This window comes from Pleurodeles waltl, chromosome 4_1 (assembly GCF_031143425.1).
Source record: "Pleurodeles waltl isolate 20211129_DDA chromosome 4_1, aPleWal1.hap1.20221129, whole genome shotgun sequence".
Classification (NCBI taxonomy): domain Eukaryota; kingdom Metazoa; phylum Chordata; class Amphibia; order Caudata; family Salamandridae; genus Pleurodeles; species Pleurodeles waltl.
Genome location: NC_090442.1, coordinates 560,398,779 through 560,470,867, shown reverse-complemented (window position 1 = coordinate 560,470,867; position 72,089 = coordinate 560,398,779).

The following is a 72,089-nucleotide window of genomic DNA, read 5'->3' as shown; positions in this document are numbered from 1 at the left end:
GCTCCTGAGTGTTTATTTTCATTTTTTGCTCCACGTTTTGGAAGTAATTGCCATTTCCTCTGCCGTTCTGGAAGAGTCAGGCAGCACCATCATGTGAAAGTCCTACACCTCTTGAGTGACTGTGGCACGAAGAGATAAACCCATGCTACATTTTTACTGAGTCAGAAGTGGCACTGCTAATTATATGCCACCTGCCCTCATGCTGATAGCAGGCAGCAGGACAAGGACAGGGACAGGGTGAAGACTGGCAGAGTGAAAGATGTGGCGAGGGAGAGAGTGGCACAGCACCACCACCACACCAGGGTCTCCTGCATCCAGTTGAAGGTACCGCACTGCTTGCCTGGTCTTAGCATCAGGGAGGAGGACCTGCACACATTTTTTGTCATGTTTTTGCCAGGGTTAGGTAGGTGGTAAGAGAGGTTTAAAGCTATTCTTATTTTTTTTTTCATTAATTTCAGAAGGCAATATATTACCGATAAGTCTATCTGTCTGTCTATCTATCTATCTATCTATCTATCTATCTATCTATCTATCTATCTATCTATCTAATTATATATATATATATATATACTGACTTAGAATATTCCACTATCCATGGATTTATTAATACATTAATACATGAGATTGAGTGAAGTATCTAACCACACCCGCTAGATGAAAAATGCAATTTAGCTATCAAGATGGGCTTATAGAGCACACAACTGTCTGCTCTTGTCTGTAATGGAGGATTATGATTTCGAGGTGTAAATGTATTGTGTTGTCTGTAAATAGATATTTATCAGATGTGTGTAGGTTTGTATATTAATTTGGGTAAAAATGTTTTTTGTTTTAGATTGATTACATATCCCAGAATGCTGAAAGGGATTGTGATGGGATACCATGTATATAGTTGACATAGAAAATGTACTCACTAACCGTGATCAAGACTTTGTAAGTCAAAACACATCAGAGATGGATCTTGTTTACCCTGGTGATTATTAACTATGAGTACAGAATCTCCAGGAGTGCTGTGCTTCTATTTGGTGATTGCACACACACACACACACACACACACACACACACATATATATATATATATATATATATACATATAATTATTTATTTTTTACCTAGTGATGGTCACCACTAGGTAGTTATAGTTAGGACCTAGTTTCTATAGAAAGAGTGTTTTTTGTTTTGCTAATAACTTTGGCCCCGTTTGATGAATCTTCATGACATTTTCCCCAAATATTTGTGGTTACTTCAGCTGGAAAGTTTCGGGATGATCTGTCAAGAGGTGGCCAAGAAAACGGGGGGCACAAAAACACATTTTCCCCATTAATTTTCAATAGGGATTTTTAACAGTGATAGCAACTAAACCAGTGGATGAAACTACACCAAATTTGGCAGACAGGTAGCTCTTGGTCCATAAAGAGCCTTTTTTGCTATTCGCTGCAAATCCATTCAGAAGTTGTAGAGTAATTAAAGAAAATCCAAATTTGTATTTATATGGACGCAAAGGCTTTGTGAACCCTCCTGATCTCGTGATGAGATCTGATTGACCCCTTAGCTCTGGTGCTGGGATCCCAGAGGGATTGCCCAGAGATAAAAAAAAATTTTTTTAAACTGTCACCATAATTTGCGGTAGATCCAGTGAAAATGTGAAAAAAAAAAACATTTGCTGGCTCCCACGTGTGCTAATTCTGAAGCCCCAGGTGGGTGAAGCTTAAGGGGCATTCTCATTTTAATGTAGGGTGGCCTGCCACCCCTCCCGTTACCCCCGGGACCTCCACCTACTTGAGGAAAAAAGAACTATGTGTATGGGGCCACCCATCCCTTTTCTGCTCCAGGGACTGCTACCTCCCCGGGGCTTTAAACCAAAATGATGTGGGTGGGCTGTGCAGCCCTCCTGCAGCTCCAGGGACTGGCACCTCCCTGGGGTGTTAAAGAATTGTAACAGGGGGCCACCAGGCAGCCACCCACAGCCCTGGGGAAAGCCACCTCCCCAAGGCTTTAAAGTAATATTGAGGGGGCCACAGGGACCCCTGCAGCTCCAGGGACCACCACCTCCCCAGAGCTTAAATTCAATTCAGTGGGGGGGGCACGCACACCCCCCCCCATAGCCCCAGGAACCACCACCTCCCTGGGGCTATTATCTGGGGAAGTGGTGGTCCCTGGGGCTGTGAAGGGGCCGAACTGCACCCCAGCACTGAATTTTAATGACGCACTGGTGAGATGGCACTGTTAAGATGGCAGTCCTCAGGGCTGCGGGGGAGGCCAAGCAGACCCTCCACATTTACTTTGATCGAAGCCCCAGAGAGGTGCGGTCCCCATGGCTGCGGTGGGGTTGGGCAACCTCCCTACATTAAAATCGCAATGCCAGGGCTTCATAAAGACAAGTGCAGGAGCCCAACTTGTTTTAAAAACAAAAAACAAATCAGCAAATCCATGGATCCACTGAAACGTCCATCGAAAAGCACCAGAGCTAAGGGGTCTTGCAACCCTACTCTGGCCTCTTTTCTTTTTTTTCTACTTTTCTTTTCAGGACTCAGCTAAAGCTGATTTCCAAAATGGCTGCCAACACATCCTTGTTGAAGTGTTGGCAGCCAATCAGATCTCTGCATGAGGTCAGGAGGTATATTGCATCGCTGTTCAAAATCCTTATGGGAATTAACATAGAAAATGCTTTTTTTAACCCCCTCTTTCTCTTGGTCCCATTTGACAAAAAAACCCAAAACTTTGCAGACAGCAGCTGACGTGACTGTTGAATTTTTTGGGGAAATGTTTGTGAAGATTCATCAAGTGGAGCCAAAGATATAAGCAAGTATAGAAATGAAGTCCTAACTATACCTACCTAGTGGCGATTGCCACTAGGTAACATACACAGATATATATATATATATATATATATATATATATATATATATATAGGTGAGCAGGTCCCACACCAACTCTCCCCAGCTGCTGCATCACACTCTCCTGTTTTCTGCCTCATTCTCACTGCTTTCTCCCTCCTTTCCTGCCATTATTTGAGTACTGTCTCCTGCTTTCTGTCTCATTCTCACTGCTTTCTCCCTCCTTTCCCTCCATTTTTTGAGTGCTTTCTTGTGCTTTCTGCCTCATTTTCATTGCTTTCCTCCTGTTTTTCTGAGTGATCTCTCCTGTTTTTTGCCTAAATTTCACTGCTTTCTCCTTTCTTTCCCTGTTTTTCTGAGTACTTTCTCCTGCTTTTTGCCTCCTTTTTTTCACTGCTCATTCCATTTTTTCTCCATTGCCAGCCCTGCCTGCAGTCTGTTTCCCCAACTCTCGCTTAGCCCCACACACCCCATCCCACCACCTGTTTCTCCTCCCAGGAAGTGCTTAATAGAGTCTGCAGGGTAACTGTGCAGTTGATATGTGCAGCAGGTGCATTGTTGGCATGCCAAAAGCAAGCGCGCCTGCGTCTGTTCGCTCCTGGACCACAAGTAGCACAAGATCCACTCGAAGATACACCACTTCTGACCTCTGGGTGCTGGGCCATGGATGCTCCAACAACCTTTGCTGCTGCACATTACCGCATACCAAAGAGGACTATTCTCCTGCCGACATTGCCACCTCACCTTAAGCACTGAAGGAACAATTACACCAGCAACATCTCCAGTGCATCCTACTGAATGCACGTTCACTAGCGAAACACTCCACCATGGTCTGGGTCATGATCCCCTCCCTCACCTCGGACATCATCTTCCTCACAAAAACCTGGCTTAACCTTGCTGCCGCACCAGACATCACCACTGCCATCCCCAAAGGTTACAAGATAACACACTGGGACAGAACCAAGAAGCACTGAAGCAGAGACACCATCATCTACAGGCACACAATAACTGCACAACATTCCCTCATGACCCGACATCAGTAACATAACACCTCAGTGTCCGACTACACACAGACGGAAAAAGCACCATCAGAGGCACCCTTGCTTACAGACCATCAAGACAATGTCCAGGGTTTTGCAATGCTATGTCGAAACTCATCACCACACAAGCAATCAACACTGAGCACCACTTATTTCTAGGGGACCTCAAGATTCACTTTGACAACCCCAGTGACGACAACTCTACCAACCTCCTGGAAAGCGTGAGCAACACCGACCTTGAGCAGCTCATCTACGACCCTACCCACATACAGGACACACTCTCAACCCTAACTTCACCTCCAGTGACAGAGCCATGTACATCTACACCACACCACTAACCTGGTCTGACCACTACAGCATATATCTCACCATCTCAGGATCCACTCCCCTCACAATGTGGCCCCAGATCCACGAAAAGAAACTGGAAAATAGTATCAGAAGGCCAGTAGAATCACGATCTCTGCTCCCACCTCCCAGGCTTCTTACACAACCCTAAATAAGCAGCAAGGAGCTTCTGCCAATGGGTCACAGAATGCACCAAGGCCATCACGCTGCCAAAACAGCCAAGGTTAAAGATCAAAGAAAAAGAGCAATCTGGTTCACCAAGGAACTGCATTCCACCAAATGCAACTGCAAATCAACTTGAAAGGGAGTGGCACATCAGCAATAAAAAAGAAGATCGCACCAGGCACCTGGACTTCTGGACTGCTGGACTGCTCTCAACCAGTACCACCACCTCCTGAAGGAAACCAAGAAGAAAGCACTAGCAGACCGCCTCAACGCCAGCATAAGCCATAGCAAAGGACGCTTTACCATCAGAAAGGAGTTCACCAATCCTGCAGCCGCCCCATTACTTCCTCCCAGTATCTGTGCAACAACCTTGTGGACTTGTTCCACAACAGATCTCAGCTATCTAAAAAAACTTTGAACACCATCCTTCTGCCAAAAACAGCATCAACCAGCTCACATGCACAAACACAAACCCCAAACATCTTCTTACTTGCTGGGAACAACTCACCAAGCAAGACATTATCTAAATCATGAACTCCATGCACTAGGGAGCACCCACTGACCCTTGCCCACGCTACATCTTCAACCTTGGACGCAAGACAGTCAACGACAAGCATCTGACTGTCCTGAATACCTCCATCACCATGGTCCCCTTTCCCGAAGTCTGGAAACATGCTGACATGGGCCCTGTGAGGAAACTGGGCTGATTGCAGGTGCTCCCTACCTTTTTGCTCCCATTTTTCACTTTTTGCTGGTGTTTTCCTGACTCTGAGGGTACCCTGGGCACTGCCTTAACAGTCACAGGGCCTGCGCTCAGATTGAAATGAGTATGAAAATTAGGCTAATTATAATTGGCTATGCCAACCTATATATAAGTCACTAGTAAATGGTAGGGAATGTAGGTTCAGGGACCCCAGCATAGGTAGTGCACCCATAGGTGAACACATGTACTGATGTACACAGAGCCATTTTAAATAGAGGCCTGCCATGCTGTCTGCTTTTAAATTAAAGTTACCTTCAAATTCAACTTAGGAAAAAAAAGTACTTCCAAAGTTTTAAACTACCTTATTCTTACATATAGGTCATGCCTAAGGTGTGCCCTAAGTGCACCCAGGGTTGAGTGCAGTGTAATTATAAGCAGGGACCTTATAAAAATGTTTTATAGGCCCCGGGAGGAAAATAGACAAATGTCTTTTTCCCTCATTGTAGAGAATAGGCTCCATAGGCTAAAATGGGAAAACCTTACTTTAATTAACCCTTGGCTGCCAGGCATTTTCCCCTCCTGTGCTGAGCCTTTTTTTTAGCTATTTGGGGCAGTACGCGCCTAGGTCCTCATAACTTTTTGTCCACATAAGCTACCCACACAAAATTTGCATCCTTTCTTTCCCAACATCCTAGGGATTCTAGAGGTACCCAGAGTTTGTGGGTTCCCCTGAAGGAGACCAAGAAATAATCCAAAATACAGCAACATTTTTGTTTTAAAAAGAAAAATGGAAAAAAGGGCAGCAGAAAAAGGCCTCTGGTTTTTTTCCCCTGAAAATGGCATAAACAAAGAGTTTGTGGTGCTAAAATCACCATCTTCCCAGCTTTCAGGAACAGGCAGATGTGAATCAAAAAACAACATTTTTCAACACAATTTTGGCATTTTACTCGGACACACCCCATTTTTACTATTCTTTGTGCTTTTAGCCTTCTTCCAGTTAGTGACAGAAATGGGTGTGAAACCAATGCTGGATCCTGGAAAGCTATACATTTCTAAAAAGTAGATACAATTATGAATTCAGAAAGAGGTCATTTGTGTAGATCCTACAAGGTTTTCCTACAGAAAATAACAGCTAAAATAAAAAAATATTGAAATTGAGGTGAAAAAAAACCAGTCATTTTGTCTCCACGTTTCACTCTGTAACATTTTCCTGAAATGTCAGATTTTTTAAAGCAATATACTGTTATGTCTACTGGACTCCTTTGGTTTCAAGGATATATAGTTCTTGTGGGTTCATCAAGAACCCTAGGTACCCAGAGCCAATAAATGAACTGCACCTTGCAATGGGTTTTCATTCTATACCGGGTATACAGTACAGCAATTTATGTGCTGAAATATAAAGAGTGAAAAATAGGTATATAGGAAACCTTTGTATTTCCAAAATGGGCACAAGATAAGGTGTTGAGAAGCAGTGGTTATTTGCACATCTCTGAATTCCGGGGTCCCCATACTAGCATGTGAATTACAGTGCATTTCTCAAATATACGTCTTTTTTGCACACTGTCTTACATTTGGAAGGCATAAATGTAGAGCAAGAAAAGGGGAAGTAATACTTGTTCTTCTATTCTGTTTTTTCTCCCGATAAAAATGGTACCTCACTTGCATGGGTAAGCCTAATGCCTACAACAGGAAATGCAACATTGACATATCATATTTTTACATTGAAATCTGACCTAGTAGGCCTAGTCCCAAAGAAAACAGAGCTGTTTTTTACAAAGTACTTAGCTGTGGATTTTGGCCTCTAGCTCAGCCAGCACCTAGGGAAACGTACTAAACCTGTGCATTTTTTTCAAACTAGACACCTAGGGGAATCTGAGATGGGGGTGACTTGTTACCCAGAATCCTTTGCAAACCTCAAAATGTGGCCAAAAAAACACTTTTTCCTCACATTTCAGTGACAGAAAGTGCTGTAATCTGAACAAATTTCCATCCAGCATTTCTCCAAGTCTTCATATAAAAATGGTACCTCACTTGTGTGGGTAGGGCTAGTGCCCGCGAAAGGAAATGCCCCAAAACACTATGTGGACACATCAAAATTATCAAACACAAAAGTACCTGTTTTGGTATGGGTGGCAACTGCCTTTTGGGTCCTGGGCTCAGCAGCCATATAGGGAAACCGACCAAACCCAAATTTTTCTGAAAACTAGACACTTGAGGGAGTCCAGGGAGGTGTGACTTACGTGGACCCCCCAGTGTTTTCTTACCTAGAATCCTCAGCAAACATCAAATGTAGCTAAATAAATCACAATTTTCCCACATTTCTGTGTGGGATCAACACACCGGGACAAATTTCCTACCACCTCACTTGTGTAGGTGGACCAAGTGCCTGCGACAGGGAAGAGCCAAAAATACGTCGAAATTGAGGGGGAACCAAAGTTGGTCCAAAATGGCAGTTTGAATAAAAACATTTTTAGGCTGACAAGTGGGGCAGAATTTGTAGGAATTTTGTGGATTCCTGCAGATTCTGGATGGTTCCATCACAAAAATGTGAGAAAAATGTGTGATTTCCAGCAAAGTTAGAGGTTTCCAGGGCAATGTGGGTAAAAAAATGGTGCAAGTGCATGTGAAGTACACCACCCTCTACTCACCCAGATGTTTAGTTTTCAGATGTATCTAGGTCTTGTGGATTTTTCTACATGGCAGCGTCCCAAAGTCCAAAAAGTGCAGCCCTCACCATTCCAAGTGGGATGATTTGAGAGTTAGACAAGGTCTCATGGCCCAAATGCAAACCCAAAACCCAAACTAATCAAATGTCCTCTTGCTTGCCGTGGGATAAGATGTTTTAGTGTGTTGGGGAAGAGCTGAAAGACTGCTACCCCCTTCAGCTTGTGGGGGGGCATAACCATGCCTATACTGGTTGGTAGCCACCACCCCACATTTCTTTTAAATTCCCTGCCCACCCCCCCAGGAGTGAATTGGGGTAATTGCCCCATCTGCCCACTGGTGAACAGAACAACTTTGGCCCCATTTATAAAAAAAAAATTGTCTCTGGTGGGCTTTCTGTCCGGGGCAGAACGGCCTTCCAAAATATGCTAATTTGCACCCAAGGGCGGCAGATATGGCCAGCAGTAATGTGCCCGCATGAGGAGTAACCCTTGCCCAGGCACCCCAAACAAAACACACACATACACACACCAATGCCTGGTGCCTTAAATAAAATTGGCCCCTAGGGGAGTGACCCTTGCTTAATAGGTTGCTCCCCATGTGTAAAGAAAAAAAATAATAATACCTTGTTGCCTAGTGGTTTGTGCCCACCTTGGGGGCAGATCAGTCTAATTAAAATAGGGCGATCTGTCCGCAAGGGGGGCAGAAATGGCCTAAAATTAATTCTTCCTCCCAGGGGAGCAACCCTTGCCTAAGGGGTCGCTTCCCTTGGATGAAGTTGACAAAAAAAAAAAATCCCTGGTGTCTTGTGGTTTCTGCCCCGGTGGGGGCAGATTGGCCTAAGAAAAGTAGGCCGATCTGCCCCTAAGGGGGCAAGAAATGGCCTAAAATAAATTTGCCTTCCAGGGGAGCGACCCTCACCTAAGGGGTCGTTCCCATCTGTAAAAAGTAAAAAATGTAAAAAAACCCTGGTGCCTAGTGGTTTCTGCCCACCTTGGAGGCAGATTGGCTAAATTAACATAGGCCGATCTGCCCCCAAGGGGGCAGAAATGCCCAAAAAACGATTTACCCCCAGGGGAGCGACCCTTGCCTAAGGGGTCGCTCCCCACATGAAAAAAACAACAACAAAAAATGATAATTGGAGTCTAATGGGTTCTGTCCCCCCTGGGGGCAGATCGGCCTAATTTAAAGAGGCCGATCTGCCCCCAGGGGTGGCAGAAAATGCCTAATAATTAAATGCCCCCCTCCAGGGGAGTGACCCTTGCCCAAGGGATCGCTCCCCTTCATATGTAATTTTTTTAAAAAAACTCCATTGTGTGTATTGAGCATTCCTGCTGGCCGATCGCAATGCTATCGGCCAGCAGGAATGGTCAAAGAGGCATCGATTGAAACGAAAACCCTTTCTTTTTCCCCAATGCCTCTTTGTGTGCATTCCTCCCCCACAGCGGGAGGAAAAACTTATTTGTTTCTCTGAAGTCGCGCTGGAGGCTATTTGCTTTCAGCGTGACCGGCACCCTCTAATGTTGCACGCTGACATCATCAGATGGGGGTGGGAGGTTGGGGGTGTCAGGGGATTCAGGGGTGGAAGGGGATGCCCAAGGGGGATGGGGGAAGCCCAAGGAGGGAATCCTAGCACTCCCTCCAAGCTCCGATGCCGGGATGTAATGGTTACATCCTCGGCACAGGAGCACTGTGCTGCGGGACATAACTGTTACGTCCGCGGCATAGAACCGGTTAATAAACTCTCAAAGTGAGCTAAATATTTTAAGTTTGGTATCAAACTTATTCTAATAATAAATCCAACAATTTACCAATGTTGAATTTAATATAACTATTTCAGGGAAAGAGTTTTAGAACTCTACCTGAAAGTTGCAAACTTCAGGTCTATAGTGCCCTTTTCTGATTGGCCAGCCTCTGTCAGCCTGGCCAGGCTGCCTTGAAGAGGTGTGAAGTGGCCTCGGCCGAAGACAAAGGAAGTGCCTGGGGAAGGATATCTGCCTCAGCAGATGGTGAAACAGGATAGGGGGAGAGCAGGCCAACTGGTCTTCAAAGGAGGGAAGGACACTTGGAGAAGCTCAGGACCTTCCCCATTTCCTGCAAACTCAGACAGCCAGGTGCCCCTATGAGTAGATTAGGAGAAGGCTGGAGAGGGGTGTTTCAGGGGAACTTAGCCACACCAGTGGGCGGACCCAGCCAGACCTAACCTACAAAATTCAGATTCTGCCATTTTATATTTGTAAAATATGTTTCTCTCCGGGATTGACTTTTGCCACACTTCCCAGGAAGTGGTCATCCAAGAGGGTGGTGGCCTGTCTGTGATTAGGCAGTTGGGCCCACCTGCTTTCCACCCCAGGAGCAAGGTTAGATATGGCAGAGCTGCACCCACACCTCATATCCATGCTGGGGGTAGATACTGGAGAAGAGGGAATGTCCTGCTGGACCCCTGGCCTCCACCCGGCACTGCACCCACAAGGGCTGCACCAGCTGCACATTTTGGGCTTCAACAAGAAAAGGACTTTGCCTTGCTTCCGCAACCCCAGGAGTGGACGCCCTGTAAGCTACAGGTAGAATGGAGCTGCCAGAGTCTCCTGCATCAAGTCCTGCAAGAAGAGCCCAGCTGACGATTATCCAGTGGCCATTTTATGATTCTGATCATGTGCATTCTGGGAATTGTAGACCTAGCGCCCAAGGAACCACTCAGAGCTTTTGGAACCTTAGATCAAGTTGTGGACACTTCAATGACCCAAAAAGGACATCTGGAAGAAGATCACGATGTTTGGAGATACTTGGGACAACTGTTGTAAACAACTCCATAATTTGAAGAGGTGCATTGTGGGATTTGTAGTCCCAGACAGACGCCAAGATGCAAACCAGAGCCTCTGATCCCTTGTCTGGTGCTGTAGACCACTTTTCTGTATCAGGAAACATTTCTAAAAGTAAGTGTAACAGTGTTACATCGTGCATGGCCTCATCTCTGGACTTTGTCCCTGTCCAGTGTGACCTTTTTAACCCTGTGAGCGTTACTTGCTTCTAAGCACAAGAATTGCTTTTCATCTTTGAAACATCATGTCTCTGGTTCTCTAGATTGGATTTTTGTAATTTTAGTGTCATTTTAAAGATAAACATATAACCTATTTGTATAAATTTGTGTTCTATTTTTATTGTGTTTTGCATTTTACTTATTTGGTGTTTTGTGATTTTCAAATGCTTTACATACCTGTCTCCTAAGTTAAGCCTAACTTCTCGTTGCCAAGCTCCCAAGGCTTGAGCTGAGATTAATTTATTGAGACCTGACTGGACCTAGTAGGGGTTAGTGGCCTATTGCTAAGTGTAGGTACTTACCTACACTTACCAATAATCCACTTTCCAACAGGCCCTTCCTCAAAATAAAATATCTGCTGACCCAGCTGAATTGAAGAACTACCAGCCCATCTTTCTGCTCCCCTCTCCAGCAAAAGTCCTTGAGAAAGCAATCAACCAGCAACCCAACCAACACTCAGAAGACCACAACTTCTTGGACCCCTCCCAATCATGAGTTGGAGCTAACCACAGCACCAAGACAGCCCTGATTGCAGCCACAGTTGACATCAGAGCCATCCTGGACCATGGGGAAATAGCAGCCCTCATCCACCTGGATCCGTCTTCTTCATTTAAAACTGTCAAAAGTCTGCACATGTTCACTAACCTGATTTATCTGGAACCAATAGGATAAATGTTGTGAAGACAGTGCATCCACCCCCATTGGTGTGCAGCTAGGGAACAGATAATTCTGTTCGCTAAGGAGCCCACTTAAGGGAATTGGGGCATGGATAAAATAATGAACAACAGCCTTCTGCAGTGATCTGCAATTGATACCTTGTCTGATGTGTCTTTGCGGTCTGTATCACTGTGTGCCGTCGGGAGTTGCTCAATTGGTATGTGTACTCGGGTAGGACCTACATGGTGAGATATCTATTTTAAAGGGAATAGAGAATAGGTATAAGTGACAGTATACTCACTCCTGCGTATCTCATGCACCTCACTCATTCATACAACTTGTAGCACACTCACTGTAATTGTAGGCTATTAAGGTGAATTGAGTTGCCAAGGAATTCTAGAGTTTTCTTTAGGATGGAACCTGATTACGCACTTGTGAATAGGTTCCACTGGAGGTTTGCATCCTTCTAATGTCACAACTTATAGGCAGTCTTTTGAACTGTTCAGCAGTTATGCTCATGTCCTCCCAAGACTTTACTTATAAGCAGTCAGTCTTGCATTCACTCACACATATGAACACACTATGGGCCAGATGTATGAAACTTTTTTGCATTCGCAAACGGTGCGAATCGCAAAATTCGTAGGTTTGCGAATGCAAAAACGTGGTCCACGATGCATGAAAGCCATTCGCAGACCAAAAATAAGAAATTGCTAAAATTTCGATTTCTTGTGTTGCAACCTGTTTTTCGCGAGTCGCATTTTGCGATTCAGTATTTCCAGTAGGAAATTGCGAAGTGAAAAATGCGATTCGCAAAATCCAAGTCGCAATTCAATGCATCAAAAAATCGCAAATTGCGATTTTTCGCAGAATGGCATTTTGCACAAGTGAAACCAGGTGGTAACCAGGTGCAACCTATATAAAGAGGCCCAGAATGCCTCAGACTCTTTTCCACAATGGCTGCACTCTACGTAATGGCGAGGAGGATGAGGATCTTTGCAGGTTTGAGGAGAAGGAGGAGGAGATAGGAGAGCATTTTCAGAGTGCACATTACACTTTTTGACCAGACAGAGGAGGAAATATTTGAGAGGTATAGGTTGAACTCAGCCATGATACTTGATCTGATAGCTGAACTACAACCCATACTGCAGGGCAGAACACATAGGACTCATAGCATCCCCACCCATGTGCAGGTATTATGCTCCCTCCACCTACTTGACTTAGGGAGCTATATAGGGGTCATAGCAGCAGCTGGAGGGGTCTCACCGAGTACCCTCTCTAGATGTTTCAATGCATTTATGAACACCATACTGAGCAGGATACACCAGTACATCAGATTCCCCCACACACCCCAGGAAATACAGCAGACAAAAATAGATTTCTACCAGATAGCACAGTTCCCCCATGTCCTCGGTGCCATAGGTTGGACACATGTTGCAATCTGTCCACCATCAGCCACAGAGTATGTGTACCGCAACCGTAAATACCAACATTCCATGAATAAACAGGTGATATGCAATGCCTCTTATATCATAACTGATCTTGTGGCCAGGTATCCAGGGAGCACCCATGATTCATACATCTTTTGCCGTAGCGGCATTCACACAAGACTGCTAGCTGGGGAGTTTGGTGAAGGATATCTACTAGGTATTGACACTCTGTACACTGGCGCATTGATGGCGTGCTGATGTCAGATGGCTCAGTTACTCAATATACCCTCTGTCCCTTCCAGGAGACAGTGCCTACACAGTGCGCACCTACATGATGACACCCTACCTCAATCCTGCAACACCAGCAGAACGGAGATACAATTCAGCACACAGGGCGACCCGCAACGTGGTGGAGCGCACCTTTGGCCTGCTGAAGAGTCACTTCCGTTGCCTCCACAAAAGTGGAGGGGCACTACAGTACAGCCCAGAGACAACATGTAGAATAGTGGCTACTTGTGCAATCTTGCACAATATAGCTACCACCAGGGGCATACCTGTGGAAATATCGGAGCCAGACTCAGATGAGGATGATGATCCCATACCACCCCTACAGCCAGCAGACAGGACCAGTGCAGCAGGAGGAAGGCAAAGGCGTGCTGACATCACAGACAACCATTTCAGATGTAAGTATGTAACACACAAATCCACTGACAAATGTACCTGTAGTGAGTAAATTTATTACCTTAATGTCAGGTAATATTACTCCAACAAATACCAACAAAAGTGATTAAAAAAAAAAAATAGCAGTTCACAGTAAAGCACTATTCCTTCATAGTGTACTCATTACAGACACACATACAGTCCCCTGTGGCCACTACAGTCACTTATTTCGGCCACACACGCCACTCGAGTGCCCAGTTGCCTCACTGGCACCTCAGTTGTCTGCCTCTGTAGCAGTGCTGTGCCTGGCACTTCGCCGTCTGGTGTCCATTGCGGGCACAGCTAGGCTGCTGAGGCTGGATGTGTCCTCCGTGTCCCCCAGTCCAAGCTCGCTAGGTGTGGCTGACCTGTTACCCATGATATTGTCAATCACATTGGTGATTTGGACTAGTCCTTGAGCCACATCCCTGCTGCTGTGTGCTGCCTCAACCTGTGCAGCCACTGCGTGATGTGAAATTAGGGAGGTGGAATTAGCCAGCCCAGTCACAGAGTGACAAAATCACCCAAGCATGCTCATGAAGCGTTGCTCCTGCCTGCGGTGGCTCACCCTGTCATGGCACACCTCCTGACATAGTTCCCTCACAGAGGTAGTGACCTCCCTTGTGTCCTGCGATGCCTGGACCTGTCTCTCATGCAGCTGTTCAATGTTGGCATTCAGGCACTCCAGTTGGCGTTGCAGGCCCCCCATGTTGGCATTATGTTGCTACATCTGTCTATGTAATGCAGTGATCTTTTTATTTTGCAGGTGCTGCTGCTGCAACATAGCCGATTCCAGGCCACCAAAGAAGGAGGTTCCCTCACCTGCCTCATACGCCTGTGCACCTGCATATGTAGGCATCCTGTGGGGTGCTGTGGTCTTCTGCGAACGGGGCTCCTGCATCTGGGTGCATCTGCCAGTTGGGGATAGTGTTTGTGGGCCTTCCTGCTGCTCATCGGAGTCCTGACTCAGTTCTGGCAGTGCCCTAGGCCTGCGTCGGAGTGGCGCAATGTTCTGAGACCCACTTGTATTGGAGTCTGAAGCAGGATGGGTGTCTGTCTCCCCTAAACTGGCACATGTTGTGGCTGCTGGGCCTGGCACACCTGCAACAACAATATGCAGCATGTCAGTTATGTTAGTTACAATTAAGATCACACAATGGTAATAAAGGTACAGGTACTTCTTTTCACTGTGTTGTGGGTGTTGTTTTCTTCTGGGTGTCGCACTACTTAATTACATTCTATGTGCTACTTTCAGCTCTGGGTTGTGGACTACCACTCCCATAAGGCATTGTTGTGCTGCTTCTAAGATGTGTATTTCTCACAATGTTTTACATTACTTGCTAATTCCTAAGGGGCTTTTGTGCATACACATGTGGGGTTACTATTCAATATTGCACTGACTGCTTCCGGGAGGAGTGTGGACTCCACTAGGTACTCTATCGGGGAGGAGTGTGTCTCTGTGGGTGGGCTGCCTCCTGTGCTCCTGGCCTCCTGCAGTCGTCTTGCCACCCTCTCCTTGGTACGGGACCGCAGGTTGAACCACCTCTTCTTGATTTCTTCTACTGAGCACTGTGCCACTCCAACAGCGCAGATCTTTGTCTGTAGTTCTGCCCAGAGTCTTCGTTTTTCACTCTCAGGCACTTGGAGGAAGCTTTTGCCAAACAACCGGTCATGGCTCCTGACCACCTCCTCTGTCAGCACCTCCAGCTCTTTCTCCTTAAATTTCAGCTTATGCTTTATTTCTCCCTTCTCCTTTCCCTGGGCAGAGGTGTCCATGTTTGTTCATCTGTGCTGCTGCCTTCTCCAGAGACTTGCTCAGTGTGGCTGGGCTGACTCTCTCTGAGTGCTGGTTTGAGTGTGGCACCTGAAACTGCCTGAGATGACTCACCTCCTGCTTGTGATGTCTTCAGGCTCCTCCTGGTGTGCTTTCTTGCAATTTCTAGCAATTTGCGATTTTCAATTACCGAATCGCAATTTGCGAAAATGCTACTTGCGATTCATTAATTGGGCCTCGCAAACCACAAATAGCGATTTTTAAGAAATCGCTAATTCCGAATCGCAATTATGATACATGGCCTATTGCGACTCGGAAATAGCGATTTCTTAAAAATCGCTATTTGCGATTTGCAAGGCCATTCCTTCATACATCTGGCCCCTATGTCCATACTCTAAAGCCTAGGTGCTATTTGGCATATGTGCATTTTTAGTCATGCATGATACCAAGTGTTTGTATTTTTCTCCACACAGTGCTTCTCGTACTGGCACGCTGCTGGGTCAGATGGCATTTCATGCACTGGCACACAGCAGGATTGAAATGGGCTGAGAGCCCACCAAGTGATCAGAATACCTTTCAGCACTCGCACAAGCATGCAATAAGTTTTGGACACTTACCTGTTGAAAAGGTGTCAGCCCTGGCCGGAAGTTGCAGTTGAGTCAAAGGAGACAAGAGACTGAACTCTAAATGTGACTGTCTTCTTCTGGAAAGATGATTACTGAGTGGGTGTGTCTTTTTAAGCCATCAGAAATGGACACAAGGCCGCGCAAACATGTGTTTGTTCCCCGCAGATGGGGAGGGCATGCTGGGAACTGTAGTTTCAAGAAATTATTACGTGGATAAACGTGCACATAAATAAATAGGATCTTTCAGGGCTTCGTCTATTACTAGCATTCATATCCCACACCAACATCTTCTCTTGATTCGTACAATGTGCTTATTGTTACTGAACATAACTGTTCCCTTGGAGTATTGACAAATGTGCTTTGAGTACACATACTGATTTTGCCTGACCATGAAGGTAATACTGCAGGAATCATAGTGTGGATGGTGTGTTTAAGCTGGGGAGAGTGAGTGGCCATAACAGACACCTTCTCCCACCACATCCTGATCAACAGACTCCATCACATTAGGATTCAAGGAAATACCTTCAAATGGATCACCTTGTACCTCAGTGGCAGAATCAATGTTCACCTCAAAGCCCAAGAAGGTCATCTGTCGAGTCCCCGAGGATTATACCTCAGCCTGACCCTCTTCAATGCCTACATGACTCCCATGGCCATCACTATCAGGTCACACAGACTCAACATCATCTCCCACTGCTGAAAGATTCCTCCAGCACAAAATCAAACTTCCACAGATGCGTGATGCATGTAGTGGACAGGATGAACTATCTCAAACTCAATACCAAAAAAATGGAAGTCCTTATCTTTAGGAACAACACCTCGCAATGGACTGACACATGATGGCTCGCAGAGCTCGGCACCTCCCTCCCAAACAGACAACACCAGCAATCTCAGCATCATACTGGATACCAAGCTATCCATAAAGAAACAAGTCAACACGGTTGTATTCTCCTGCTTCCACACCCTTTGCATTCTCTACAAAATCTTCACGTGGCTTTCAGCAAACACCAGAAGAGCCATCATGCAGGTCCTGATTATCAGCAGCCTGGACTATGGAAACACATTCTAAGTAGGAATCACAACACACCTCTTGAAGAGACTCCAGACTATACAGAACTCAAAGGCAAGACGAGTACTCAGCCTCCTCAGAACGGTCGCATGACACCCCATCTCAAGAAACTACAGTGGATCTTGATTCAGAAGAGATGCCAGTTCAAGATACTAACCAATGCCTATAAGGCCCTGCACAATGAAAGACCATCATACATCAACAAATGCTTGAAGTTCCACCAATCAACCAGACACCTCCGATCAGCTTCCCTCTCCCTCGCAGACAGACCACGGATCTGAAGAACCAACAGGGGAGGATGCTCCTTCTTGTTCCTGGCAACCAAGGTTTGGTAGAACCTCCTTCTGTACCTCAGGACTGAACTATCACTCCAGCAATTCAGAAGAGACTGAAATGCTGGATGTTTGAATACCTCCACACCTTCAAGCACCTTTAGACCCTCATGGCTGATTTGCTGCACTCTATAAATGTTTGATAGATTGAAACAATTGCCCATTTTTTTCGGATGATCCATGGATCCTCAAATCCTCCTCAAACCTCCTCAAATCCAGGGGAAAAACAAGGCCCTGATTAGCTGGCTAAAACCTGACAGGAATATTAACATGTGTGTTTAAAATCCACTGAAAAAATCTAAGGTTACAGGGACCTTATAGTTAGATTGACGTTTTACCCGTACAAAACCATATAAATGTAGGAATATAGTTATACTTATAGCTATGCTTATCTGAATAAGCTGTAACTTGTGCTGGAAAGTAACTTTGCACAATGAGTTATAGTTTCTTCACATAAGTATTACTATAACTGATGATTTTTTATGGTTGTGGATGGAAAAAAACATCAACCTAATTATAATGTCCCTGTAACCTTTGTATTTTTCAGTGAAATATATGTGTGTGTGTATGTGTGTGTGCATATGTGTGAGTATAAATGCCTACAAAATGGTTATCCTGCGGGGCATACCACAAAGAATCACTGAAGATTCAGATCACACCCCAGTGTGTTCAAAATACTATCCAACCTTGTGTATGGTGTGTGCTGTTTTCCATCACATTTTAAATGTAACAAACCACAGAAATTCAGCTGTTAGAGTTATCTGGAGTAACTATAACTCCTGCCCTAAAGTAACTATAACTCATGACCCGCCATCCACAGTTTGTTCGTCAAAAAGTTTACTGCAAATTTTACTCATGACTGTGATGTTTAAATGGATAACACAATGTACACACTCAGATGATCTATTGAGGTTTGATAGTGATGACTCCACCCTATTTGTCCTATTTCTATGTGAGTGACACTTATGAATTGCTTTGTATTTATGTTAGCATATTATATTTTGCAATTTATGGTGGATGCTAATATATTCATGATTGAAGTACATAATATGAGCATCAAATGAAAACTATTTATTTTGGTTTCTATAGCTAAGATAACATACATTTGTTCGACAGTGATGGCCCAACCACATTTGTCCCATTTCTATGCTGATGATTTGTTTTGTACAAAAGACTTACGATTGGAGGATATGTGCATGTGATCAAGGCTGCAAGGTTAGCTGAAACACAGTGTGTTGTTGTGTGTGGGGTAACTAAACCCTTCAGTGTTTGACTTCTTCTGTTGTCCCAACAGTATTTCCACACATCCACTCACACACCCAATACTTCACTCATACAGTCACCCACACAACCACTCAATCACCCACACAGCTACCTAAACAACCACCCACTTATGCACACAGCCACACAGCAAAGCACACACTACCGATACTGCGTTTTACATACACCCTTACTCACCTACATAGTCACACACATCAATTCACTCATCCATACACCCTTTCAACACAACCACTCACTCACCCATACAAGTATTCACACACTCACTCACACAGCATTACAATCACATATGCATTAGCTGATCCATACAACCACTCACACATCCATTCAGTCATGCATACATTCATTACAAACACTTTAATCTACAATACAGGAGCTCATACACCATCTCACTTAATCAAATAGCCACTCAAACAGCCACTGACTCACCCATACACCCAGTTACAATTTTATTCCTTCACTCATACAGTCCTTCATACACTCATCCACTTCGCCACACAGTCACTTACACACCCACTCATCCACCCATACAGCCACCCACACAAACACCCATTCTCCCATACAGCTATTGAGACACCCACTCTCTCAACAATAACCTCACTCACTTAGTCACTCACTCACCCACACAGCTACTCACATGCCTACTTAAACAGCCGTGCAATCACTCTCAGAGCCATGCACAAAGCTATACAATCAGCCACACACACACACACCCACATATAGCTACAAAGAGTGGCAAAGTCACTTACATACTATGTAATAGAAATAGCATCACCCAATAGTAGCATAGCAAGTACAATATTTTAAATTCTGTAGTGCCTTGCTATATATGATTTACACTCACATACAATTTAAAAACAGTTACACTTACTGGATGATATCATCAGTGAAGTCACTTGAGATGTCATCACTGATGTCACTGACCATGTGATGAGTGATGTTGTATGTGATGTCAGAAACAGTGCATTGCAGGGGCATACGTTTTAGTTAGGTCAGGTCACTATAACTGCTGAACTTCACTGGTTTTGTACTAGTGAAATATGAGCCTAAAAAGACCTTTCCTGTATCCTTTGTTTTTTCACTGAATTTCTAGATTTCTTTCTCTATTTCATAATCATAATGTTGTAGGAAGCTGTCTCTTTATATCTGTATATAGTGTACGAAAATTACATGCTTTGTGCAGAGAGTCCCAGCAACCTCACTTTGGTATCCAGAGATAAAAAGCAGACCACCTAATACTCTGTTTTTGTGGTAGTGTGTGCATAGTTATGCACCAGAGGAATGCATAGGAAACTCTTCATAAATGCATATAAAATCAAGCAATGCTTTCACAAGTGTCTCCTTTTATTTTTAGGTCAAGGTCATCTAAATATCCTGTGGGCCAGCCAGACAAATTCAGGTGGTTACAAGTCAAGCAGGGACAGCAGCTGAATGTCTCGTAGCTGGTGCGCAATAGAGAGGGGGACCACTTGGAAACACACTGCAAAGGTAGTTAAAAGTAAGCCTTGTTGGTCCCCTTAGAGGATGGATGTTTCAAGGACTTGGGGACTCCTAGAGCACCATTGGATTGTCGATGGAGGGGCCAGAGGGACTGGGTGCAGCACACAGAGGTCAGTCAGCAGTTGTGCATTTTAGAGTTGTTGGAGCCAGGAGTAGGTCACTTGGAGGGTAGATTGCAGGTCATCAGGGCCACTCTGGGCTGTGGTTCTTGGCTGTCCTGAAATCCCCCAACAGGTGCTTGCTTTTGGCCTTCTGAGAGTTCAGAGTAGACTTTGCTTCTTGATGTCTTACGTTGAGGGTTAAGTACCCCTAGTAATGGTACATCTGAGGCCTTGAAAGTCTTAGTGCCACCAAACTTGGCACACTGGTAGGTTTTGTCTTCGGGTCCATCATGTGGAACTTGATTGGGCCGCTGGGTCCAGTTCTTTGGTCAGCGTCCGGTCAGTTAACTGGACTTCATTGGTTCCTTGCTTACAGGGTACAAGAAAGTGATACTTTCGCTCAGAGGATGTTTTTTGTGATTTACAGAAGGCTGAAGGTGCTCTGGTGTTCGGTAGAGTCCTTCAGGTTTCCAGGTGAGACCTCAGCAGTTTTTCGTGGAGATCTCCACTCATGTCTTTCAATGTCTGGTTAAATCTTTCAACCAGCCCCTTTGTCTATTGATGGTTTGGGGCAGCGAACTCATAAGTCACTTCACATTCCTGCCACGTGTGTTTCAAATATGCAGACATGAAGTTTGAACCCCTGTCTGATACTACCTCTTTAGGAAACCAACCCTAATAAAAATACCCAGAAGGGTCTTGGCAACTGCAGGTGCAGTGATGGTCCTTGGAGGAATGGCCTCAGGATATCTAGTGGCATTATCCACTACCACTAGAATCTATCTATTTCCAGAATCTGTTTGAGGTTTAAGGGGGCTAACAATGTCAACCTCTACCCTTTCAAAGGGCATCCCAACCACATGTAGTAGAATTAAGAGGGCCTTCAGGTGGCCTCCTGCCTTGCCACTGGCTTGACAGGTGACATAGAGCTGACAAATGTCCTTTCCCTTCTGGGACATTCCAGGCCAGTAAAAGTGATTAACTAGCCTGTTCTAGGACTTGTTTTGACCCAGATGCCCAGCTTGGGGAATGTCATGGGCTAGAGAGAGAACAAACTCTCTGTACTGATGGGGCATTACCAGCCCCCTGGTTGTACCTGGCTTGAGGCCTCTGGCTACAGTGTGCAAGAGTCCATCTTCCCAATAGACCTTGTGTGTACCTGACACTACCCTTTTTTCCTGTGCAGCTTGCTTCTTCAGGCCTTCAAGAATAGGACAGGTGTTTTGTCCCTGGCACAGTTCTTCCCTGGAGGTCCCCCTGGTCCAAACATCTCTGGGTGGTAAGGCTCAAGCTCTGCAGGCTCAGTCTCCTCCGTGGCTAACAAGTCCTTTTCCTGGGAAGAGGGATTCTGATTTGGAAACTGTATAGAAGCTGGTCCCCCTGTCTTCTAGCATTTTCTCTTAGAGGGGTAATACATTCTTCCAGGATCCAACACCTCTTATTCACTCTGGAGTTGGCTCTTTGCCCCTGTTTTGACACAACCCTATTCTGAGATCACAAGCATAGCTGCATGGGTCCTCAGTTCCATTTCAGCCCAAGGAGAGTTCTCCAAATCATTGCCAAGCAGGTAGTCTATGTGGATGGATGGGGACACAGCCACATTATTTTAATTAACTACTCCCCCAGTCAAAATATACCATGCCATGGGGTAATTCTTTGTGGAATTGTCAGTGCTGGTGACACAGCAAGTTTTCCTTAACAGGTACTGATCTGAGTTGACCAGATGCTGGGTCACCATGGTGACAATAGCTCCTGGGTCCTTTAAGGCTTTTACCTTAGTCCCATTAATCAAAGGGTGTTGTCTATATTTTTGCATGTTAGTAGGTCAGGTAGCACAGGATAAGCCTACCTCTCCCTCTGTGACTAAAGTTGCCTCTGTGGGTTCACCCACATGGTCAGGCCACAACTGTGATCCCATCTGGAGATTTGCAACTGCATTTACTGAAGGTGGATCAGAGGCATTATTTTTGCTTTTACAACTAAGGTATCCAGTATGGTGTCCTTTATTTTTACAGTCATGGCACCAAGCCTTGTTGGGATCAAAGTGTGTACCACTCCACCCACCCTTAGACTGTGAGGAGTCTTGGGGCCCACCCTCCTGGGCTGCTTTTTGTTAGGCAGATAAACACCTTTTCTTTTTGTTTTGGTTCCCATCTTTAATTTGGTCTCCCCCATCAGTGGTAGTCTTGGTCGCCCTAGCCTTGACCCAGTGGTCTGCCTTCTTCCTGAACTCTAGAAGTGAAAGTGGACTAGGTCTATAGGTAACTGATGTAGTTTCTCATTGTAACAGTTACTCAAAAGATGCTCTTTCACAATTAAATTGTAAAGCTCATCAAAATCTTGTACCTTGATATCTTCTAACTAGCCACCCAGTATTTTTACCTAAAAAATCCACAAATCCTGCCCAAGAATTACTCTGGGTTTTTCAATCTCTCAGAATTGTATTCTTTATTCTTCAGTTGTAAGTACAAAGCCCTCAATCAGGGTAGCCTTCATGAGGTCATATGATTTTGCATCTTCCTCATTCAATGTCAGGAGTCTTTCACTGCATTTACCTGAGAACAGTTGCCACAATAAAGAGCCCTAATGTTTCCTATCTACTTCCCTGGATATACAGGTTCCCTCATAGGCAGGAAACCATTTTATGATGTCATCACCTTCTGTGAAATGGGGGACAACTCCGTTGGAGAATTTTAGGTTAAAAGACTTCTCTTTCTCCCTATTTATGTACATGAGGCCAGGAGAGATGGGTCCTAGGTCCAACTCTCTTATTTTACCTTCTATTTCTAAAAATTGTGCTTCTAAAGCTAATCTTTTGGTCAACATTTCTAGAGCCACATCCTCCTGTGAGGGGACTCCTACTTCTGAGACAGAGGATCCTATCTCATAATCCTCACCTTCATTGGAGTTTTCTTGATTTTCTTTTTCTGAGGTTTTACCCTCATCCACTGAATGTGCAGTATCATATTATGTCACATGTCTCATAAGAGTTTCTGTGGTAAGCATGAGCACTAGTATGACTTTAGTAACCTTTCCAGAGAGCCCTTAGTCTGGGGAATTTCAATCCCAGTCAAGGGGTCAGGTCGAGATCCTGAGTCTGGTTCTCTGTATCATACACTTTCCTTACTAAAGGTGGTACCTTTTTAACTTTTAGAAAGATTTTTGGAAACCTTTAAAAACTTTGCAAACTTTTGAAAACTTTTACTAAGGCCTAACTATAGTAAAGTATTTTAATTCTAATCACTATTTTTTTTACTTAACTAGTGACCTAGCAATTCATTTAAAAATTTCAAAAAATAGTCCATTTGAAAAATACTACTAAGCTACAGACAATTTTTAGTGTTATTCATGAGATCACTTGGTGATGAGGTGGTATCAGCAAATGCAAAGCCTTGTATCCCACCAGTGATCCACCAAATGTAGGATGCTGGTTCTCTAAATAGTGTACGAAAATGGCACTGTGCAGAGAGCCCAAGCAACTCCACTTTGGTATCCAGAGGTAAAAAGAAGATTACCTAATGCTCTCTTTTTGTGGTAGTGTGGGCGAGCTGTTAAGCTTATCTTGGAGATGTGCTAAGCATTTGTTGTACTCACAGTATCAATAAACATGGACACACACTCGGAAGAATAACTTGAGACCAATTTACAACAATACTTCAGATTTTTATCATTTTTTAAGACCAAGATCATCAACATACAGTAAGCACTTTTTTAGTTATGATTTTCGAAAGTTTAGAAAATGCTCTCTTTTTGTGTGTAATTATACACCATGGGAATGAATGGGAAAATCTTTAAACACGCACATAAAATCTGACAATGCTTTAACAAGTGTCACCTTGTATTTTTAGGCTGAGGTCAACAAGATGTCCTGTGGGCCAGCCGGAGCAGTTTGGGGAGGTCCCAGTTCAAGCGGGTACAGTGGCTGAAAGTCTTGGAGCTGGTGAAAAACGAAAAGAGGGAAAACTTTAAAACACACCGCACAGGTGGACTTAAAGTGAGCCCGGTGGGACCCCTTGGAGGGTGGAGGTTGTAAGGGGTTAGGGACCCCTAAAGCACAGCTGGTTTGTTGCTGCAGGGGCCAGGGAGGCTGGGTGCAGAGCAGATAGGTCACCCAGGAGTTGTTCATCTTTGAGTCCTTGAAGCCAGGAGCAGGTTACTTGGAGGGTGCATTGCAGGTCATCAGGACCACTCTGGCGGGGGGGTTCTTAGGTGTCTTGAAGTCCCTTCACTGGTGATTGATTTTGGTCTTTTGAGAGTCCAGAGTGGACTTTGCATCTGGGTTTTCAGTGTTGGGAGCCCAAGGACATTTTGCTTCTCACGCCCTGAAAGTACTAGTGCCACCAAACTTTGCACATTGGTAGAGTATGTACTTTGTGTCAGGCTGCTGAGTCCGATTCATTGGTCATCAGCCAGTCAGTGAAATGGTTCCTTGCTTGAAGGGTGCAAGAGAGTTATACCTTCACTCTGAGAGAGGTTCTTGGTAATTTTCAGAAGGCTGGATGTGCTCTGGGGTGTTGTAGAGTCCTTCAGGCTTTTAAGATACACCTCAGCGGCGTTTGTCGAGTCCTTGGAGCAGCTGGCAGGGTTTGGAGCCTTTTTCTTTGTGCAGCAGTGTAGGAAAGTACCATCTTGCCTGGCATGCTACCCCCATAATTTCACTGTATATATGTTGTTTTAGTCTATGTGTCACTGGGACCCTGCCAGGCAGGGCCCCAGTGCTCATAAGTATGTGCCCTCTATGTGTTCCCTGTGTGATGCCTAACTTTCTCACTGAGGCTCTGCTAAACAGAACCTCAGTGGTTATGCTCTCTCTGCTTTCCCAATTTGTCACTAACAGGCTAGTGACTAAATTTACCAATTCACATTGGCATACTGGTACACCCATATAATTCCCGAGTATATGGTATTGAGGTACCCAGGGTATTGGGGTTCCAGGAGATCCCTATGGGCTGCAGCATTTCTTTTGCCACACATAGGGAGCTCTGACAATTCCTACACAGGCCTGCCAGTGCAGCCTGAGTGAAATAACATCCACGTTATTTCACAGCCATTTACCACTGCACTTAAGTAACTTATAAGTCACCCATATGTCTAACCTTCACCTAGTGAAGGTTGGGTGCAAAGTTACTTAGTGTGTGGGCACCCTGGCACTAGCCAAGGTGCCCCCACATAGTTCAGGGCAAATTCCCCGGACTTTGTAAGTGCGGATACACCATTACGCGCGTGCACTGTACATAGGTCACTACCTATGTACAGCGTCACAATGGTAACTCCGAACATGGCCATGTAACATGTCTAAGATCATGGAATTGTCACCCCAATGGTGACAATTCCATGATTCCCTGGGTTTCTAGCACAGAACCTGGGTACTGCCAAACTGCCTTTCCGGGGTCTCCACTGCAGCTGCTGCTGCTGCCAACCCCTCAGACAGGTTTCTGCCCTCCTTGGGTCCAGGCAGCCCTGGCCCAGGAAGGCAGAACAAAGGACTTCCTCTGAGAGAGGGTGTAACACCCTCTCCCTTTGGAAATAGGTGTGAGGGCTGGGGAGGAGTAGCCTCCCCCAGCCTCTGGAAATGCTTTGATGGGCACAGATGGTGCCCATCTCTGCATAAGCCAGTCTACAACGGTTCAGGGATCCCCCAGCCCTGCTGTGGTGTGAAACTGGACAAAGGAAAGGGGAGTGACAACTCCCCTGACCTGCACCTCCCAAGGGAGGTGCCCATAGCTCCTCCAGTATGTCCCAGACCTCTGCCATCTTGGAAACAGAGGTGTCTGTGGCACACTGGACTGCACTGAGTGGCCAGTGCCAGCAGGTGATGTCAGAGGCTTCCTTCTGATAGGCTCTTACCTCTCTTGGTAGCCAATCCTCCTTCCTAGGTAGCCAAACCTCCTTTTCTGGCTATTTAGGGTCTCTGCTTTGGGGATCTCACCATATAACGAATGCAAGAGCTCATCAGAGTTCCTCTGCATCTCCCTCTTCACCTTCTGCCAAAGGATCGACCGCTGAGTGCTCAGGACGCCTGCAAAACCGCAACAAAGTAGCAAGACGACTACTAGCAACCTTGTATCGCTTCATCCTGCCGGCTTTCTCAACTGTTTCTAGGTGGTGCATGCTCTGGGGGTAGCCTGCCTCCTCTCTGCACCAGGAGATCTGAAGAAATCTCCTGTGGGTCGACGGAATCTTCCCCCTGCAACCGCAGGCAACAAAAGACTGCATCACCGGTCCTCTGGGTCCCCTCTCAGCATGACGAGCGTGGTCCCTGGAATTCAGCAACTCTGTCCAAGTGACTCCCACAGTCCAGTGACTCTTCAGTCCCAGTTTGGTGGAGGTAAGTCCTTGCCTCCCCACGCTAGACTGCATTGCTGGGTACCATGTGATTTGCAGCTGCTCCGGCTCCTGTGCACTCTTCCAGGATTTCCTTCATGCACAGCCAAGCCTGATTCCCCGCCACTCTAACCTGCAGTGCACAACCTTCTGAGTTGTCCTCCGGCGTCGTGGGACTCCCTTTTGTGACTTCAGGTGGACTCCTGTTCACTTTTCTTCTAAGTGCCTGTTCAGGTACTTCTGCGGGTGCTGCCTGCTTCTGTGAGGGCTCCCTATATTGCTGGGTGCCCCCTCTGTCTCCTCATCCAAGTGGCAACATCCTGGTCCCTCCTGGGCCACAGCAGTATGCAAAAACCCTAACGACGACCCTTGCAGCTAGCAAGGCTTGTTTGTAGTCTTTCTGCATGGGAATACCTCTGCAAGCTTCATCGCGATGTGGGACATCCATCTTCCAAAGGGGAAGTTCCTAGTCCTCTTCTTTCTTGCAGAACTCCAAGCTTCTTCTAACAGGTGGCAGCTTCCTTGCACCCTCAGCTGGCATTTCCTGGGCTCCTGCCCACTCTCGACACTGTCGCGACTATTGGACTTGGTCCCCTTATCTTACCGGTACTCAGGTCCAGAAATCCACTGTTGTTGCATTGCTGGTGTTTGTTCTTCCTGCAGAATCCCCCTATCACGATTTCTATGCTCTCTGGGGGTAGTAGGTGCACTTTACACCTACCTTTCAGGTTCTTGGGGTGGGCTATTTTTCTAACCCTCACTGTTTTCTTACAGTCCCAGCGACCCTCTACAAGCTCACATAGATTTGGGGTCCATTTGTGGTTCGCATTCCACTTTTGGAGTATATGGTTTGTGTTGCCCCTATACCTATGTGCTCCTATTGCAATCTACTGTAATTTTACATTGCTTGCATTACTTCTTTTTACTATTACCTGCATAATTTTGGTTTGTGTACATATATCTTGTGTATATATCTTATCCTCATACTGAGGGTACTCACTGAGATACTTTTGGCATATTGTCATAAAAATAAAATACCTTTATTTTTAGTACTTCTGTGTATTGTGTTTTCTTATGATATTGTGCATATGACACCAGTGGTATAGTAGGAGCTTTACATGTCTCCTAGTTCAGCCTAAGCTGCTTTACCATTGCTACCTTCTATCAGCCTAAGCTGCTAGAAACAGCTCTTCTACACTAATAAGGTATAACTGGACCTGGCACAAGGTGTAAGTAACTCTGGTGCCCACTACAAGCCAGCCCAGCCTCCTACAAGCAGGACTTCTGTTCTCATGCCTCAGGTCTTCTTTATCACTGGTTTTCTTGTGTCCATTGAATCTGATCTGTAGGCCTAGGGATTCCCACTAAATACTGAATTGAGGGTGCATTAGGGGAGCACCTGTTAGTGGCCAATAGGTACCTACCTTACGGTGACTACACCCAATGAGCGACAAATTCCTGTGGGAAGGAGTAACATCCTTAACCCTGATTGGCTATCTTCCTGCCATCCAAGATGGAGAAAAATGAGAGGGTGTGGTCACCTTGTCTGCCAAATGTGAGGGGTGGTACAGGATGGGGTTGACCACTCATCCTATCCTTGTTACTTTCACCACTGATTTTCCTGTCTAAAGTGGGGACAAAACAGTTAGGCGCCCATTTGCTTCTAGCAGCATAGGCTGATGTCAGATTTCAAAGGTCCTACAATTTTGAAGCTGACCGCTGGTGCAAGGTGCCTGCCTGTGGGAGGAAGTGTAATACCTCCACCCAGAAAAAGGCTTTGTGTTCTGGTTCCTGAGAATGAAATGCTCTCACCCAAGGAAACCAGTATTGTGTATGGTGGTGGCAGGCTGGTCAGGACCAGTCAGAAACCATGCCAGAGTTGTAAGGGTTTGCAGGGGGCATCTCTAAGTTACCCTTGGGGTACATCTTATAATAAATCCAACACTGGCATCAGTGTGGATTGAATATTCTGAGTTGTTTGATATCAAACAACCCAGTGTTCAGACAGGCCATTGTGTAGCTGGGGAACTGGAAATGACCAGTGTCTAGCACATGCATTTGTTATGGCTTTCCTGTGCACTTACCACGTCTGAGAATTTAGCAAAGATACAGTAGGGGTATATTTGCTCATTCACATATATGCCCTCACATGCATTATAGTGTACCCTGACTTAGGGTTGTAAGGCCTGCCAGAGGGGTGACATAGCTATACTGCATGCTGTGTTAGTGAGTGACATGACAAGTTTGCAGCTTTTGAATGCACCTTGTCATGCACTTGCAATGGCAGTCTGCATGAGGTTGCTGTGGGGCCTCTCAGAGAGGCACAGTTGGTGCTAAAGCTCTAGGGAACCCTCTTCAGTAACAATGCCCAAGGTACCAGGGGTACCATTTACAAAGGTGGCTGAGGTGCAAAACATAGTACATCTTTCAGGAAAGAGTTCTGGCCTTTGGAACCTGTTTAACAGGGGCCAAGGGCACTTACAGTTTGAAACCACATTATTTTCCAGGCAACAATGAGGGGCCATGTCAAAAGAGGCCCTTTCTCACAAATGACCTTTGTTTTTTTCAGTGAATTTCTATGTTTGTTAACAAATACTGTTGCGATTTTTTATATGATAATTTGTATAAGTCATCAACAGTGAAGATGAATGTGACTACCTATTATATAGCAAAAGGATGTTAAAAAAACATTAATCTACTTTTAGTAAATATGAGTGGGTTTTGGCAAATGACAAAAATAAATGTTTGCAACTATTTGAACCCACTGATTAAGTTAATTTTCCATACAAATAAACCCCCATGTGATCAGGGAACCTCTACTCTGACCCTTTTTTATCCACTGAAGCCCCCATTTTAGCCCTGGGTACCAATCACCGAAAAACAAAATGTTAGCCACAACTTCCATCACAAGTTGCGGCCAGCCGTGTGCATTTCATTTTAAAACTACTTAATTAAATTACATATTTGCCCTGGATCCCAGACTAGATATGGGAATGTCCATCTGGGTGTGACAGTGGGTGTGAGAGTGTCTGTCTGGATTTGACAGTGGCTGTGAGAATGTCTCGATGAATATCAGAGTGGATGTCATATGTTTGTCTGGGTGTGAGAGTGTCTCTCTTGGTATGCTAGTGGGTGTGAGCGTTTCTGTCTGGGTGTGAAAGTAGATTTGAGAGTGTCTGTCTGGGTGTAACAGTGGGTGTGAGAGTGCCTCACTGCTACCCTGACACCTTTATCTCCATTACAGCCTCACCTTTGGCCATGGGGACCATTCACTGATAATAAAAAATGGCGGCTACAACTTCCCTGGCAAGACAATCAGATTCTTCCTTTCACTCGTGGATCCACTGCTCAATCTGCAGAGATTCATTGAGTATTTGTGTGCCCAGATATCTATATTCCTTTCCCCCTACTATCTCTAAAATGACTGAACAGATTTACATTGAATCACAAAAAGTGTGCTTTCTGGACCAAGACCTAACTTTCTGCCAAATTGTTCTAGTTGCCGTTCAGTGGTTCGGGCTGTAGTCGTGCTCAAAAAATTGAAAAATCCCATTAACATAGAATGGGGAAAAGTGTTTTGGGACTCCCTTTTTTCACGCCATCTGCATGACAGATCTTCCTTAAACTTCTAAGACAGCAGCTGAACTGACCAAAGTATACGGTTTAAAAAGCACCAAAATTATTGACAAAACAAAAAACTCTGTCTATAGAAAAAATGATCCTAAATATAACTACCTAGTGGTGACAACTGAAAAAGATCACAAGAAAACAACAGACAGCCAGGCACAAAAATCCTGATCGCAAAGGATACAATGAGTCACAGGAAAATGAAACATGCAAGAAAGAAGTGACTCGGACAGACTCATCAAATAGGAAAAATATATTTCCACTACGTTTCAGCTTCCGCCTGCCGCAGGTAGTACAAGATGGTTTGCTCAGTGGCTGCTCAGCTGACATTGGTGGATTTTCAGAAAGCATCATGAGTGAATGTTGGACCTGGCCATTTTTGCAGGGCCATCCCCAATCTTTTTGCTTCCTTCCTCCGATTTTGTCTGACCAATTTTTGTTGGCTTTAGGACTCTGGAAACTTTACCACTGCTAATCAATGCTAATTGCAATTGGTCTCAGAATAAATTGTAATATTGGTTGGTTTATCCATGATTGGCATATTTGATATACTGGTAAGTCCCGAGTAAAGTGCATTAGAGGTGCCTAAGGCATGGAAATCAAATGCTACTGGTGGGTCTGCAGCACTGATTGTGCCATCCACATGAATAGCCTTGTAAACATGGCCCAGACCTGCCACTGCAGTGTCTGCATGTGTAGTTTTAAACTGGCAATTCGACCTGGCAAGTGTATCCACTTGCCAGGCCTAAACCTTCCCTTTTTCTACATGTAAGGCACCCCTAAGGTAGGCCCTAGGTAGCCCCATGGGCAGGAAGCAGTGTATGTTAAAGGTGGGACATGTACTGATGTGTTTTACGCTTCCTAACAGTGAAAGACTGCTAAACTCAGCTTTCACTGTTGCAAGGCCTGTCTCTCTCATAGGTTAACATGGGGGCTGCCTTTAAATTTAATTAAAGTTCTCTTTAGGAGCAGAAAGAAATATGGAGTTTGGGGTCTCTGAACTCACAATTTAAAAGTACATATTTTAGTGAGGTGGTTTTGGATTGTTAATTTGAAAATGCCACTTTTAGAAAGTGGGCATTTTCTTCCTTAAACCATTTAAACCATTCTGCGACTCTGCCTGTTTGTGGATTCCCCTTCTGAGTCCGACTGACAGTTCGGCTGGTGTGAATTCCCACTAGACAGTAAGACAAAGGGAGCTCGGGAGTAGCCCGCATATCCTGATGGGCCATCTGTGCTAGAGTAGAGGCAGGAGTGGTCACTTACACCTGAATGGGCTGTGCCTGCCCTCTCACATTGCAGTCTCCAACCCCCTGGTGTGAGTCTGGAGCCTGTCCTGAAAATCAGATTTCTTCAAGGATTCAAAAGGAACCTCTGCCAAGGAGAAGAGCTGAGAAGAAGTGCTGTCCCTGCCTGTGACTATGCTTTGTTTGGCTATCGTGCAGTTGCTGCTTCTGCCTGTGAGAGGGGACAAAGACTGGACTTTGTTGTGCATTCCTGCTTGAGTAGAATATCCAAGGGCTTGAGTTGAGCTTGCCTCTTGTTGTTGAAGTCTCATGGCCATCAAAGACTTCCTCTGCCAGCACCTGGACTTTCTGGTGAGACTCCTGCCCTGCCAAGTGGTGCCTAATCCAGTCCCTGGGCCCTTGAAAGGTGAAGCTGGTGGTAAAGGAATGAAATTCATGCAAACACCGCCGTGCGGGGAAATTTTCGAAACACCCTCCGTAACACGCCTGATAAATGACTGAAATCTATGCTCCGCATGCAACGTGGCTGGAAGATCGATGCATCTCAGCTGGAGAAACGATGCACAACACCCGCTAGCAGTTGCTGATAATGATGCAAACCCCACGCAGAGCAGTTTCCTGACACCGTGCAACCGAATTTCAACGCAACATCGCTGGATGTGAAAAATCGACTCATGGCCTGCCAGGACCTGAGGTGCCCATCCGGAAATTGATGCATTGCTTCCTGGCGAGGGAGTAAAACGATGCTTCGCTGACCCGACTGGAGAAAGAAATGACGCACGGGCTCACTTGCAAGTAAGGAATCAGCACATCACTGACTTTTCTGATGCACGCTTACCCGTGCGGCATTTTTTTTTACGTAAACCAGGTATTTTGTGTAACAACAGCATTCTCACTGTTTTCTAAGGATTAAGATTATTTTTTAAATTCTTATCTTGACTTGTGTATGTTGGATTTTTGTCATCTTGGTCTTGTTTGATTTAGATAAACATTAACTATTTTTCCAAACTGGTGTTGTGTCCTTTTTGTAGTGTTTTCACTGTATTACTGTGTGTGTTGGTACAAATACTTTCCACATTGCTTCTGGAGTTAAGTCTTTCTGCTTGTTCCAAGCCACCAAGAGGGTTAGGGGGGTTACCCAGCTGTGTTTCTCCTTTACCCTGACTAGAATGAGTGTCCTTGCTTGGACAGAGGGCAAATTGACTGCCAACCAGAGACCCCCAGTGCTAAAAGTGAAGATTCTAATTAAAATGTGGAATCAATGCAGTCCTGAGAACTCTTCAGATATGCAGTGATCTGTCAGTGATGTTCAGTTCATCTGGATGCAGTGATTTTAAATGGTACATCCAAAAGTGTTGTCTGACGTCCAGTAGTTCTTTCTTGAAAACATGTTCCTCGGAAAAATACAAATGATTGGCTACAGGCTTGTACAGTTTCCTGTTAATTATTGCTGATTTGTGGTTCCTGAATTGGGTATGGAGGCCATTGACTGTTTGTCCTACATATTTATTTTTACAGCTTTGGCATTGGCACTGAATTACAGAAATAATGCATGTTGAGTGACATGAAAGATGTTGTCTCATTCCATAGGTCTTTCTGATAAGAGAGCTAGTTACTGATGATGTTTGCAAAAGGTATTCACATGTGATGCACCTTTTAGAGTCACAGCAATGAACCCCTGAATTTGTTCAACATGGTTGTTCGAACAGTGACCCTACCTGCCCCCCCCCCATCCCAGCACCTTGAGACCCTCACGGGTGAGTAGAGTGCTCTCTAAATATTTTGATTGATTGATTGATGTTTGTTTAAGTTAAGCTCTCACAATAAGTAATCATAAATTGGGAGCTTTGTGGTAAGCAATGACTGGTGGTTTTAGAAAAACCTTTCAGACTTTTTCACAAGTGGACAGTCAGCGAAACGTTATTTGCATTATATTTCTGTAGTTGGGAGCTGATCGTTGATAGCCAACCACAAATGGGATTCTGTCACTTTTGTTTCTTTTATTGGTGTTCCAAATAGGTGCTTCCCTAGGTAAGTGCAAGGACTTGATAATGGGATGAAAAAGATGGTCTCTCCATGTAATGACTGCAGCACGTAAGTCACCTGTGGCACAATTGTTAAGGTCACAAACCCACACACTGATAGTTGAGGATTCTAGGCCAGGTGTGTGTGGTCATTCCCCTACTTTAATTTGTTTAAAATTTTAAAGTTTAAGGTTCATACTGAGAGGTCATTTCACTCTTTTTAATTGATAAATACATTTTTCTTTTCAGTTTGTCCAGACAAATCTCATTCTAAGCATATCATCCATCAAAGCCTAAAAACTTGTTATCTCTCTCCCGCTCACTCTCTTTCTCTCTCTCTCAAGTTCTCTTTTTCAAACTCTTTCACCCACTCACACACCCACTCAGGCATGCATACACCCACTCACATACCCACTCACAGACCCACTGAAACCCTCACACATGTACTAGGGACACACACAGAAACTGATGCACCCACTAAGACACTATTTCCTATCATTTCCCTGTAACCTTTATTTTTTTAAGGGAATTTATATAGTTTTTTAAAATAAAGTAATTTTCATAACTATACGTTAATCCAACTACTGCTGCACCAACCCCCATAACCACCCAACCTCACTGCCACCAACAGACTTCAACGGGGGTTGGTTGCCCGATAACCACCCAATCCTGCAGCACGCATGGACTTCGGCCCTCTGCCACAGGAGTTTGCCACAGGGTCTGCCTCTCTGGGTGTGAGATTAGGTGTGAGAGGGTATCTCTGGGTGGGAGAGCAGGTGTGAGAGTGTCTAGGTGTGAGAGTGGTTGTGTAAGGCACTGAGTGGGTCTGTGAGTGTATGTGTGATGGTCTGAGTGGATCTGTAAGTGGGTGTCAATGTCTGAGTAGATCTGTCAGTGGGTGTGTGGGTGTCTTAGTGACTCTGTGAGTGAGCGCGTGAGTGTCTGAGTGTGTCTGTGAGTGGGTGCATGAGTGTATGAGTGCTTCTATAAGTGAATGAGTTAGTGTGAATGTTTAAAAAAAAAAAGTTTCACTGATACTTGTGAATTTGTTGCAATGTTACATATGGGAGCTTTTACTGAGCATTACGATGGATTCAGAAATATTGTGCATGGTGAAACAAAATCCTTTTAGAATCATAATTTTACACACAAAGACCTCCATATCATTCCCCTGGGATCAGGGTACCTCCACCGTGACGACTTACAGCACTTTTTATTTTATTTTTCAGTCCTGTGGACCATGTGATGTAACCTAAAATGGCAGCCACAACTTTCTGGTCAGGTTGCGGCCACTCAATCACAGCGTTCCTGTTGGCACACAAATGCACCACAATAATCGCAAAAACCTTGAGATGGATCCGTAGCCCTAGAAATGCATTTTTTTTTTCCCTTTCAATCTTGAAAACCACTGAATGGATTTCAACCAAATGAAAAATGCACAATCTGCGGAACAAAATCTACCTTTCTGCAAATTTTGGTGCAGTTCCGTCCAATGGTTTCGGCTGTAGCCAGTGTTAAAATTTCCTCTGGGAATTAACACGCGAAACACACTTTTTTTGACTCCCCCCCCCTTTTTCTTGGCCCTGCTTGATGGATCACCCCAAAACTTTCCATGCACAAGAATCACCGGCAGACTTCTTTTGGAAAACTTTAAGAATATTCAACAAATGGCATTAAGGATATAGGCAAGTCAAAAATGCTGTTCCTATGGAAACATGGTCATAAATATAACTACCTACTGGCAACCGTCAGAAGGTAATATACGTTTATATGTTACCTCTGGTGGTCTGCAGTAGGTAGTTATAGTTAGGACCTCCTTTCCTTAGGAAGAATTTTTTTTGTTTTTCTAATAACTTTAGCACCTCTCGATGAATCGCCACAAAATGTACTTATACTTCAATGGGTTCAGCTGCTGTCTTGAATATTTCAGGGTGATCCGTTAAGTGGGGACTGAGAAAAAGTGGATGTCTCTAACCACATTTTCCCCATGCATTTTTCCCATAGGGATTTTGAACATGACTACAGCCCGAACCTCTAGGCGGAATTACACCAAAATTAGCAGAAATCTAGCTCTGTTCCAGAAAGCATAATTATTGTGATTTGGTGTAAATTCGTTCAGTGGTTTTAGAGATATTAAAAACAAAATAATATTGATATCTAGGGATATGGATCCTCCGCTCATCCAACTGTGCCTGTGCTGGTATCTGATAGGTTGCCCCCCCCTCCAAGGGCTTAATTTAGCCCTGGGGACCACCATCTTCCCATGGCAATCATATAGAAATGTGTGGGCAGCTGCGTGGTCCCCCACACCAAGTGTACTACCTCCTCCCAGGACAAAATGTTTATTTAAAATGTGGGAGGCCTGTGTGACCTTTCTAATACACCAGGAACCACCACCTCTCCAGAGTTAAATATGGAATTTGTGTGGGGGCTCGTGAGGCAGTCCTGGTGGCCTCCTCCTCCGAGAGCAATTTGCTCAAAATGAAAGGTGGTCGTGCAGCCCCCTCACAGCCCGAGGACTGCCATCTCCCCAAGACTGAAAAAAGATAATGAAGGGGTTCCATTAAGTAACCCTGGCCATGGGCCCCACCACCTCCCTGGGGCTAAAATGAAACATTGATGGTGGGCCACGCAGCTCCCCTCGTGGAGCTATACATAGCTGTTGGGCTCCTGGTATGTCTCAGAGTGCCCACCCCTGGGACACAGTTGTTTGCTTTAACTTAAGGGAGCTTTGACAGCTCTGACCAAGACAGAGCAAACACTCTGCTTCCAGTAAGTGAGAGAGAGCTTTCAAAGTGCTCTCCCCCACTGGAAGCCGTGGATCCTTCTCTTTTCCTGCCCACAGAGATGCGGGCAGGAAAAGAGATGAAACAATTACTTTTACACACAGGGAGCTGCAGGTTTAGCAGCTCCCTGTGTGCTAAATCAATGCCGTCTCCCGTAGGAGGCGAGGAGGTGGCTGGGATTACAGGGCCCTTAACACTCTTCCCATGGTCCCCATCATGCACGCTGGGAGCACAGGGCACCCAGGCGATATTGCTGGACCCTGGGAGATAGGGTCCCTGGGACCACAATCGGCCCGGGAAGGGGCATCCTCTCGTCCATTGAATAGTGGTGGATCCCCAGAGCTGTAATCAGCCTGGGGAGTGGGTTATGCAGCTCCCTTCCCTCACTGAATAGTGGTGGGCCCTGTGGAATGGAGTTCCTGGGTCCAAAATCAGCAGGGTGCCCCCCCACCCCATTAAATAGTGGTGGGCCCTTGGGGATGGGTTCCCCGAAGCTAAAATCAGCCTAGGGAGGGGTTTTGTGTGTCTCCCCCCCATTGAATAGTGATGGGCCCCGAAGAATAGCTACAATCACACTCGGGAGGGGTGCTGCACATCCCTTTAGTACATGGTTCTCCCTTTAATTTGCTATGAGTATGCAAATGTGTGAATCACATGGTAGCTGCACCCACTTTGCCCCTCACTGTTCACCTTAGTAGTATGCAGAGGTCTTCCCAATATTGCCCGGGTGAGGAACAGCTTCCCAAAGGCCCCCTCTATGCATTTCTGCCGGTTTTGATGTTTTTTTCTTGATGCAGAAGAATGTGAGAACATCTCCACAAAACAAAGAAGCATAATCACAACTTCAAAGCATACCACATACTCACACACCCTGTACCCCGACCAAACATTCCACCCTCTGCACATAACACACATAACACCCACTAAACAATAGGCATGTCCCCACAAAAGATCCCCCATTTCACTGATGAGGAGTTGCGGGTCATGGTAGATGAAATTGGAAGGGTAGAGCCACACCTGTTCGGTGCACAGGTCCAGCAGATATCCATTGCCAGGAAGCTAGAGCTATGGAGGAGAATTGTGGACAAAGTGAATTCCGTGGGAACCTATCCACGCACAAGGGACGACATTAGAGAGAGGTGGAATGGTCTACGGGGAAGGTGCGTGCAATGGCATCCAGGCACCACATTGCCATAATGAAGACTGGCAGTGGACCTCCAATAGAAAGTCTTGGCTATCTTGCGTCCAGAGGGCCTAACTGGAATCACTAGAGGGCTGGACACTGGTAAGTCACCATTACTTCCCTACCACCACCGACACCTGCATGGCCTTTCTCCCCATCATCCTAGCTGCTTTCATCCCACTCCATTCCAAACAGCGAACTAACCCCATAATCATCCTCAACAAGGTACCCCTGCATGCCCTACCCACTGCAAGCACAAACCTCTAAGGTCAGCATGCACACACATCAGTAATGCGTGGCAGCATGTAGCACTATCAATCCCACAATGCATCACCATACACAAACAAAAGGTGGCGAAATACCACACCCATCCCCTAGGGAAACCCAGAAATGCGGAATATGTATCTGAGAATGAATGTAACAAATATCATACATGTCCACAGGTACCCCAGCCCATGTCAGCTGGCAGCATGTGCCACGTCAACCCAGTCCTCCACCAGAAGAAGGCCCCAGTGATGACAGCAACTCTTGATGCCTGGATCTAGATGATCACCCTTGCCCATCTGGTACCACTGGTCAGTTGAACACCACAGGCAACACCCCGTCCACCCCGGAGCACCCCACATCAGATACCACCACCACAGCAACCACCCAAAATCCCCAAACCTCTGTCCCCAGGACATGTCAATCAACAGTATGCCCACATGTCCAGGGACCAGAGTCAACACCACACAGGCAAGATGATGAAGGTCCTGGTGTCGGTGGGAGTGGGCACTGTGGGCACACAGTTCAGGTGGCACAGGGGGTCAGGGCCAGTGGGAGGATATTTGTGCGCCTAGGGGTGGGCCAACCATGGGAACCGACTGGCCAGGAGGCACTGTCACATGTCCTAGGAGCATACCAGAAATCCAAGGACAGGATGGGTCAGGTACTTATCATCTTGCAGGAGAACCAGAGGATGCAGGGGGTACACCAACAGGAGGTCATGCAGCAGTTGTAGGCTTTAAGTGCCAACATGGCCTCCATCGCAGGGGGTGCTGAGTGATATGGCTACCATCATGCGAGAGGGCCCCTTCTACTAGCAAGTGTACTGACCAACCCTCCACATCTGCTGCAGCTAGTGGACAGGAGGACCTGCCACAGGACTTACAGACCACAGCACCTCTCCCTCTGCAGCAGAAGAACCACCCCGCAAATGTTCCTTGCAACCCAGACAGCCACCATAGACTGTAGCCAAGACCCAAACCACTGTCAGGAAGTGAGCCTCACCAACATGTCTCCATTGTGTGCCACTGAGATACCTTGTTTACTTTGGACTGCCATTGCTCCTTTCCTATGACCCCATGGATACTGGACCTGTGCTACAAACGGACTGGGCCACCACACTGAAGATTGCAACCACCATCACCCCACTCTATTGCACTATCCCTCATTTTTTGTCAATTCAATAAACAAAATTAAACACAACTGAAGGATTTGTGCTTTAATTCAAACAAAATGCAATGTTTTGACCTTTCTTGTCCTGTGCAAATGTAACTTAATGTGCGCATCCATCCAATGGACAGTCAGCTTGGGGTACACATAACCAGTGTATGAGCATGCCACAAGTTATCATTGGCCAACTATGTGAAAGCAGTCTGTACGCCTAACATAAGTACACAATAGTGACCACTCCTACATCTGTAAAAAGGGATACCATTAGTTACATTCAAATGAGATGTCAATGAAGTAGAGCAAAATGAGCCCCTGTAACACAACAGCGTACATTCAGCTGGTTTCATCAACTCAGACATTTGTGCTGCTATGGACTCCACACAGCAGCACTAAGAAGAAACAACTTAGCACCCCATTCACCACATGTGCAGTCCCCACCAACACCATCAGAACCACATGTAGCACACCCACCTCACTTGCAGACACCACCCCAACATACATGCACACAACCTGTTTGTCCTCTTCCTCCCTCTCTGCCCCCTCCCAAAACAAAGAAACTCTTCCACTCAGACACTCAACAGCCATCCACCCCACACTTGCACACTATACCTGTACCTACAACCCAGTCCAATACTCTAACACCTCCTCCCACCCTCTGCTCCACTGTACCTAAAAAAGAAATGTATTTCCCACCTTGACCTCTTCTCCCCTCTTGACCCACCCCATGTTGTCACAAAACGTATGGTCCCACTTCCACAGACCAGTTCCTCCAGCTCTCAGTTCTCTCATGCCCCCCTAGTGTTTTGAATGTCCCTTCCCTCACTAAATACCACCCACAACGGGCCCAGGACAGCCATCGGACCCCCCGCTCCAAGCCCACTCCTCTGCCCCCTTAACGGAGGAGCAAAAGCCAGCCGCCTCCCAATCCAAAAGACCCCCCTTCCAAGAAAAAAAACACCCCTGTCCCCATTACCTCCTAGGGTGCCTGCCTTAAACATTGATGTCCCTGCCCAGTGGAGTCACTTGGGCTGTCAAGAGTCAAGTTGGACCTCACACGTTGCACTGTGTAGTAGCATGGACACTTTTGGACTGGCCAATGGCCCTTTACGCATATAGTTTCCTGTGTTTCATGTGGTCACTATTCCCACTGGAAAATAGTGGTTGGACCAAAGGTATTTGTCCTGGCTTTCTTTACTTCTGGCTTATGTTGCTGTTGTATTTTTCAGCGGATTGTTCTCCATGTGTGGTATGTGGGTAGGGTGTGTGTTGTGCGTGTAGATGTGTCACTCTCCCCTCCCTCCCTTGTGTGCTAGGAGGCTGTACTCACCATCGTCATCTTCGTCTATGTTGCTGCTCCTGGACTCCCATCGCATGTTACAGCATCAGTAGGACTTCCAGTTCGGGTTCCATGGCGGCCGCAGACTCCTCTGTGTTCCTGGAAAGGAGTGTCTCCTTTTAAATGGGTCGTTTCAGCCAGGCTTTTCGTGGCGGTGGTCCTGCCCCAGAAATCCTGTCGGTCTGCTATGTCATAATATGGTGGGCAGTGAATGGTGTTTCGCTGGCCTGAAGATGGCAACTGCCGTGGTTGGTGGCCGGACCACACTGGCGGTTCAGGCGGTGCATTGGCTGTATATGGGAGGGATCACCGCCGTGGTCATATTTTGGTAGTCTCCGCCGCCAGCCTGGCAATGGTACTACCGTCATCACCGGCGTTACAGTCAGCTGACCGCCAAAGTCATAATGAGGGAGTGGGTGTTTGGTATCAAACAACTCAGAATAATAAACCCACACTAATGCCCTTGGTTGACTTTATAGAACATTTACTAAGAGGGCACCTTTACTGGTGCCACCTGAAAAAAACTACCAGCCCTGACATGGTTGCTGACTGTTCTTAGCTAGCCTTCTTCTACAAGAGAGAAGTTTGGACTCCTGGGGTGGGAGCCTCTGGTCTAAGGAGCCAGAACACTAAGCCTTTCCTGGATGGAAGTGTTACACCTCCTCCCCCAGGCAGGCACACAGGCCTAGCGATCCGCTTCAAAGTCTTCACTGCCTTTGAAACCTGACCTCTGACTCCACTGCTAAGGCTGTCCAATAGTTTTTCCCCCAGTTTGAGTGGAATAACTGGTAGAAAACTTAGTCAGAATAGGAGGAGTGAACACCCTCAGCCTGCTACCCCCCCAGGAGTGGCAGGTGAGGCGACCACTCCACTTCATTTTCCTCCATCTTGGATGGCAGAAAAATAGCCTATCAGTGTTAGGGATGAGACCTCTCCCCACAGGAAGTGGTCACATAGGGCGGTGTAGCCACCCTAAGGTAAGTGGCCCATTGGCCACTACCAGGTACTTTGCTAAATGACCACTAAATGCAAGATTTAGAGGGAATCCCTAGACCTGTAGATCAGATGCATCGGACACAAGAAGACTAGGGGCAAAGAAGACCCAAAGCTTGAGAACAGAAGTCCTGCTGCAAGAACAAAAATGCACCAAACCCTGCCTTCTGCACCAAGGACTCAACAATCACCACTCAGGGATTGATTGGACAATGAAGGGACTCTAAGAAATGTCCCTCCAGACTGAAGGACTCACTCCCTGAACCCAGCAAACAAGATCCAGAGAAAGACAAAGCAGCCAGGCCACATTTCAATTGATGGATCTGGAGGACAAACCTTGCTAGTATGACAAGTTTGGTCACAATGCAAACTCCAGTGGCTGAGATGTGCTACAGGCCGGGGTAATAGTCATCCAAAGTCAGACACCCATAAGAAAAGTCCACTCCAGACTCTCAGAGGAAAAGGAGCAAGCACCAGTCAAGGGACTTCAAGACACCCAAGAACCCCCCACCCACCCACTGAGTGGCCCTGCTGACCTGTGATCCACCCTCAAAGTGACCTATACCTGTCTCCAAAGGATTCTTTACATGCAGCCCTTTGCTGACCCATCTGTTCTGTACCTGGCCTACCTGGCCTCTGCAATGGAAAACCAGCTGTGCTCTAGGGGCCCCAACCCCTTGCGACCTCAACACTCCAAGGGGACCCACCAGACTTACCTTTAAGTTCTCCTTTGCAGTGTGTTTGCTATTGGTCCTCTTCTCCGTTCTGCAGTAGCATCAAGACTTTGAGGCGCTGCTCCAGCTTGAACGGGGAACCACCCAAAATTCACTGGCTGGCCCACAGGACATCTCCACAACCTCAACCTAAAACAGAAGGTGACACTTGTGAGAGCATTGCCTGATTTTATATGCAGTTTTAAAGTTATCTCCTATTGATTTCTATGGTGTGTAATTATCCACAAAAATACTATTTTTGCTAAACTTTGAAAATTCATAACTTAATAAGTACTTACCCAATTGTTATAATCTTGGTCTTAATATATACAAATCTAAAGTATTTTCATAAATTGGTCGTGAGTAATTCTTCTGAATGTGTGTCCACTTTTATTGATAATGTGAGTACCACAAATGCTTAGACATCTCCAAGATTAGCCTAACTGCTTGACCAAGCTAGCATTAAAAAATTGAGCATTAGGTGCTCTACTTAATACCTCTGGATACCAAGGTGGAGTTGGCTAGACTCTCTTGACAGTGCTCATCATTTCTGTACACTATATAGAGAGCCAGCCTCCTACAGTCACTCACACAGCTACTGACACACCCACTCACAGACCCAGGCAGACACTCATGCACCCACTCACACACCCACTCAGACATTCACACTCCCACTCATAGACCCACTTAGAGTCTCACACAGACCCACCCAGACACTCACACACCCACTCACAGTCACACCCAGAGATACTCTCTCACTCCGACTCTAACACTCAGACACTCTCACACCCACTCTCATACTCAGTGACACTCTCTCACACATATTCTCACACCCTGAGAGACAGGCCCTGCATCCAACTTCTGCAACACACGGTCAAAGGCCATATACAGCATGGGGTTGTGTGGTTATGGGGGTTGGCCACAGGGAAAGCCTGCAGGCCACACTGAGTGACCAACCCCAGCTGTGCATGGCTGAAGTCTGTGCACTGCGTGGGGTTGGTTGGTAATAGGGGTTGGCCACAGGGCCTTCGGACATATGTGGCAGTGGTTGGATTAACATATAGGCCCTCATTACAACTGTGGCAGTAAATGCCACCTACCGCCGTGCTGACGGCCACCAACATACCGTGCCCGCGGCGGTGTTCCGCCATGGGTATTATGACCCACACCGAGAATTCCGCCACTATAAAGACACCCACACGAGTCCGCCACACCAAAGATCAGTGATAAACTGGCGATAGCAAAACCCACACCATTACGCCAAAAGGAATACACCCACAGTATCACAACCAATGAATCAACGTGGCTGTCTTTCAAACACGGTAAACCATTGGCAGTACACACTGCCGCGCTCAAAATACACACATACTAACAAAACTACACCACATTGGACAATTCAAACTACATACACCTGACACATATACACACACCACACCACACACACACACAACACTATAAAACACACACCCACATTACCCACAACCCCTTACAGCGAAAAAAAAAGCTAGCAAGCAGAAAGAGACAAGCCAGGAGCACCCACTCAATCAGAGGCACAGAACACCATCACCCATACTCCATTAATGCACATCACAGCATAAACCCCAACACATCACCCCACACCTCACCCCACACATCCTCACACATATCACTCGCACCACATCCATGACACCCCAAAGACATCCCAGGTTTTGTGAGGAGGAGCTAAGGGTCATGGTGGAGGAAATCATCTGGGTAGAGCCACATCTGTTCATGTCACAGGTGCAGCAGACGTCCATTGCAAGGAAGATGGAGCTATGGCAGAGAATCGTGGACAGGGTCAACGCTGTGGGACAGCACCCAAGATCCAGGGATGACATCAGGAAGAGGTGGAACGACCTACGTGGGAAGGTGCGTTCGGTGGTAGCAAGACACCAGGTAGCATTACAGAAGACTGGTGGTGGACCCCCACCTCCTCCCCGACATTTAACAACATGGGAGGAGCAAGACTTGGCGATCATGCTTCCTGAGGGCCTCGCAGGTGTAGCAGGAGGACTGGACTCTGGTAAGTCAAATCTTTACTACTTTATCCGCCCCACCCTACCTGCATGCCATCACAAACTCCTACCCCTACCCTCACCCCATCACTCCACTACCTCACATATACCTCACTAACACAACCACCCATCCCAATACCAAGCCCTGCATGCAACACCAATGCATGGACACCCATCACCACAGCATTCCCAGTAGAGAGACTCACCCAGCTCACAAAATCACCACTCACACAAGGCCAAGCTGACAGGGAAATCACAACCATACAGGGAAACACACCGTGAACAAGATGGCACACACAGACACATTAACAATGCATTTGTATCCCCACAGGACCCATACTCCACGTCACCAGAGAGGAGGTGCCAGCCACATCCAGTCCCCCCTCTGAGGAGGCCCACATTGACGACAGCAGTTCTGCATGCCTGGAACAGGATGACCAACCTGGCCCATCCGGAACTTCTGGACAGTCGGTTCCCCTGCCACAGTTCCAACCCACCACAGAGCCTCCCCCCTCAGGAAACACCAGCACAGCACCCACCCAGCGGTCCCATGCCACTGTCCCCAGGACACGTCAATCAACAGTGTGTCCTTCATTTTAGGGACCCCAGGCAACCCCACAAACCCAGGACAATCAGGGACCTGGGGTCAGCGGCAGTGGGCACATGGCTCAGGGGACAGAGGCACAGGACAACATGGAAGCTGGGAGAACTGCTGTGCGACAGGGGGAGTGCCACTCTCCACGAGGCACTCTCCATCATCCTGGGAGCATACCACTATTCCCAGGAGACGATGGGCCAAATACTGTCCAAGTTGCAGGAGACCCAGCGGCTGCAGGAGGGACAGTACCTGGGGATCAGGGATGACTTAACAAAAATCTACACCATCGTGGTCACCATTGCAGGGGTGCTGGCTGACATTGGGCAAGACCATGAGGGAGGCAGTGGCACAACAACGGGCGCCTGACACTAGCCAAAAAGAGGAACAGCCTTCCACCTCCACCAGCGCTAGTGGACAGGAGGCCCCACCACAGGAGCAACAGGCCACCAGCACCCCACCCCCTGCAGAAGGAGAACCTACCCCGCAAACGGGCCCTGCGATCCAGGTAGAAGCCAGTGAACATTGCCAAAACCCCCGCCAGGAAATAAGACTATCCTGCTTCTCACCCTTCTGTCCCACACTATCACCCTGTCCACCTTGAACTGCCATTACTCCCTTTCCTATGCCCCATTGGACAATTCACCTGTGATACCAAGAGACTGGACTCTACCCTGGACTTTCCTCCACCATCAGCCCAGCCCCTTGCACATCCCCCTCTACTTATGAGCACCTAAATAAACACCCTTGGAACAAATACCAATCTGGAGTCTGTCAAATGGTTCACAAATGTATTAGTACAACATTATCAAAGCATTGCAACTCAAATGTACAGTGAAATATACTTTAGGATGACCTTTGTTGGGCAGCAGTACACATAGCAGGAGCCAGAGTGGGGCACAGAGATCTGAAAATAGAGATGCCAAAGGGTACAGTCAGTGGCCATACACATAGGGAAAGAGGCTGCCTTGTACAATGCCCAACAGATAACTGAAATGTAAAGTGAACTTACAGTGTCTTACCTGTGTGTCACTAGAAGTACTGTTGAATTATATTGGTTCTGTTGTCAGCATCTTCTTCCTCTGCCTCCTCTTGCTCACTGTCCACAGGCTCCAACGCTGCCACAAGACCATCTCCAGGCACATCCTCCTGCAGAAATGGCACCTGGGGTCTCAAGGCCAGGTTGTGCAACATACAACATGCAACGATGATCTGGCACACCTTCTTGGGTGAGTAGGGCAAGGAGCTACCTGTCAGATGGAGGCACTGGAACCTGGTCTTCAGGAGGCCGAAGGTCCTTTCTATAATCCTTCTTGTACGCCCATGTGCCTCATTGTAACGTTCTTCTGCCCTTGTCCTGGCATTCCTCACTGGGGTCAATAGCCGTGAGAGGTTGGGGCAACCAGAGTCACCTGCAAATATTGAGGGATACCTGTTAACCACACACTCACCCTTAGGGACAACCCCATACACCAATTTATACTGGGTGGGGACCTTTGGCTCACCTATTAGCCACACCCGGTGCCTCTGGAGTTGTCCCATCACATATGGGATGCTGCTATTCCTCAAGATAAAGGCATCATGTACAGAGCCAGGATATTTGGCATTCACATGGGAGATGTACTAGTCTGCCAAACACACCATCTGCACATTCATAGAGTGATAGCTTTTTCTAATCCTGTATACCTGTTCATTTCTCCGGGGGGGGGGGAACAAATGCCACAAGTGTCCCATCAATGGCACCAATGATGTTGGGGATATGTCCCAGGGCATAAAAGTCAGCCTTCACTGTGGGCAATTCCTCCACCTGGGGGAACACGATGTAGCTGCACATGTGTTTCAGCAGGGCAGACAACACTATGGTCAACACGTTAGAGAACATTGGCTGAGACATCCCTGATGCCATGGCCACTGTTGTTTGGAAGGAACCACTTGCCAGGAAATGGAGCACTGACAGGACCTGCACTAGAGGGGGGATTCCTGTGGGCTGTCGGATAGCTGACATCAGGTCTGGCTCCAACTGGGCACACAGTTCTTTGATTGTTGCACGATCAAGTCTGTAGGTAATGATGATGTATCTGTCCTCCACTGTCGCAAGGTCCACCAGGGATCTGTACACCGGAGAATGCCACCAACTCATATTCTGCCTCAGCGGTTAAAGCCTATGGAAGAGAATGGTGAGCAGAGGATCATATTCACACATCTATTGCACTAATGATGATTTGTTTACTTTACAGAAACAGTATGTGAACTCGCGAGTCAGTTGATGTGCCAATGTCTGCTGTGACGCAGTTAGTTGCCATGCCCTGTGCTCCCCTGAAATGGCGGCTGCCTGACCTGTGAAGAAGGACAAGTGGAAATGAGGTAATTGCGCTCGCATTGTGCGCCGTCGCGGTAGGCGGTCGATGACCGCCGCTCAAAATCACATTGGTTATGATTGGGCCCTAATGGTTCCATGAGCCAATGGCGATATACGCCGGCGGTGAAGGTACGGACTGCAGTGGACGTCACTGCCATTTTCTATCTAATCATTCACTTGCTACCTGACCTTCAACAGGAGAGGACCTACACTGCAAGTGCTGCTGTGACCTGTGTCTGGAACCGACCATGGCTCATGTGTCTGGGGAAAGGGCCCCTGCCTTCGCTGCGGAGGAGTTGGAGAAACTGGTGGATGGGGTCCTACCCCAGTACACGTTACTCTACGGTCCTCCAGACAAACAGGTGAGTACGCTGTGAGCATGATGCGTGGGCCATGGATTTAGGGATTGCTGTGTGTGTAAGCCACGTGTTGGGGGGGCTGAGGCATCCGGGCCAGAGTGCAGCATGTAAGGTGGTCAATGTATGTGCGTCAGGGAATGTGTGGGATCTGGTGGGGAATGAGTCTGACGTTCCGGATGGGAGACTAATTGCATTTTCTGCTGTCTTTTCCATGCAGGTCAGCGCACACCAGAAAAAGGGTATATGGCCTGCCATCGCCAAGGAGGTGCGGACCCTGGGGGTCTTTGACAGGCGGAGCACCCACTGCCGCAAAAGGTGGGAGGACCTGCACCGCTGGGCAAAGAAGATGGCAGAGGCCCAGCTGGGGCTGGCCTCCCAACGAGGAAGGTAGCCTACCCAGAATTGGATGGGCACTTAAAGGCATCACAGCAGCCACGAGGGGGTGAGTACAGAATCTGAAACCTGACTTTTCATGCATTAGGAGGTACCTGGGTGGGGGATGTGGGCTGTGGGTGCTCCTAGGCCAGGGAAAACATGGCAGGGTAGGTCCCTTGTTGGTCAGGCTCTGGAGCACTCCAGCCTCAATAGTGAAAGTGGGCATCTACTACTGGACAGGGTCCTGTGGGTTTCTGGTGTGCAGATGATGGCGTTAGGCATTGTACCGCATGGGCTTGTGACTGTCTTAGTAAATTGTTGGGCATGGCCTAGTGCATAGGGCTGGTCCTTGTGTTTTGTGTACGCCAACGGTAATGTAGTTGCTGGCATTGACCAAGAGTTTCCTCTGTCTCCTCCCCCCCCTTTTTGTTTTGTCACCCTGTCCTTATGTGCATTAGCATCATCTGGCGGAGGAGCAGAGGCACCGGCGATGAAGAGAGCTGCATCCCACATGGCCCTGGAGGCCGAATCCACAGACAGTGAGGGCACCAGTGGGATGGACGGCGAGGGGAGCACTGCGACGGGGACAGGAGGGGAGACCACAGACAGCGACTCCTCCTCCGATGGAATCTCCCTGGCGGACCACCCCAACAACAGGTACAGCCGGCCCCCACTACCAGCACCGTCCTCCCAGCAGCCCCTCAGCGTGTGTCCCATGCCCGCTCACCCAGGAGGGTGGGCATCTCCTTCGCCCCAGGTACCTCAGGCCCTGCCTCAGTCAGCCCTGCTGCCCTCAGGGAGGAGGCTATTGACCTCCTGAGATCCCTCACTGTTAGGCAGGCAACCATACTGAATGCCATCCAGGGTGTCGAGAGGCATTTGCAACAAACAATTCCATACCTGGTGGGCATTCACTCTGGTGTGGCGGCCCAAGAGAGAGCAGTTCAGGCTCTGGCCTCCACACTGATGGCAGCCCTTGTCCCTGTGTCTAGCCTCCCTCCTCCAACTTCCTTTACCCAGGCTCAATCCCCTGAACCCCAGCCTAACCCAAGCACACCTTCAGACCAACATTCACCCAAATCACCACACATAAGTGGTTCAGGCAAAACATAAGCACCACACTTCATCTCACAGGTACTCACACAAGCACCATACCCATGCAAATACACCAACATCCACTGCCTCCACTGTGTCCCCCTCCTCTTTGTCTACCTCCCTCCCAGTAGCATCTACTCTCAGACCTGCATGCACTACATCTTCCACCCACTACCTCCATCACCAGCATGCCTATCACAACACACCCCTCACAAGCAGTCACCACCCCCGCAACCATGCACACGTCCCCTGTGTCCTCTCCCAGTTGTCTGTGACCCCTCTTCCCAAAGTACACAAACGCAAGCACCCACCCACCCAACAGGCATTCACCTCACAACAGCATCCAGCCCATGCACCTTCACCCAAACTCAGCAGACACCTCCTACAACCACTCCCTCTTCCTCCACTCCCAAACCCTCTCCATCTCCCCATCCCAGTGTGTTTAAAAATCTTTTCCTGGCAAACATTGACCTGTTCCCTACCCCTCCCCCGTCCTTCACCTCAGGCCAGGGTGTCCAGAACCCAGGCCAGCACCTCAGCCACCAAGTCGGTGTCCGCTGTGGTACCTGTAACTCCCAGAGGCTCAAAGGGGGCACCCATCAGGCCAGCCAATGTGCCACTGACCCTTGCAAAGTACCAAACCATTCCACTACCTGCCAAGGTGAAGAAGGGGATAGCATGCAGCAAGGGCAAGAAGCACGACCCACCCAGCAAGGCCTCCTCTAAAACTCCAGCTGCCAGAGCCAAGGTCCCAACAGCATCTGCCAAGGTGAGGCAAGGGCAGAAAAGCCAATTCATTTCAGGCATGGGAGGCTGCAGGTGAGGGCCTAGTGGCCACCATCAGAACCGGCAGCCCCGCCACCTGTACCGTGGCCAGCACCGCCAGCATCCCCGCCTCAAGCACCGCCACATGCACTGCCACCTGCACTGCCGCTGCCACCACTACTGTCAGCAGCAGCATCGCCAGTGGCCAGCCGTCCGAGGCTGCAGGAGATGGGCTGGTGCCTCCCTCCATTACTGGCAGCACCTGTACCACCGCCAGCATCCCAGTCGCAAGCACCACCACCTGCACCGCTGACTGTAGGACCACTACCAGCAGCAACAGCCCCAGTGTGTGTCCATCCGAAGCTGCAGGAGACGGGCTGGAGCCTCCCACCACCACTAGCAGCACCCCCACTAGCACCGGCACTACCACCAGTTTGCAGCCTTAGTCGCCGCAGGATGGAGTCTGGCCCTGCCTCCATGGAGTATCATGCTACCTGGTCCCTGCAAATCTTGTGCCTCAGACACCCAGGTGAGGGAATGTGAACTGCCACACCCCAGGTGCTGCATCGCTGTGCACAAGGCCCCCTCCAGAACCAGTGGAAATATGCATCCACTCACCCTTTCCTTGGCAGGATGAAGCACACCTTGCACAAGACCCCCTCCAGAACCAGTGGAGATATGCATCCACTCACTTTTTCCTTGGCAGGATGAAGCACGTTGGGCACAAAGCCCCCTCCAGAACCAGTGGAAGAAGCCATCCACTCACCCTATCCTTGGCAGGATGAAGCACACTGGACACAAGGCCCCCTCCAGAACCAGTGAAAGGAGCCATCCACTCACCCTTTCCCTGGCAGGATGAAGAACACTGGGCAAAAAGCCCCCTCCAGAGCCAGTGGAGATGCCATCCACTCCAGAAACTGTGGCTTTGCACTCCCCAGGACCAAGCAGTGGGCAAACCACCCACATGAGAGACTGTGGCCTTGCTCTCCCCAGGAACAAGCAGTGGACACCCCATCCACTTGAGAGACTTGAGAGACTGTGGCTTTGCACTCCCCAGGAACAAGCAGTGGGCAAACCACCTACTTGAGAGACTGTGGCCTTGCACTCCCCAGGAACAAGCAGTGGGCAATCCACCCACTTGAGAGACTATGACTTTGCACTCCCCAGGACCAGGCAGTGGGCCCCTCACCCACTTGAGAGACTGTGGCTTTGCACTCCCCAGGACATCGCAGTGGGCATGGGGCCCCCTTCAGGAGCAGTGGCGATATTCCATCTTCCGGATGAGGTGCCCCCCTTACCCATCCCCCTGAGGTGCCTGTGTGTTTATGACCTGATGCCCCTGCAGTGTTCTCTCCGTATTGAGGCAGGAGTCAAGTGTGGGCTTGGCCCATGATTTTTGGCCCAGTGGCTACAGACATTTGGAAATGACAATGTACGGCCTTATGTACATATTGTAAATATTTGTAAATACTGTTTTTATATTTGTTACGTATATCTGCCTATTTCTAATATATCACTGATTGGACTCCATTCCTTTTGTCCTTTTTTGTCCTTGCGTTCTTCCAGGGGGTTATGGGTGGTAAATGTAATGTTGCTGCATGTGTTCGTGTGTATGGTGTTGTGGGTGAGGGTGGGGGTGGGGGTGTTGCATGTTGCATGTGTGTGTCACTCTCTTTTTCCTCCCCCCTCACCTGTGTGCTAGGTGCAGTACTCACCGTGGTCGTCGCCGCCGCCGCCGCCTTTGATATTCCTGGTGTATGAGGAGGTAGACCAGCATGAGCAGGACCTGTAACTCGAGCTCCATGGCGTCCTGGTTATTCGTTGAGTGTCGAGAGGTGAGTGGTTTCCCTTCCAAACACTGTTTCCGCCGTGCTTTTGATGGCGTTGGTTACGCTCCCGGAAATGCTGGTGGATTGACGGGTTGTAATGGGGTGAGCGATACATTGTCTTCCCCCTGTCTGTTGGCAGTGACCGCTGCAGTTAATAAAGTGCGCCCAACCATGGGGGTTGATGCTTTTTACTCCTGATGTCATGGGGCCTGATTCTGTTAAAGCACTCTTCAACACTTGATTCTCAGGAATAGCATGGTTTGAGCAGTCCAAGCCTCCTTCAGTTGGTGGTGAATAAAGGTGAGTGTACAAAGGCTTACAACTCTAAATGCACACAGCCACATTAATAAATCATTGTCCAGACAAATGCTCATTTTTATGGCCAAAACAATACCAATGGAAATTCTGACACTTACAAACAACTGGGTCAGGGTTCTAGTGTTTCTTTATGTGGTCCCTAGTTCCAACTCCCTACTCACTCCTAGAGATAGTGGTTATTTACTATAGGCAACTTCCAAGCCAAGCCCTACTAGGAGTCCGAGTCTCAAAAGCACAATTTGATTCTATTTCAAAGTCAACAGTGTTCTAGTGCTACAGCACTAACTTGGAAGCAAGTTTCCCTGGTGCCTACTGTCCTGAAATCACTCTCCCATACACCTGCAGGCTTGAGGTGTCTGCAGTTCCTATATGTGCCTTGTCCACAGGCTCTTGAAATTGCAGCATCTGAATCAGGCCAGTTCGCAGTACGCAGCCCAACTGGGCTGCACTCAGTGGGCTCAGAGTTCCTGACCCTCAGTTGCATCATTGAAGTGACCGGAGGTTTTGCGAGACTCCTCCTTGCAGGGCAAGTGTCAGATCTGTCTTATGGTGTGGGGAGTGATTGCAATGACCCTGATGTGGGTCACTCGCATTGATGATTGCGTGCAGGTACTCCCAAGGTGTCAGCACTTCTACGGTGCTAGAATGTTGATCAGGCTACATTTCATGTTGCTCCTGGTGACCCCATCCGGCATACAATATTACCATATCTTGCCTGTACATGAGCTATGGCCCATTTAGCACAGCAAAGACCTCAGCGATGACCCTTCCTGGCATACAAGGTCACCAGCTTCTCACTCTGCATGGGCTCCATCACAATCAGTACAGCAATATACATTGTTTAATTTTCAGTGGCCCTCCTCTGGCATAGGGAGTCGCTGACTTTGTCCTGTATGTGGGCAGTGACCCAATTGGTGCAGCAGCTGTCTCCTCACACTTTGCAAAGGGAGTCCACTCAACAAAACCTCTGTCTAAACCTCACTCATGGAAGACTTTCCTCTTCCTTACAGGTCACACTGGTCTTAGAAAGGCAGGTGCTGATGCATCAGGCTACATGATAGGTGGTCTTGGATTTCCAAGGTGATTTCCCCTCACCCAGCAGCTAGACTAGCAGAACTTAGCCCTCAGTTCTGGTCATAAACAGAAGTATTGCAGAGCTTCCTCTCCTCTCCCAGCCCATCTGGCTGCTTGGCAGATGACCATTGTTGGGGTCTCAAGCTCCCCTTCTTATGTTCCATTTCCATACAGCAAATGTGATTTGGAGTCTGAGTCTTTGAGGATCAACTTGTTTTGAGGTGCCCTCTTTTCCTTTTGAAAGTGTTCTGTCACAGCAGGAGTGACTCCAAAGCTGATAGCCCCATAACACAGGCCATACTAGAGACTAGAGTTTATAAACACAGATATCAGCCACACTTATATGTGTACCAAAAGCTTACTCCTGGGCCTCAGCCCTTCATAATTCTCTTATCAGACCTATCTTTTTCCTGTGGATTCTCACATAGTCAGGCCCTTTGTGGTGTACTGGGGAAGCCTGGCTCTCCCATTTTCATTGTGGACCTCACCCAGTTTACATGAATGGAGCAACACACAAATCCATGTGGGAGGATTTTTCTACTGCCCTTCCATGCTTCACCATGCAGGTCTGGCTCTCCTAAAATGGAACCCAGAGTCTGCCATGTATTGTACCATTCACATGCGCACACACAAACACACACACTCAGTGCATGCATACAGCATACACACACCGCACAGCACTGTGTTCTTCCTGTATTGTACCACTCAAAGGCACACAAACATCCAGCATATACATTTACTATAGATACACTGCATAGCACTACATCCTTCATGCATTTTACCACTCATAGCCCACACATATCCAGCATGGTAGTCTTCCATGCGTTGCTGGAGTAGCATGACTTTTTTTATGCTAGTTCAGCAATGCATCAGTGTAGCGCTACAGATGCATCAGAATTTCTGATGCACCTGTGGAAATGTGCACCATGGAGCACTGTATCATAAATACAGCTCTACCATGGCATCATTATGGGTTCCAGGGCTGGAGTAAGAAAACTGGCACATCAATTCTGATGCGCCAGTTTCATGTAAATTAGGTCCTGCGTGTGCTGTCAGCTTTAAAAATGCTCCTGCCAGCTGTTAGGAGACTTGTGATATGTTATCCTGCCAGTGCTGATGCAGTGAAACAGATCAAAAGATTGCTCCAGTCCAAAAAGAGAAGCATGAACAGCTGGTCTCTCCAGGAGGGAGCAATGTCAGCTCCTGCAACATGTGAGGAGCCAGCTGGGGCCATGGGGCCCCTGAAGTGGACTCCGACATGGGTAGGCACTAGGACACCCACCTATATAAAACTCAGGCCCTAGGTGATTTGATCCTCAGGACCAAAATAGGCTCAGGGAGGAGGGCCACATGCCCCCCTTTAAAAAAACATGGTCTTGGGGTCCCCAGAGTATTTTAAAGGCTCAGGGAAGGTCCAAGATGAGTGAGCTATTTCTTGCCATCTCCTGGTCTGATGTCCACGGTCAGTCCTTTTCATTGCTGCTAAATATGCAAAGATGCCAAATCACCTACAATCTTTGCCCATTTGACCCCACCCCTTACCCCTAAACTATAAGCAACAGTGCTGGCTCTGGGTGGGTTGCCGGTCAGCCCCTGTTGACTTCTTAAACTACACAATTTTTGGAAATTCTAAAGTTATAGATATAACTTACAGTTATAATTTCAATGATGTCATTTGAGATGTCATCAATCATGTCATAAATGATGTCATGGAACATGTCAGTAGTGTTGACATAACTGACATTATAACTGTAGTTATAACTATAACTTTAGAATTTCCAATGTTTGTGTAGTTTAAGTTTGGTTAATATCTAAAATTATTAATAAATTATGTTTTCCTAACTATAAATTATCTTCAACCTTTTTTTTTTTTTTCATTGACTATATATATATATACATATATATATATAGCATCAGTAATTATTAAAAGTAATTGTATAGAATTTATAAAAGTAATATAATTATATTAAGTACTATTTTTTCTTACATACATATTTATATAATTTTAACATTAAATTACTCTTTGTGTATTTTCAACTATTTTAAATAGTTTAACTTAACATTGTTTCCCATGGTGTTTTAGTTTAAGTCCCTACCATCATTGATTTCTTAATTAGAGCCATTGTTGTACAAGTGGATGGTGGTGCTGGACACACTTCAGCTCTGAGCGTGAGTAGTTTACCACCTTTTGGGGTTTTTCTTTGGCTGCAGCAACTGTAGTGGGGCGGTTTGTGAATAGCTATGCACTCACACTTTTGTGGGTAGGTACACCTTTAGTAGTAAGTATTCCCTGTTTTCCATCCACTCCCCAATCACTGCCACATTTACTACTGAAAAATATACTTATGCATGTAGGAATAGTATTTTGTAGAATGTGTGTAGTACTATTATTGTGCTACAAAATGTACTGGAAAATGCAGTAAACGAATAAACCTGTGTATGTAGCATATTCCTTCATAGTGACTCACAGGCCTTGACTGTCTTTCTAATGAGCCTTCCCTTTACTTGCAATGCAAGCCTAAACAGGGTGTCGGGTGCACCACTGTGGCCTTGCACTCAATGGTTTACACAGGCAGAACCGACTGTTGGTCTGTTGCTATAAACCAGTGCTTCACCGTCCTCTGCACTGAATGGGAACTGTTTTCAGTTTTATTTATTTGCATAGTGACTTAAAACCATTGCACTAAAATAAAACACAGGCCAATGCATTAAAATGCAGCCTAAACAAACACTTAAACCTTAATGCAAGCAGAATAAAAGAAGCAACTGCTGTGACTGGTGAAATAAGGTTTCTTCTCACTGAACCCACTGCACAGTGCTGCAAGCAATGAACATCAGGTTAAAAGCAGGAGCTAATTAAGTGGTTGGCCACTTTAGCTAGTCCATGCAAATAACTTCGACTGTGAAGAGTGAGAGCTCAACAACACTGAGAAGCAGACTCTACATGTTATCTGCTAAAAAATTATAAAATAAAAATTAAACCAAAAACCAAACACCCCATGGCAGTGCTTCCCTTTTAAGAGCCTGAACAGTAAAGGGAGCAAGCTAAAAAAGGAGCAAACCTATTCAATGGGTAAGAGGTCTAAAAACAGAAGATTCAACCAGTGCGCAGTAAAGTGCAAGGAAGGATATTGTTAACATACATAATAAAGTATAAGAGAAATTCATTATAGGATGCCAAAGAGAAGTGAAGCTAAAGAGCATACATGCCAGTTGGGAACCCCAAATTTGGTGGGGCTAAAAAACCTCTGATTTATAGCCAACAGATTCTGATCAAAAGCTCAGTCTTGAATCTGTTTAATTTTAAGTGGGATACTGTTTACTTACAATGCTGCAAATTAGGTACCATAAGAATAGGGAAGATTCGTTTTTTACGCTGTCAGAATTGTATTGGGTGAACTGTTGGCATTGTTTACCTTATGTTGCATAGTTATCAAAATTGTTTATTGTTTCGGAGTAAAACAATAAGGCCCAGATTTATGAAAAGTGGTGCTGCACCTAGTGTAGCACCACTTTCTTGCGCCCCTCTACCACCACCATGTGTGTGTCATATTTAAAATAGTCAGGGGGACAAGCCTCATAATTTTTTATGCTAGTCCATCACATTGCAGGACTATTGTCAAAATATTTGACGTTAATTCTGCAAAGCACCCAGAGGCCAATTGAACACAATAGGAGCCTCTTTTTAACACCAGAACTTAGCAGGCTTTAAGAAAATGCTGCTAAAAATGGCGCAAGGGAATTTCATAGATTCCTTTGTGCCATTTTTATGCCCCCCTAGTGCTGAACGCCCCCCTTCCATATATTATGCCTGGTGCAGGTGTATGTAGTGCAAGTGGTCACAAAGTGGCACAATGCGAGCATTACGCCACTTTGTAAATGTCCTGCAGCGTTTTTGCCATTCAAAAGCACAATAGTATAAACAAGATTATGCTAGTGTGGCATTGGAATGGTGCTAGGCCACCATACGTCTGGGCCTAATCATGTTAAAGTTAAACATGAACTGGGTTTGAAAACTTTGGTTCGAAAACTCATTCTGTCTTCATGCCTCAGAGACGGTTGAAACTACACTTGAAAGCTTGTCTGTGCTTTTAATTCAGTCTATTTAATAACAATTTTTGCAGATTGCAGATTGGAGATTAGAAAGTACCAGTCTAGCATTGGCCATGTGTTATGATAGCAAATGACAGTCACTTTTCATTGATTAATTCTTGAAATGAAAGCATACAAATGATTCCGTGCATTGATGAATTCTTGCAAACTGTTATCTTTTATGAAAAAGGCGAAGCACATTAAATAATGTTTTGTGAGGCAATAACTTTTGAACACAGTTGATAGCTTGAAGCTTATAGTTTACTTTGAAACATATGGGAGCACTTTGCCTCACACACAAGCATGCAGTTTGCCCTACAGAAATATGGTAAATGCAGTACAAACTTGTGCTTAGCTCTTCTGTAGTCTGTAGTTTTTTCACCTTAGTGGATGCACCTAGTGCTGTATACCTCTAAGGTGTGTTTCTGGGGTTAGCCCTTCATCAGTAGAGCACAGCAGGCTTTTTTTCTGGGTTTGCTGAAAATGCTGCCAAGGTTGACTCAGGTCTCAGTACCACTCTTTGGCGCACACGTGTATCAACCAAAGCTCATCAGCTTTCTGGCTCAAGAGAGACTTTTTAAACAGGAAATTATGAGGTATTTGAAGCACCAGGGTCCTGAAAGTTTTGGCTTGCACTTGTGTTTTAGTTGGAGCATGGATAATCACACTGTTTTCCATAAAACTGTTAAAGCTGAATATATGTTTTTGTTTACCTCTGTTTGTTGATTATACACTTAGCAGGGGCATGGGATGATGTGGTAGTCTGTCCAGTTCAGAGGGATGGGTTGCATTCAATTGTTGGGAAAAAGAGGTCAACAATGTGGTCTTTTAAATGAGTTGCGGGTTGCTTGGTTGACTTGCTATATCATATTGAATATATTGATGAGGCTATGGAAGGTGTCTCTTGTCTTTTCAAACATGTAATGTTTGGGAGGTTGAAAGCACCCAGGAGAGAAGTGTATGTATGTCAAATGGATGAGGTGGTAAGGAGATCTAACAATTTGTCATTGAGCTGTTTCTTCTGCGCAGAAGCCCTGTAGATATTTGGAAACCTGGGATTTGGTCCCAGGCATTCAGAAAAGAAAGTTATTCATATCAATCTGAAGACAACCATTTATTTTAAAGTACATTTCATGCTGGTGTGAAACAGTTCGAAGACAACCAGTTTAAAAAATCTAATGCTTATTCTGATTGATTACTGCACAATCAAGGACCCCTGTTATGTTCTGGTTTCATTGTCAAAGAATAACACATGTTGTGAAAGAAGGGCAGGAAGCCCATTTCTGTGATTAGGTTAATTGGTTTATCCATGATTTGATCATAGTCCACGTTCCAGGGGCAGTATCTATTTGGTCAAAGGGTGACCTAAATTGCCCGGCTTGGTCAAGGGAGAGTAAACATATAACCTCAGACTTACAAAACTGCCACAGAATGCAGTGCAGAACCAGAAATCGCTGTGTTGGGTTGTGTGACAGAGAGAGAACAGGAAAGTGACATATCTACAGAAATATGCCACTATGCTGCTTTGTCTTTAGCAATGGTGCACAATCAGGTAGCTGAATAGCACACACACACACACACACCTCTGCACCATAGTGCAATGGTGTCTGGGTGAGTGTAGCATAGACTTTGTATTGCTAGAGTTCTCCTCCAGTAGAAAATACTATGCTTAGGCTAATTTTAAACCTTTATCAACTTTGGATATGTGTTGTACTGAGCAGCACAAATTAAAAGTTGGATAAGGTATGAGAAATTACAATATTTCTCCATTTTATCACCTACATTTAAGTGGTGTTAATATTTGGTGCAACACTGTGTCTACTATTGTTAGTAGATAGGGTTTCTTGTCACAAACCATGGGTGATTGCACAAGAACGCCCATGAACCACCCAGGGAACACACTCTTGAGGCAACAAAGCAGCTTTTTATATGTTACTTATTCACTCATGGCTTAATATCCGAACTAGGGTCCACTCTCCTTCCCAAGTGCAGATATTCCACTCCGCACCTGGAGTGTACTCTCCAGTCCAGAGTGGAATCTTTGCACGCGGGGCAGATCTCGGCCCGAGCGTGGAGATTCCACCCCAAGTGAGGACGTAAAGATTTTACTTGTAACTTACCTTTGTGAATACTGAAAAGTCTTAAACTTAAACCAAACATATAACTTTACAGTACCTTTGTGAATCAGGCCCTCTGAAGGTACAAATCTTCACTGTAATTTTCTCCAATGGCCCCCTGATGATGACACCTCCTCCTCAGATGAAAAACGTCTGCTGCCCTGTCCCACTGAACCTCTCCTTTCAAACATTTCTTCTAAGTCTGAAGGTAAGCCAAACCAGGCCCTATCTACCTTGTGTATCTGATCTACACGCAATTGCGGTCGCCCTTAACTTTTGACTTTGCCCCAGTGTCACTCAACAAGATACCTAATGTTGGCGCTTTGCTCTTTTAGAAGTTATTTTGCACTTACAATTTTAAACATTCATAACTCCAGTTCTACTGATTGAATTTAAATTATTTTTATGTGATTTTATTCATTAAATGTATTCTATTTTTTCTAAATAGTTTTTTGTTTTTTCTTGTGTTGTGTGATTCACTTTATTACCTGTTTGAGTGCTGCAAAAGTACTTTACACTTTGTCTCTTAGTTAACCCTGACTAATTTTGTGCTCAGCTACCAGAGGCTTGAGCGCAGGTTAATTCAGTGACTTTTCTGGTTCACCTTGACAAGGATTGTGGATGCTGCCTGAGTTGGGCTTCCACCCCCAACCAATACCCGATTTCTCACATAGACTCATCACCTACTACCACACATTTAAATGTCTAAAGCTACCACCCACTGGCACAGTCATGTACACATGATCTACCACCCACTGAAACATAATTCCAAAAAAGCAGAACAACCAAGAGACTACATTATGAAAAACTTCTAATTTGATTGGTGTAACACCAACATTAAACATTTCCAGGCAACTAGCTATCTAGCCTTAGATCACAGTCTGAAACAACTAAGGGCCTGATTTAGATCTTGGCTGAATCTGTCACACCAACAGTTTTTCACCCACCGACTAGGTGGTTTGCTTGCTCTATTTAGATGATGGAGGGCCCATAGACAAAGATCCGTCAGCGAACTGCTGTCACCACCCAAAGTTTGCACTCACGTTGATCGTACCATAGGCAATACTGGCTTGCAGCGAGACTCCAGACAAATTTTCTGCTGGGCCAATCAAGATGTGCCTTTTTACTGTTGAAGATGTGGTGACTAAACTTCCACTCCTGGGCTGGGGAAATCAAAGGTACATAAGCATGAAACGTACCTTTTTTTGTCTTCTCATCTTCCTTGCTGCCATGAACCTGATCATATAAGACCTACTTTGCTGCTATTACTGGACCACAATGAAAATCAACCCCATCATTGCCAGAACCGAAGGTAAGTGACTATTTTACCAGTTACCATGGGAATTGTCTGTGTACATTAGCTCTGGACTCGTGCATTTTTAAAATACTTGCAAGCAATAGCACAACAATGTACAATGCACATGTGTGGAATGTGGTCATTTTGAACATTTAAAGAAATAAACCTGTATTTTTTATTAACATTTACCAATTTAGTCCAAACTGCCTTCATGCGAATGGAAACCTACACAAAAAACCATAAGAACTCAAAAAACTAAAGTACCCCCTTGATGCTGATGTTAGGATCTCAACTGCCTATCATGGTCTGGATAGGCCACCACAGGTATGTGGGCCACAGGGTGGTCAGTGTCCTGTGCACATTCTTCACACTTTGGGAGGACTAGCTGAACTGGACTTTAAATGACTTGCACGTCCAGTGTCATAGGTCCTCCTATTTGTTTCAGAAATGTATGCTGTGCCATTTATAGACCCCGAGGGTCAACACCTTCTTGGTGATGGACTTCTATATCGCCTTCTTCTGATGAACGTCGACCTTTGTGGATAAAAAAAAAGAAAGTAAAAGTTTTGTGAGGTTTTGTTTGTGGGTATTGTTATAACACAATTTTGTAAAAATGTCTCAGAAACATTTGTAAAATGTTTGTATATATTATTTGCCAGGATTGTACCTTTCATAGTAAATACTAATTTATAGTGAACTGTTGAGTACCCTCATCAATTCTGATGCCCTCATTTTACAAATCCTGGGCACAATCATTATCTATGCAAGCGGTCTGAAATATTTTCTGTAGTGAGAGCTACTTCTAATCAGTACAAATCATGTTGAGCTACTGAAGGCTAACCAACTTGTACATTGTTAGAACACACCCCCACCCAGAGCTTCATAATGCCTAATGTTGTAGGAGCCAAATGATATGATTTGAACATACAATGAGTAAGGGTAGTAAAGAAGTAGAAGGGCTGCCATGTGTGCCAGTGAGAGCAAGTGCTTATGTAGGAATGGGACATATTTTTATGGGTGATTGAGAGCCTGAGTCATATATACTTGCAGCCCAGGATATTCCTTTCTCCATGTGTTGCACCATTAGACGCATAATACATACAGATAATCATTTATCAGAAAATGTGATCAAATTAAAGTGATAAAAAACATTCTGACAAGTTCTTGCACTTTACATTTCTATTATTTTGGCATTCGGCTGTATTTTTTCACTGATACCTATGTTGCAGTGTCTAGTGGCCACTAGAATTAAGGGACATGCAGTTTGGTATTTGAAATCTTGATTTGTGAGTAAATTGAAATGGAAGTCACCTTATTCATTCTAATGACTTTTCATTTAAATTTAAAGACATTTAAAATATTGTTAACATATTTATGTTCCCAGTCAAATTATTGAGTTGACTACACTCCAATTAAAACACTTCACTGAGGTAATAAAAGTGACAAATTAGCCTGTGTATTTAATAAAAAGAGTTACTTAGAAATACATTTTCCATTCAAACATGTTTCTGTTCTTCTGGGTTCCAATACAGTAGCTGTACAGGGATAGGATCTTCATGGTGAGCAGTACCAACTCCTCAGTGTAGAAGTTAGGGGCCCTGTCACATGCATTGCACAGCATTATGGCTCCAAGAGGCCGATAAGAGCAGCAGAAGTGCTGGAGGTGTTGTTGACTGCAGGAGGCAAATTAGCTCTTTTGCTAATGCTGCGTACATGTACACAAGACAAGAATGGAGACAAGATGGAGACAAAAACAGCCATTGAATTTTGAGTGTTGCCATCACATACATTAGCCTATGGCATTGTCTGTCGTGGAGTGTTACACTTACTACATGGCCAACTACCGTTGATGGACATCAGACTACCAATGTCCTGACAGCAGGGTCAGGCAGCTGCCATTTTAGGATGTGAACTAGTGTATTTTTAATTGTTAAATGCTGTAGGAGGCTGGCCTGGTTTGTAGTGGGTACCTAAGGTACTTACACCTTATACCAGGTCCAGTTATCCCTTATTAGTGAAATGTAGGCAGTGTTCTTGCAGCTTAGGCTGTCTAGGGGTAGCTGTAGCAGAGCAGCCAAGGCTGGACTAGTAGACATGCAAAGCTCATGTAATACCACTGTAGTTACACAGTACCTATACACAATAAAAGACAATACTCCAAAAATATCTTAGAGGCAACACTCCTTCTGGAGGTAAGTATTGTACACAATATATACACTAGTAACCAAAATCAGGTAGGTAAACAGTTATAGAATAGTGCAAACAGTAGAAAATACAATAGATTGCAATGGGCCTAGGGGCAACACAAAACATATACTAAAATAGTGGAATGCGAATGTTGAATTTCCCCCCCAGGGAAGTGTAGTGGGGTGCTGGGAGTGTAGGAAAACGTCAAAGGTAAGTAAATTACCCAACCCCAGAGCACAGGAAAGGTGGAGTCAAATACAGCAAGTTTTCTCAGGACACACTACAAGTCGTGATGAAGAATTATTCAAGAACCAAGCAAGACTGCAAGCAACAAACGATGGCTTCCTGGACCTGAAGACCTGTGAAGAGACCATGTCCATAAGTCAAAGAAGAGTCCAGGAAGAACAGGAGCCCCTGCCAACCTGGAAGAAGGTGCAAAAGTGGATTCTCTGGTTAGAAGAAAAGTACAGAAATGCACCAAAGAAGATAGCTGTGGGTTCCTGCTTGGTGCAAGAGATGTCCCACATCAAGTTATTAGATGCAGGCTTTTTGCGTTGATGGATTCCGCCAACAAGCCTTGGTTCAAGCAAGTATGTGATTTCAATCAAAGTGGAGCTGCCTGGACCCAGGAGGGTCCTGGGGGTCTCAACGTGGAGTGAGGAGACAGTGGGGGAGCTCAGCACTTCAGAGAGCCCTCAGAAGACCAGGCAGCACCCACGGGAGTCTCAGAACACATGGACAAAGAAGATGCAAAGTGTGGCCATTGCAGCACTACACTGGAGGGTCCCACGCCACCGGAGAACAACTCAGAGAGCTGTGCATCACAGGATGGAGTAGTGGGGACTTGGGCTACTCTGTGCACCATGAACTTTTGGAAGACATGCACAGAAGCCCAAGGAGGTGCAGAAGACGCAGTGCACAGGGGTACTGTCACAGCAGGGGGAGGCAAGCGCTTACCTCCAACAAATTTGGACAGCTGGACCTTTGGATAGTCTGGTTCACCTTGGTCCACCACCTGTGTTCCAGGGAGCATGCTCGTTGCCAGAAGAGGAGTCCCAGAGTACTGGTTGTCATTGCAGAAGGATGCCTGCTGAAGCAGGGAAGTGACTCCGTCACTCCGTAGGAGATTCCTTCAGTTCTTCTGGTGCAGGGTGAAGACAGAGCATGTACACCTTGGAAACTGTTGCAAATGCTGGCTGGAGCTGAAGTTGCAGGTCACATGAGTCGTCCTGGATACTTTGTTGCAGTTACAGCAGCTCCTGGAGCAGTATGCAGTTGATCCAACGGTCAGAAGCTGAAGCAGAGGATGCAGAGGAGTCCTGGAGGAATCTTGCAAACTGAATCTGAGGAAACACCCAGAGGAGAGACCCTAAATAGCCCTGAGGGGGGAATTGGCTTCCTACCCAGGTATGCACCTATCGGTAGGGGTGTCTGAAGTCACCTGCTGGCACTGGCCACTCAGAGGCCTCCAGAGGGTCCCCACACCTTGGAATCCAAGATGGCTAATGCCAGGGGCACGCTAGAGGAGCTCTGGGCACCACCCCTGGGGTGGTGAGGGACAGGGGAGTGGTTACTCCCCTTTCCTTTGTCCAGTTTCACGCCAGAGCAGGACTGGGGGTCCCTGAACTGATGTAGACTGGATTATGCAAGTAGGGCACCATTTGTGTCCTTCAAAGCATTTCCAGAGGCTCTGGGAGGATACCCCTTCCATGCCTGTAACACCTCTTTCCAGTGGGAGAAGGTGAAACACCCCTCTCCTAAAGGAAATGCATTGTTCTGCCTTCCTGGGACTCCTCAATCCCCAGGAGGGCAGAAACCTGTCTGTGAGGTGGAAGCAGCTGGGGCTGCAGTGGAAACCTCAGAGAGCTGGTTTGGCAGTACTGGGGGCCCATGGTGGAGCCCCTAGGGTGCATACGATTGGCCTCCTAATACCAGATTTGGATTAGGGGGTCAATTCCATAAACACCTCACATGGCCATATTCGGAGTTACCATTGTGATGCTACGTATATTTATTGACATATATGTTGTGCATGCTTATAATGGTATCCTGCACTCACAAAGTCCAGGGAATTGGCCCTTGACGACGTGGGGGCACCTTTGCCAGTACAAGGATGCCCTCACACAGAGTAATTTTGCACCTAGCCTTCAGTAAATGAAGGTTAGACATATAGGTGACTTATACGTTTCTTAGTGCAGTGAAAAATGGCTGTGAAATAGTGTGTGCACTATTTCACTCAGGCTGCAGTGGCAGTCCTGAAGAAAGGTTTGTATGAGCTCCTTATGGGTAGCAAAAGAAGTGCTGCAGCCCATAAGGATCTCCTGGAACCCCAATGCCCTAGGTACCTAGGTGCCATATACTAGGAACTTATAAGGGGGGTCCAGTGAAAAATTTGGTAAGTAGAGAGAGCATAAGCACTGGAGTTCTGGTTAGCAGAACTTCAGTGACACAGTCAAGCATACTAACAACACATGTAGGCCACAAACTACGAGCTCTGGGGTCCTGGCTAGCAGGATCACAGTGAGACAGTAAAAACACACTGACAAACACTGACAAACAAGCCGAAAATGGGGGTAACCATGCTAGAAAGAGGCTACTTTCTCACAAGTGCGTCTCCACAACTCACAATGGTGACTATTTTGTTCATCAACGTGAAATACATACAACACAGTTTTTTCATAACTTTGACACATTATAATGTAATGTGTTGTTGTGTTTAAAATTCATAGTGCTACAGTGTATTTTATACTTCCGTTGAAGGAATTTTAGAGAACAAAATCAAAAACAATAACGTGTGCATAAAACATTTTAAATGCATTATTCACACATTATTTTTTAAACATATCAGGCATGTAAACATTGTTTTTCTACATGGCAACATAACCAAAAAATGATGTGTAAATATTTTACAAAGACAAGATGTGTGTTACCAAAGTATTGTTGCCCATTTTAAGTGCTATTTCATTTTTTTTAAATGCAAACATATAAACCCAGGGGGAGGTAAAAGATGACTGCTTTAAGTATTCAGACCATTTCCAGACCTTACCACCATGGAAGAAAGGGAAATTCAGATTGAATAGGCAAACTATTCTGGATTCATGGCATCAGCTTGATCTCCTGCCTTACAATAGGATAGGAATCCCACAGCAATAACACCATGGTGAAATTTAGGTCCGTACTCAATTTTGTGGTCACATGATCCTTCCAATACACTGTGGTCGAATCTGGAGGAATGTCACAACTAACTTTCAGTGGTGTGCTACAAGACATCCTTTCTACAGTGATGAGACATGTCAACAGCATCATCCACACGAAATGAGATCTTTTGCTTTGGATGGCATACTACACATGGCTTGAGTAATTGATGGCACAGTTATTGCCTTAGTGCCACCACATACCAGGGAACAGGTCTACTACAATCAGAAAAACTTCCATTCAATCAATGTGCAAGTTGCCTGCTTACCGAACTTGTACATCTCAAGCGTTTGTTCCCGTTGTGCAGGGTCAACACATGATCCATTTGTACTAGGGAGCAGCAGCATAGCCCTGCAAATGTCACAACTTGGACATGAGAGGGCCTGGCTTGTTAGTAAGTACAATATGACAATAGGATCATATATTTTATTTATAGTTTAGGAACATAAAATGGGATGAGATATTTTGCTCGATATATTCTTTACTTCCATGTAGGAGACTCAGCTTATCCTAAGCGACCACGATTGTTACTTCAATGAGGCCTGTGGAAGAACACAGAGGCCACTGGAGCAGGCTTTTGGGCTCTCGAAGGACAGTGTTCCCTGGCTGGATAAGACCAGTGGAGTCCTCCTCTACTTACCTGATAAGGTGTGCCCAATCACCATGGCCTGCTGCATGTTGCACAACATAACCCTATGACAGAACAACGCATGCATCGCAAAGGATGGAGACCATGAAAAGCCACCGGGTGAGGATGTTGAAATGCCAAATGAAGATGATAGTGGTGAAGAGGAAAACTGACATACATCAAGATGGTATTGGCAATGTCTTCACATGAGTGCAAGTTTACCTTAACATATTGTTACATTAAATATGAAAATAACTTGTGACATAATGAGCATGAGCATATCATTCTGTCCTGGAGGAATGGTTAGTTTAGGAAATTCCAGGGCAAATAAGTTTATTGTTAACAGTTTTGACACATTGACTACTATGTTTATAATACTGATTATCTCTGCTTGTTCTAAGCGAATTTGTCCTCATAACCTATCATTTGAGTCTATTTTGTCCTATAAAAAATAGTTTCTTCTTGTTTTCCTACTTGAGGATCCTTCACCATGTCATCTTCTTTGAACATTTCAAACTTGTGACATTTGTAGATATATGCAGCTGTTGCAAAGTAAAAAGGGAACATGGGTTGATCTTGAGGAAGACACATACTTTGGATGTACATCTCTGGTACAAAGACAACTTGCACAGTTATTGAACAGATGTGTTCGAGATTGCATTAAACCTGTTTTTCGTTGAGTGTTGCCACCAAAAGAATACTATTCTCCCTTCACATTGACAAAATCCTCATTTTGGGTTAAGTGTATGAAGCTGTTGATGTTTTTCATCATAGTAGAAAGAACCTTTTGTAGCACACCACAGACAGATAGTTGTGACATACCACCAGATTCTGGCACAGTGTATAGAAATGATCCTGTGGTCACAAAGTGTAGTAGTACCATGATTTTCACCATTGGTTTATTGATGTGGGTTTCCTAGTGTGAGGCATGATGTCTGGGTCAAGCTGATGACATGAATCTGTAATAGTTTGCCTATCAAATCCATTTGTTAGGATTATGGGCCTCATTACAACCCTGGCTGTCAAAGACCGCCAGGGATGTTCTGGAGTTTGTACCACAACAGGCTGGCGGTACAAACTCAGTGATTATGACTGCGGCGGAAGTGCTGCGGTCGCACCATGGGGACCGGTGGATTCTCGCCACATTGGTCCCAGCGGTCGTAATCCCCCAGCAGCCCTGCCCAGGGGATTACGAGTTCCCCTCCCACCAGCCTTTTCATGGCGATAGGAACCGGCATGAAAAGACTGGCTGAAAGGGGAGTCGCAGGGCCCATGCCACGGCCCCATGGAGCTTTTCACTGTCTGCTATGCGCAACGGGTGCAACTGCACCCGTTGCACCGCCGCAACACCACCTGCTCCATTTGGAGCTGGCTCCCGTGTTACGGCCGACATCCCCGCTGGGCCGGCGGGCAGAAACTTGGTTTGCCTGCCCAGCGGGGATGTTGAGATGGCCACTGCGGGAGAGCGGCCGCACGGCGGAAACAACTTGGCGGGCGGCGTTTGCCGCCCTCCAAAGTTGTAATGAGGCCCTATACCGCGCTCATCTATGGTGTCAGAGTTTGGAACAGTAAAAATACAACTGACACAGACTAGTTATGCATTGGTTGTGAATTTTTTCAGATTTTTCAAAACAATTATTTTTCAAATGTATGTTAATTGAGATTCGTTTGGTATGTTTCTTCCTTTAGAATTGGGATACACTTTACATAATTGTAACATTTGTTTAAAAATGAATTTTATTTATTGTTAGCTTTTTTTACATGATGACAGAAGGAAAAAATATAGAAAGCAAATGCCACAATAACTCCAGCCTTTTACTTTGTGTTTTTCGAATATATTAATCAAACAGAAATAAACTTAAACATGTTAAAAACTGAAGAAAAAATGAAAAACCCAAAACAAACAGTCAATCTTAATGGATGAAACTATTTTTGTAGAGTCTAAATTGTTTGAAGTCAAATGTACAGAATGCAACTGTCCCAAAAAAGGTAAATGTGTCCACAAAATAGTCCACAGAGTGAATGGTAGTCACACACTAGACGAAATTACGTTCTGCGTCTCTTGCTGGTGGTGGTGGAGGTTGTGCTATTTTCCCCTGGTGTTCTGGATGAGTGTTCCCTCCGGGATTGGGGATCCATAGATGGAGGGACTGCAGTGGGTGGAGCTGTTTCCTGTTGTGGCAGGTCCTCCTTATTTGTGACTGACACTGGTGTATGTTGTCCAAAGTTTGAAGGACCACACACAGGGGAAGATGATACAGGAAAAAGCCCTGCACACATGGTGCTACAGCATTTCCTCTGTCTACTATTTTGGCCCACATTTGCCTTTTCTGAGATTTTGTACTTGGGCTCCAAACAATTGTTGCTCTACTCTGATGGTTTCATCCACCATGACTGACAATGCTCCCTCCGTAAAATGTTGATTCCTCCTCCCTACCATAGTAAGAAACTAAAAACAAATGAAATAGTCGTTCACAAGTTGAGGACATTTTTTAAAATGAAACAAATGAAAAGTGAACCGAGGGGAAAAAAAAGAAAATGACCTGACTCTTGAGTGGTAAAATCAGCAGCAAAATGATGCTCTGCAGTGGAATGGCAAAGGATCATGAAATGAAATGGAGTATGTGTTTTATGGTATGGTTTGCATATATTCACAATTGGCTAATATACATCCGACTGGTGCTGCTAGCACCCATTTAATAACCACAGCCATTGTGCAATGTTGAGTGGGTCCTGTGATGGACTCCCACAATCAGGAATCCACTGCCAGAACAACACCTAACTATAGTTGGCATAATCCTGCCACCCTGGCAGTGACGGAGTACTGTTAGTCAATATCGGACTCCACTCTAATTAAACGGATGGAGGTTCAGCTGCTATCGGTCTAATTACCATGGTTGTAAGTCAGTCAGCTTGATGAAGTACCTGGAACTGCCATCACATCAGGGCATCGGAACTCTCATCAGGATCTAAATCAGATCCTAAGTCTCCTCCTTAGGCACATCAAAGGAAACACAGTTGATCTCATCCCTTTAATTTCAAATTGTGTCCAAATGCTTCTACATATTACAAAAGATGGGTTTGAAGTCTAGAAGAAAACACCAAGATTGATATATTTGAATGCATTTCCCTCCTCCTCAACATGATTGATCCAAAACAAAATGTTAACAGTACAACCATAGACTACAGAAACAAAAAGCGACAGCGGAAATGTAACTTCTGACTAAGCTTCATCTGATAAGAATTCACACAAAAGTAAGTTAGCCTTGGCTCTCAGTGGAAATAACTGGTCCAGAAGCAGAGTCAGAAAAACAGAAAATATTTAGAGGAAATCAAAGTCTTAACAGTTGCAGACATAACAAAAAAAAATTAGAAAGGAATATAATCAAACTGTTATGCAGTTCCCATTTTGGTGAGACGGCAGCACCACCAAGTGAGAGATACTGGGTGCAACCCACTCCACTTGGGAGCTGTCAGCCTAACTCCAAGATAGCTTACAGTGACTCACCCTGATAACCACGCCTGTTGGGAGAAAAGGTGACTACAACAACTTTAACATGACACTATGGGGGTCATTCTGACTCCCGCCGGGCGCGGTCACCGCGCGCCCGGCGGGAGCCGCCAAAATACCATACCGCGGTCGGAAAACCGCGGCGGGTATTTTGAGTTTTCCCCTGGGCTGGCGGGCGGCCTCCAAAAGGCCGCCCGCCAGCCCAGGGGAAAACGACCTTCCCACCATGAAGCCGGCTCGTAATCGAGCCGGCGGAGTGGGAAGGTGCGACGGGTGCTACTGCACCCGTCGCGTATTTCACTGTCTGCTATGCAGACAGTGAAATACAAGCGGGGCCCTCTTACGGGGGCCCCTGCAGTGCCCATGCCATTGGCATGGGCACTGCAGGGGCCCCCAGGGGCCCCGCGACACCCCCTACCGCCATCCTGTTCCTGGCGGGCGAACCGCCAGGAACAGGATGGCGGTAGGGGGTGTCAGAATCCCCAAGGCGGCGCAGCATGCTGCGCCGCCTTGGAAGATTCTGACGGGCAGCGGAAAACCGGCGGGAGACCGCCGGTTTTCCTGCACTGACCGCGGCCAAAGCGCCGCGGTCAGAATGCCCTGCGGGGCACCGCCGGTCTGTCGGCGGTGCTCCCGCCGACCCTGGCCCCGGCGGTCTGAGACCGCCGGGGTCAGAATGACCCCCTATGACTCCTCAGGGAAGATGTGGAAACAGATAATACACTTTTCGCTCAGTGACTCACACACACTAAGGTGAAAAACAAGATGGGTAATGGACGTCACTGCATTTATTGAAGCAATTGCATTCTGGTATAAAAAGCATGTGCTGCAATGATTAGGCATACGAAACAGAGCACAGTAACCAACATTACAGCCAAAATGAAGAAGTTGAACAACCTGATCATATTGTGTGTTTTAAGAGAGCCTTGAAACTTTGCTGTCTTTTCAATAAACATATTGAAAACTATCTTGCATTTTTTCTTTTCCCTATTTGTGTGTGTGGAGATGTTTGCTTTGAGAGAAAGGGGTGACATTTGTTGACCATGACTTCCCCTGAGAAGCCACTGAGTGTCATGCGTCGGGCTGACACAAATCACCTTTACATTTTATGTTTGGGTGAGGAGCTCCTAGCTAACCAAAGGGTTGGGCTGACAACTGCCATAGTGGTGTGGAATTGGCTTATTCACCCAAAAATAATGGTTCTGCCACCCTGAATCCGGCATTCTCAGTCCAATAATGGGAGTCCTATGACATGGCGCTGCCAACGTTGGTAAGACAGTAAATATACAAGTCCCCTGAGTATCTCTGTCTCACACATACCACATATACCATTATATGGAGACGGTTGTGGTCTTAGGGAACTCCTCCTGTGCTGAAGAAGGAGCAGCTATTTAGGGTGTAAGTTGTTCAAGCTTGAACCTCGAAAGGAATCCCTTGTTGGTGTTTCTGACTCTGATACCTATTGGTTAATATGGCACAACCATCAAGTGTTCAAGAGAACTGTAGCCAAACAGTTATACAGCTTGTTTAGCTAATGGATTAACAAATGAGAGTGGGAATGTCACATTCATAGTTGAAGCTCGAGACACTTACAGAACAAAAATATTTTTTACTCATGGGTCACCTTTCCAGAAATAAACGCTGACTGCAAAACATGTCATACATACATATTAGCGAATGTATCAATACAGTACAGAGCATACCAATATTCAAAAATAGGTTTAAATGATCAAGAACACCAAGACTGGTTTAATGTTACCCCTCCACGTGTAATGCAACCTGTTAGGTTAGTTTCTTTAAGCAATGATGGCCAACTTGGCCAACATTGTCTACATACACACCACAACCCAATGTGCAAGCTCTGCCAGTAACTGAAGTACACACACTATACAATGAGCTGGGAGCAATCTATAGGTGCTTAACAAATTCGTAATGCAGACCTTAAATACCGCCCCAGTGAGGCTGCTCCAGCTATAAATCAATTGGCCGTTACTGACATAAATCCACAAACTGTCTATTCAGTAATGGGAAAAGCGCCCATTGAGTGGGACAAGATTCCATTCTGCGTTGCTCAAAAAAACAGTTCAGCTGGAAGCAGTGCTTCCCCATACGGGACCCCAAATCAAAGATAGAATTCTCACAATGTGTTTTCCATTCATAATGGTTCCCTCAATAGAGGACTGCAACACTTGGGGCTCCATCTTGGCTGCAATATATACCACTACATATGGTACACCAAGACTTGCGAATTTACCAGAAGTGTTGAAACAAATTCAAAATGAACAAGGGGCAGCACCAGCCCTGGACTTTGGGATAAAACAGATGCACAAATTTGACAC